General features: G+C 58.8%; 1 protein-coding gene across 1 annotated transcript; it reads left to right on the top strand.

Annotated features, from left to right (window-relative positions):
* Nucleotides 1-39,250: 39,250 nt before the first annotated feature.
* Nucleotides 39,251-59,433, top strand: LOC311521960 (complement factor B-like). Its single transcript, XM_084630715.1, has 19 exons — nucleotides 39,251-42,332; nucleotides 46,727-46,907; nucleotides 47,443-47,643; nucleotides 48,094-48,279; nucleotides 48,474-48,647; nucleotides 48,911-48,991; nucleotides 49,939-50,033; nucleotides 50,580-50,706; nucleotides 51,813-51,932; nucleotides 52,198-52,278; nucleotides 52,454-52,594; nucleotides 53,406-53,530; nucleotides 53,616-53,739; nucleotides 53,890-54,034; nucleotides 54,266-54,351; nucleotides 54,432-54,562; nucleotides 57,564-57,651; nucleotides 58,209-58,258; nucleotides 59,160-59,433. The coding sequence occupies exons 1-19, from the start codon at nucleotides 42,297-42,299 to the stop codon at nucleotides 59,280-59,282; spliced, it is 2,295 nt and encodes a 764-aa protein (XP_084486841.1). The 5' UTR covers nucleotides 39,251-42,296; the 3' UTR covers nucleotides 59,283-59,433.
* The last annotated feature ends 10,434 nt before the right edge of the window (nucleotides 59,434-69,867 follow it).

The following is a 69,867-nucleotide window of genomic DNA, read 5'->3' as shown; positions in this document are numbered from 1 at the left end:
TGGCCACATCGTCAAGGTAGGCGACTGCATATTCTCCTAATCCCGCTAGGAGACCATCTACAAGTCTTTGGAAAGTGGCGGGTGCATTTCGCAGCCCGAAAGGGAGTACATTAAATTCATACAGCCCGAGATGTGTGATGAAGGCTGACCTTTCCTTGGCAGATTCATCTAGCGGTACCTGCCAGTACCCCTGGGTTAAGTCCAAGGTAGAGATGAACTGGGCCCTTCCCAGTTTCTCTAATAGTTCATCTGTGCGTGGCATGGGATAGTTGTCTGGGCGAGTTACAGCATTTAGCTTACGGTAGTCCACGCAAAAACGTATTTCCCCATCTGGTTTGGGAACTAGAACCACTGGAGATGCCCATGCACTTTCAGAGGGGCGGATTACACCCATCTGTAACATATCCTGGATCTCCCGTTCTATAGCAGTTTTAGCTTGAGGAGACACCCGGTAAGGTTGGACCCTAATTGGGTGAGCATTACCTGTGTCAATGGAGTGGTATGCCCGTTCAGTCAGTCCTGGGGTGGCTGAGAACGTTGGCGCGTAGCTAGTGCACAGCTCCTGGATCTGCTGTCGCTGCATACGCCCAAGGGTCATGGAGAGGTTCACCTCTTCCACACCACCAGCACATTTCCCTTCGTAGTAGACACCTTCAGGCCACTCAGCGTCGTCTCCTCCCTGGGCTGTAAACTGACAAACCTTTAATTCTCTGGAATAAAAGGGCTTTAGAGAATTAATATGATACACCTTAGGCTTTCGGTTGGAGGTGGGGAATGCTATGAGATAATTAACAGCTCCCAGGCGCTCCTGGACCACGAATGGCCCTTCCCACGATGCTTCCATTTTATGGGCCTGGAGCGCCTTTAAGACCATGACCTGGTCTCCTACTTTGAAGGAACGCTCTCTGGCATGTTTATCATACCAGGCTTTTTGCTCTTTTTGAGCATCCTGTAAGTTTTCTCTAGCAAGGGCTAAAGAGGTTCGGAGGGTGTTTTGTAGGTTGGTTACAAAGTCCAGAATGTTAGTTCCTGGAGAAGGTGTAAATCCCTCCCATTGCTGCTTCACCAACTGCAATGGCCCCTTAACCTCACGGCCATATACAAGTTCAAATGGGGAAAACCCTAAACTGGGATGTGGTACAGCTCTGTAGGCAAAGAGCAACTGCTGCAATACTAGGTCCCAATCATTGGAGTGCTCATTTACGAATTTACGTATCATGGCCCCCAAAGTTCCATTAAACTTCTCCACCATGCCATTTGTTTGATGATGGTAAGGAGTGGCAACCAAGTGATTTACCCCATGAGCTTCCCAAAGGTTTTTCATAGTTCCTGCCAGGAAATTAGTCCCTGCATCTGTGAGGATGTCGGAGGGTCAACCTACCCTGGCAAAAATGTCTGCTAGTGCCTGGCACACACTTTTAGCCCTGGTGTTGCTTAGAGCTACTGCTTCCGGCCATCGGGTGGCAAAATCCATGAAAGTCAGTATGTACTGCTTTCCTCTGGGTGTCTTTTTCGGAAAAGGACCCAGAATATCCACAGCTACTCGCTGAAATGGAACTTCAATGATGGGGAGTGGCTGGAGAGGAGCTTTGACCTGGTCTTGGGGTTTTCCCACTCTTTGGCACACCTCACAAGACTGGACATAGGTAGAAACATCCTTGCCCATTCCCTCCCAGTGGAATGACCCCCCCAAACGGTCTTTGGTCCTGTTCACCCCAGCATGGCCACTAGGGTGATCATGGGCTAAGCTCAAGAGCTTGGCCCGGTATTTAGTTGGAACTACCAACTGTCTCTGAGGATGCCAGTCTTCCTGGTGTCCCCCAGAAAGAGTTTCCTTGTATAAAAGTCCTCTTTCTACAACAAACCTGGATCGATTAGAAGAGCTGAGAGGCGGTGGGTTGCTCCGTGCCGCCGTCCAAGCTCTCTGGAGGCTTTCATCTGCTTCTTGTTCGGTCTGGAACTGTTCCCTTGATGCTGGAGACATCAGTTCCTCATGGGATTGTGGACCTAGGCTTGGTCCCTCTGGAAGCGATATAGGGGATGGAGCTGTTTCTGTTGACTGTGAACCGCTCTCCGCTGGTGCACTATGTTGGGATTCAGGCTCCGGCTGAGCCTCTTGTGTAGGGTTATCGGCTGCTGCCAGTTCAGGTTCGGTGGGGCCCTCTGGTGTTGAGGTTGCAAGTACTGGATTCAGTGCTGACACGGGGTCTGGTGTTGGTTGTTCGGCTGGTTCCGGTTCTGGGACTGGTTCCGTCTGGGTCTCTGGGACTGGATCCACTACTGCTGTTGCAGACATTGGCCTGGGGTCCAGGTCCATCACCTCTGACTGGGTCCTGATAGAAGTTTCCGGAACAGAGCTAGGCCTCACGGCTTGTTTAGCCTGGTTGCGGGTGACCATTCCCACCCTCTTGGCCTGCTTCACATGATTGGCCAAGTCTTCCCCCAACAGCATGGGGATGGGATAATCATCATAGACTGCAAAAGTCCACATTCCTGACCAGCCCTTGTACTGGACAGGCAACTTGGCTGTAGGCAAATTGAAAGAGTTGGACTTGAAGGGTTGAATCGTCACTTGGATCTCTGGGTTGATTAAATTGGGGTCCACTAAGGAAGCATGGATAGCTGACACTTGTGCTCCGGTGTCCCTCCACGCGGTGACCTTCTTCCCACCCACACTCACAGTTTCCCTCCGCTCCAAGGGTATCTGGGAGGTATCTGGGCCTGTGGACCTCTGGTGTGATTCCGGTGCAATGAACTGTAATCTGTTGGGGTTCTTGGGGCAGTTGGCCTTTACATGCCCCAGCTCGTTACACTTAAAACATCGTCCAGCTGACGGGTCACTGGGGCGAGGAGGGTTGCTGGAGAACGGGGTGGTGGGACGATAAGGGGTCTGGAGGGTTCTTTGGGAGGTAGGTGGGGCTTTGGGCGGCCCCCGGTAATAGGGTGTGGTCTGGGGTGGTCCCTTCTGGTCTCCGCTCCAACTGCGACCAGTTTTCTTCTTCTCTGCCACCTCCACCCATCTGGCTCCAATCTCTCCTGCCTCAATTACAGTTTTGGGTTTCCCATCTAGGATGTATCTTTCTATTTCCTCAGGAACACCCTCTAAGAATTGTTCCATTTGCATTAGGAAGGGCAAATTTACTGGAGATTCAACACTTGCTCCTGATATCCAGGCATCCCAATGTTTTACAATGTGGTAGGCATGTTGGGTAAATGACATGTCTGGTTTCCACCTTAGGGCTCTGAACCTCCGACGAGACTGCTCGGGTGTTATCCCCATTCTGACTCTCGCCTTGGATTTAAACAGTTCATACTTGTTCATGTGTTCTTTAGGCATTTCAGCTGCCACCTCAGCTAAGGGTCCACTGAGCTGCGGCCTCAGCTCTACCATGTATTGGTCAGTAGAGATGTTGTACCCAAGGCAGGCCCTTTCGAAGTTTTCTAAGAAGGCCTCAGTATCATCACCTGCCTTGTAGGTGGGGAACTTTCTGGGATGGGAAGTGGTACCTGGAGAAGGATTGCTAGGGTTTGTTGGTATATTCTGTTGGGCCTTTATCCTCTCCATCTCCTCCACATGCTTTCTCTCTTTTTCCTTCTCCTCCTCCTTCAGCCGCATGAGTTCTATCTGTCTTTCATGTTCCCTTTGTTTTTCCTCAGCCTGAAATTTGGCTAATTCCAGCTGTAGTCGAGTTGAGGATTTGGCCATTCTAACCTCTCTGTTTTTAACTAACTTTACACCCGAGGTTTAGAAATAAACAAACAAAACTTGGCTGTAAACTTTTGCTGTGCTGGAATAGAGTACCTATTCTCTGATAGTGATTGTCAGCCTACAGAAAAAGACAATTCCCTTGTCTCTGCTCTGGGCCCAAATTAAAGCAAAAAACCTCCAACTACTTGGAAACCTGCTTACCCAGCCCAAAGAAGAAAAAAAAATTTCTTTTCAAACCTGTGCTCCTTGTAAAACAAACAAAAAAAAATCAAAATCCTAAAAAAAAAACCCTGCCACTTTTGTCTCCAGGCAAATGGGTAGAGCACACACCCCCTATTTACTTTTAGGAAGAAAAGAAAAAAAAAAACCTCTGGGTTGGAAGACTGTGAATTTCCCTGCAGGAGTTAAGTACCCTGCCTCCAGGCAAGAAAACCTGCAATTCACAAGATAATCCCCTTTTGTCTCTGCTTGGTCACAAAGCAGAGAGAAACCAAGCTGCTTTCAGTTTCAAAGCTGCCTTCTGGACTTCCTAAAAATTCCTTTTTAAAATCTGTATTTCTAGTTCAAAAAATCTCAACTGGATCTCAAAATGATTTCAGGTTAATCCCACCACTGTGCCACCATGTCAAGGTTCCTCCCCCACTCTGAACTCTAGGGTACAGATGTGGGGACCTGCATGAAAAACCTCCTAAGCTTATCTTTACCAGCTTAGGTCAAAACTTCCCCAAGGTACAAAATATTACACCTTGGACAGGCCGCTACCACCACCAAACTAATACTGGTTACTGGGGAAGAGCTGTTTGGACGCGTCCTTCCCCCCAAAATACTTCCCAAAACCTTGCACCCCACTTCCTGGACAAGGTTTGGTAAAAAGCCTCACCAATTTGTCTAGGTGACTACAGACCCAGACCCTTGGATCTTAAGAACAATGAACAATCCTCCCAACACTTGCACCCCCCCTTTCCTGGGAAATGTTGGATAAAAAGCCTCACCAATTTGCATAGGTGACCACAAACCCAAACCCTTGGATCTGAGAACAATGAAAAAGCATTCAGTGTTTTACAAGAAGACTTTTAATAAAAAAATAGAAGTAAATAGAAATAAAGAAATTCCCCCTGTAAAATCAGGATGGTATATATCTTACAGGGTAATTAGATTCAAAAACATAGAGAACCCCTCTAGGCAAACCCTTAAGTTACAAAAAAGATACACAGACAGAAATAGTTATTCTATTCAGCACAATTCTTTTCTCAGCCATTTAAAGAAATCATAATCTAACACATACCTAGCTAGATTACTTACTAAAAGTTCTAAGACTCCATTCCTGTTCTGTCCCTGGCAAGCGCAGCATACAGACAGACACACAAACCCTTTGTTTCTCTCCCTCCTCCCAGCTTTTGAAAGTATCTTGTCTCCTCATTGGTCATTTTGGTCAGGTGCCAGCGAGGTTACCTTTAGCTTCTTAACCCTTTACAGGTGAGAGGAGCTTTCCCCTGGCCAGGAGGGATTTCAAAGGGGTTTACCCTTCCCTTTATATTTATGACAACATCTTACCCCAAAAACAGGTTTTGGGATGCCCCCTGAATAGCCCACCTAATGCTCTCTTAATCTGTTCTCCCTTTGGAAGGGGGCAGCAGAGTGGATAAGGAATACTTGGAAGACACGGATACACCCCTCTGATAAATGATTGTCACATGCAATACCCTTTCCAAAACAGGGCACCTTTTTATTGATACAAGTGTGATGCTGTATGGAATATATGAGACACTTTATTATGATATTATTGATAGCAATATTATAAAATGGCAATGAATCTTACCAGATATGCCCTCTAAGGTATCAGTGGAAAAGTTATAATTTGCTAAATAGGATAATCATGTTTATAGCTACATATCATCTTGGTATTGTGAGTTATAACTATGTGTGGTATATCTGTATGTCCAACTTGTGCTGTGTATCTGGGTGACAGCCCGAGACAGATTGGCATAAGCACTATCCAGCCTGCTTGATGGCCTATCAAAGGCAATCAGCTGTACAATGAACCCATTGAGAGAAGCCATGCTTACACCTATGAGTCAGCAGGACATGTAGAGACACACCTATGGACAGGGGACTCCAAGAGCTTTTCCATGCCCATGTGCTGTGAGTTTGTGTTTGGGACAGAGGATGTACAAGACACATGGAAAAGGATATAAAAAGGCAGCTGCATCATGTCCAGTTTGTTTCAATCCTGCTTCTTACCTCTGGAGGAACTTTTCTACAAATTAAAGCACTAAATAAAGGACTGAATGACCCTTCCAAGCTTTGGATGTCTTATCATAGAATCACAGAATATCAGGATTGGAAGGGACCTCAGGAGGTCATCTGGTCCAACCCCCTGCTCAAAGCAGGACCAATCCCCAATTTTTGCCCCATATCTCTAAATGGCCCCCTCAAGGGTTGAGCTCACAACCCTGGGTTGAGCAGGCCAAAGCTCAAACCACTGAGCTATCTCTCCCCCGCAGTGGAACTTTCAAGCCAGCAAACTCACCAAATCTGCTAAGAACCTGATCTATGGATTTGAAGTCTTAGGTATGTATCTGAGTGCTTTATCATTCAACAGCTTTCTTCCTGTTCTTTTCTTTTCTAAGAAACCTTTAGTTTTACAGACTAAAGGACTGGCCGGCAGGTTGGTATTTTGGGTAAGATCCAAACTAATATTGGCAATATGGCTGGCCGTAGGGTCAGAAGAACATTTTGTAGCATGAGCAGAGGTTTTAGATAACTTCTCACTGCACTGGACCCAGGTGCTGGTTGGGAGCCAGAGACCTGGAATGCAGTAAAGGGGGCTGGGTGATTGCTTTTTTCAGCTTCTCGTTAACCAGGGTGGGGGATCAGGAGCTCAGATTGTGACGGGTTGGGGAGTCTAATTTCAGTGTTACGCACCAGTCATTGGAAGTATCTGCTCTCCATTTTGCAGCCTGCCCTGCCCTTGCCATTTCCAGTGTGGGCTCCCCCGGCACCTCGGGTCACAACAAGTAACAACTCTGGAGACAATAATAATCTAAACACAAATCTCTTACAACAAGGTAGACACTTCAAGCCACATTGTCTTACCCTGTTTGAAATTATACTAAGTGATGCGCCCTGCTTACGGTGATGAGTTGTTCACGGGGCGGTGACAGTGGTGCGTAGCTGTTCATTAAGTGTCACACATTGAAATCCCTCTCACAGCCCCCCCCACACACACACACGTAACACTTCATGACCCCAGGCACACACAGAGACCAGCTAACACTACACTGTCCTGTGTCCGCACTACAGTGCTAACCGACAAGCTCACTCAGTCTGCTGCCTACTCCACTCCTGCCCCGTCTCCCCAGCGGTGCCCCCCACAAACCCCCGAGTCTGTCTGCTCCCACACACTGCCCCTGCCCAGCTCCACAGCCCCGCACTCGCCGACACCCCCCACAACCAGACACTCGCTTTTATACCCTTCCCTCCAACCCATCTTCACACATGTGACCGCATCCCGCTTCTTCACCTTCTATTGGCGAACTGCCCATTCTATCTTTAGACTTGTTTACATGCTATTCGCTCACAGTCATACGTCAATCACTGTTGTTTACCACCTCTCTGTCCCACCAGTGCTCCTAGGTGACCTTTAGCCTACGTCCTGCTGACCTCACCGTGTTACGATTTGTTTGCACTCGGGGTAGTCCATTATTTTTTGTCAAGGTCCAAATTTCTTGGTCAACGGATAGTCAACGTCCAGACTCCAGAGAAAATTAAAAACAAAAAACAAAAACCCAACAATATTGAGTAAATAAAAAGATTTCAGGGTCCCTTCAAAAGCCTCTTGAGGTCTAGATTTGGCCCACAGTCCACCTATCATAACTCTCGTTAGGGACATTCCTGAGGTGGGGGGCAGCAGAACATTCTCTCTAATTTTTTTTAATTTTAGTGGTGAACTCCCTGAGTTTCACCCAAGACTTGTTTAATATGTGGGGGGTTGAGCAGGTCTAAGGCCTGCAATTCACCTCCATGATGACGATTTCACCAGAGCAGTCGTCATTCCCACAGGATACCCCTGCTGCATTACTAGGGTGTGCTTCCCGGGTACGGTCAGCAACAGTTTCAGTTAATCTTGCATGTTGGCCATCTGTACCTTCCAGATGGTTCTTCTCACCCACACCACCAATATCACCAGGCCTAAAAGCAAAGCCAATTGGATTCCAATTATTAGCACAATAGGGTGAATTATTATATTAAAAGCTCCAGTCGCCGTTGGCGACCATCCCAGCAATTTTTCCCACCAAGCGTAATATCCAATTTACACAATCATTTTTAAAACCTAGTTCCCTGTAGATTGTTGTGCTGCACTTCGATGCGAATTTGGTTCTCAATGTGTTTTATGCATCGCAAATGGTCTTGCAGCATAGGATGAATTTGCAATTGTTGAACCAAACTTATATTCATACCTCCATTCACAGGTCTTATATCATTAAATACATGGACATTATACTGCAAATATTTTACAATCCAAAGGGGTACATCATATTTAAAATCACAACCCTTAACTTTACTAACATTTACAAAAACATTTATTAATTAAATATGTTATAAAATACATTTCATTATTATTTACAATAATTTCCAGACACTGAGTTTTTACACGTACACCGCCTTTGCCTGCGTAAATTATGGAGAATTTTGGTTTTGCAAACCCATTAAACATGCACCTTCGATTGCCCTTGGGTTTTGTGTGAAAGCACTCACTCCTTATTTGCAAATTTTGCTTCTTATGTACATATCCTGAATCTTTATAAGCTATACATTGGGATACATCTATGGTTTTTTATCATTCGTATATTTGGTGTGCCCATGCGTGGTAACCCACTGAATGCATTACTAAATTTTTTGTTACCTGAATCCCTATAGATAGTATTGGGTATATATTGATGGTACGGCTAGGGTAGACAGTTATAACATACGCTTGAATAGCCATTTGACCCTTGTAAATGGTAAAAATTACCAATTTTTACTAGGCCACCAAATTGTTTTTTTTTCTTCAGTGACATTTTCCCACAGTAATTTTTTAATTTCTAAGGGCAGTCTTTCTTGCATATCCTTTTGAATTACTTGAAAAACCAAATTGCTGGCTCATTTTTTGAGCTTGTGTACATGCCAGGGCCAGGGATATATTATCCTGTATTGCTTGTGTGTTCTTTGTTAGTATCAACAAATTATTTTCCTTTTCTTTATGCCATATGGGCTCTATTTCAGATATAAGGCTTTCTTCCATCCCCATTTTTGATAATGACCCATAAATGGGCTTTCCCAATTTCCAGATTTCAGTGGTGGCGTAACTTAATTTATTTGCCAACAATTTTATATTGTATCACAACCCCAAGGCTGGTCCCATCCAATGCAGTTCCCAATATATCTCTAGAGACCCTTTTTCTTGCTGTTTCCTTAATGTACCATAACTTCAGCCAAGAAGCCCATCCAGTAGGAAGGGTTTGAATATATGGGGCACATTTGCAAATTTCCTTAGATACTGTGATACTCCCTCATACATATGTAAATCACAACATTATCTCCCCACATGTCTTCTATAGGTTATTTATTTTGCAGGATGTTTAATCTTTTCTAGTCATGCGTCACACCCCCAACATGAGACTGGTGTGGAAGGGCAAAATTGGAGCTCCTGGATACACCTTAATGACCTTCCAACATTGGTATGAGCTGTGTTCACATTGAATTCTTTGTAAGGCCAAATTATTGATGCATGCTTTGGCCCCAGCCAAAAATTTAGCCCATACTTTGTGAAACACTTTAGTAATTCCAGGATTTGGTCTATGTGTTAGCTTACCCATTAATTTTTTTAAAGAGCACTTACTCTGGCATTCAGCCATGAAAGCTGTGAGATGTTTGTGACCAAACCCATCACAGACTGTCACCTGATGTGCTGCAATTACCTCTGAGCCCATTTTCCCTGCCAGCTTGGGACTCCATAACCCTTCCTTGTTGAGCCAGTCACACTAGCCTGCTGCAACACAGACCCAGGGTCTGGTCCACGCCCCCAAAGCTGCAGACTTAACTGAAAACAGCTCAGCAGGTCACCTGTCTCCAGCACCCAGACACCCAGTTCCCAATGGGATCCAAACCCCAAATAAATCTGATTTACTCTGTATAAAGGGTAAATTCATAAATTGTTAGCCCTCTATGACAAAGAAAGTAACAGAACACCACCAGCTGTCACCTTCAGCCCCCAACTAAAACCTCTCCAACTCATCATCAAGGATCTACAACCTATCCTGAAGGATGATCCCTCACTCTCACAGACCTTGGGAGACAGGCCAGTCCTCACTTACAGACAGCCCCCCAACCTGAAACAAATACTCACCCGCAACCACACACCACACAACAAAAACACTAACCCAGGAACCAATCCTTGCAACAAACCCCATTGCCAACTCTGTTCGCATATCTATTCAAGGGACACCATCATAGGACCTAACCACATCAGCCACACCATCAGGGGCTCATTCACCTGCACATCTACCAAGGTGTATGCCCTCATGTGCCAGCAATGCCCCTCTGCCATGTACATTGGCCAGACTGGAGAGTCTCTACGCAAAAGAATAAATGGACACAAATCGGACATCAGGAATCATAACGTTCAAAAACCAGTCTGAGAACACTTCAATCTCCCTGGACTCTCAATAACAGACTTAAAAGTGGCAAATTCTTCAACAAAAAACTTCAAAAAAAGACTCCAGTGAGAAATTGCAGAACTGGAATTAATTTGCAAACTGGACACAATCAAATTAAGCCGGAATAAAGACTGGGAGTGGATGGGTCACTACAAAAACTAATTTACCCATACTAATTTCCCCCTACCGTTACTTACACCTTCTTGTCAACTGTTTGAAATGGGCCACTCTAATTACATTAGCCTCATTACCACCACAAAAGTGATTTTTCCTCCCTTGGTATTCTACTGTTGAGAATAGCCCACTTCCACTTTAACTGAATTGTCTTGTTAGCACTGACCCCCCCACCCCCTGCACTTGGTAAGGCAACTCCCATCTTTTCATGTACTGTGTATATATATTCTGCCTACTGGTTTTTTCACTCCATGCATCTGATGAAGTGGGTTTTAGCCCATGAAAGCTTATGCCCAAATACATTTGTTAGTCTCTAAGGTGCCACAAGTACTCCTCATTGTTTTTGCTGATACAGAATAACACGTCTACCACTCTGAAACCTGATTACAGATAATATCTCACCCTCAAAGATTTTCCAATAAGCTTCTTTCACAGACTAGACACCTTCCTAGTCTGGGCCCAATCCTTTCCCCGGTACAGTCCTTGTTAGCTCCGGCAGACATCTCAGGCGGTAAGCAGGGGTTTTCTCATGACTGGCCACCTCTTTTGTCCTGCTTCCCATCCCCCACCCTGTGCCCCCCCCAGCGTGTCTTTTATAGCGTTGGCAGAAGGCAGGAATCTTTTGTCTGTGCTTCTCCCCACCACCGCCTCATCAATGGAAAAGTGCAGGGATTAAGATGGATTCCAATATCATGTGACATGGTCACATGTCACTGTAAGACCCCTGGTCTCCATTCTTCCTTGGGCCCACACATACACAGGAAGCTTTGCAGGTAAATAAACCATTTACAATCAATTGTCTGAGTCAATGGGAGCCATCAAGATTCTAAACCACCCTTAATGGCCCACACTTTGCATAATTACATTAGGACCTCAGAGTTATACTTCATATGTCTAACTTCAGATACAAGAATGATACATGCATACAAGGAGGAGGAATATATTCAGTAGGTTATAACCTTTGTAATGATACCTTACAAGAGACCTTTTGCATAAAGCATATTCCAGTTACATCATATTCACACTCATACGCATATTTCCATAAAACATATGGAGTGCAAAGTCACAGTGTTATACCTCAGTTTCCCTTTGTGCACAGCAGTTCAAACTGGTTGTGCTTTTTCTGCTGTGGAAAATTTTAGCAATGTGTCTATGTATTAGCTGTGAAATCTTAACATCATTAGGCTTTTTAATACAAAGTGTGTTCTTGTTCAATGAAGCAGCATAATTTTCAGGTCAGCTTGTCCAATATCCCTTTTGAACCTTTGTAGCTTTTTCTTGACCTTAGCGTCTTCCTTAACATCTATTTTTAGGTTAGCCACTTCCTTGGGGTTTTGGTATTTTAGGGATCACCCTGTGGCTTCCATTAGCATAATAAACTTTTTCCCTTCCTTCCTTCCTTTTCTGGACGGTCAAAATCTGAGCTCTTTTGCTTAACAGAATCCATTGACTGGCTGGGTGTGTCCTTTTTGCTAACAGGTACAGGCAAGTCTGTTTCCCCACAGTCAGTCAGGTAATTTGCATCAACACAGACACGAGCTTGTTTACTAGTTTTCAGATCCTCAGGCTTTACCAATTCCAAGGCTGGACTCTGTCTATCCATTTCCACTAGCATGTTCGACTCAAGGTTCCTTTGTCCATCCATTACCAACCTCTGCTTCCACATGGAATCAGAGGTCAAGGCCACTAAGAGACTACAAAACAGATCCAAAATACCTAGAGATGAGAGTTTACCTGCCCTCCCCTGTATTCCCTCCTGCTCCTCCTGCTCTACAGATTTAGCTGTCCAGTCATCCCTCTGAACCTGAGATACAGATTGTTTACTCAAAGAACCAACATGGAGACAGTCCTGTCCTGACACCATTGTCTCCACGACAAGCTCGTTAAGCTTCTAGGGCTGTTTAAATTCCCTAACAATCTTTATTTCATTTGAAACCTTTTCAAAGCTATCCATACAGGATCTTTCTAAGGCAAAGTCAGTGGATCTGTACACCTCATAAAGACGCTCGCAGTTAGGATCTGGAACAAATCTCCCAAACAAACTGTTGTTTTCTCTATACAGTGATTCACCCTGAGTTAACTCAATCAAATCACTTCCACACCCACCACTTGCAGCAAACTGCTTGCAAAAACTACCCCAAAGACTTTTCTCTTCTGGAATCTTTCTAAGCAACAACCCAGTTTTCACAGAAATTCTGCCCGTACCCTTTTCACCTAAAGGCTTGCTGTAAAGGAACATTTTCCTGAGCAACAACAGACTCTTCCTGGGTTTCCCTTAAATCAGAATCACCTCTGCCCCATCAGGAGGATTTTCACAAACCCCCCTTTCAGATAAACTGCTAGACTTCTTAGTCACAAGATTAGAAGCATTCTCTTCCTCGTTACAAGATTCCACACTGTCAGTGAGTAACATGGTCAAATCACCTTCGTGCTTTCCTTGTGCCCTGGCTATGATATCACCCTGATCAGACAAGGTTGTCATATCTTTCCCCAGTAACATACTAGCAACAGGCAAAATAGAAGTAGCCTATTAGAAGTAGCTTGGTCTCTGAGAGCTATTTATGACATCAACTGGATGCAACCTAGTTACAATGTCACCATCCCTAGCAGATACAAATTCAGGACCACTTCCTTCCTGGGCTTTCGTTGTATCCAGAATCAGCTCTGGGTCAACTGACAAATTATTAACCATCATAGGCTGACAGGCTTCTTCTGTCTGCTTTACAGACAGAAAAGAGCTGGAGAAACATTCCCCTTTAACAGACAAACAGCTTGGGATATCCTTTCCCTTGTCCCAGCACACATGGCTATTCACAGACAACTGCTTGGAGATTGGGGTAGCTCCCTTCATGGGCAAGTCATTACCCCAAACAGACACAAGAACGTTTCCTTCACTGTCACAATTCTCCACACTGCTAACAGGTAAGGTGTAGGGATACTCACATTCCCCTAACCTTGCCTTCCCACACTGCTGATTAGACAAAGCCATCAGCTCACAAGGCTGCCTAGGCTCATCTAAACTTTCTTTGCTTTCCCCTCCCTTAACAGATAAACTGCTGTTTTCCACCATTAGTGTCTTTTTACACTGAGGTACTTTAAGCACATCACTTTTACCTGGGTTAAAGGCTTACTTCCCCAAGCTTTACTAGCCAGCAATTTATCACTCACCAAGACTCACCCCAGCTCACAGTAAGCGCATTTATATAAAAGGTGACAGTGTTGGGGTAAATTTGGTTACACACAAACAACTGCTTAGAGTCAAACAACGTATAAACGTCGTTACAAACTGGATAGATTCTATCCCCATCTTCGTTGTTGAGAGGAGCTGGCTTTCCAGGATGATACAGTTCCTGTTGTTCCTTTATTCTCTTGAGTTGGAGCTTAAGTCTGTCCACTTTTGCCTTAGCTTCTAGTTCCTGCAATAGAATATATGCCATTCTCTGTTCATGTTCAAAAAACAGGCGTTTTCTTTCAGCAGCTTCTCCTTCCATATCAGCTATTTTTTCCTTTTGTTCAAGTTCGAGCTCCTGGTTTCTCACCGCAAGCATTTACGCTGGTTCTGCTTCCTTATCACTGGCAATTAACAGATTTTTCAGTTCCTGATCTGGGGCCTTTTTCTTAATATTAAGAAATTACTATAAAGCCATTTGCTTATTCCTCCACCATTCCCAGTGCATTTCAAAGAGAGGTGAATACTGAGATATCCCCTGTTCATTTACATGATAGGATGTCCTTTTGACTGCTGAATTATCAGAATACAGCATAGACAGGGACCGGACTCCCCTTCCTTTTCCTTTAGTGCAGCAGCACCTTGCAGAAGAGGACGCTGCACAGACATGCTGGGAGGATTTATACTGATTCAAGGGATCCTTTACCCAATTCCTACTCACTGTCTCCTAACAGGTTCTCCTGAGATGTTACTAACCTTGAGAGATTGCAAGACACTTTGCATAGTGCCCACCCAGATGCAGTTTTCACAGCCCTCTTATTTAATTAGGCTTCATATTATTGCAAGATGCTTCAAACCCTTTACATGCATGTTCCAATACATTTTTCCTTGAAAAGGGTCATCTTCCTATGGGCATAGACTGCGGTCTGCTACCTATTTTGCAAGGAAGGTTGGTTCCTCTGCCATTTTCCACCCCTCCTGGCTTTTCAACTTCGGATTCCCACTCTCCCTATTCCCTAGAGTGTTCCTTCTGTCAAACAGGCTGCAGTTCCTTCTTCACAGAAGGGGCACAAATATTCTGTCCAGCTGCTGTATAAGGCTCAGTCAGCTTGCTCCAAATAACCTAGGTTGCTCGCATTCTCCACCAGTCTGTTGCCCGCTCAGTTTAGGGCACCCCACCTATACCCTTCCACGGGCTCAAGGTGTGACCTGGTCAATTTAGGGCACCCTGTCTACACCCTTCCGAGGGCTCAAGGCGTGACCCAATCCATTTAGGCACCCCCACCCTTTCCCTACCAAAGGCTCAGGCTGTAAGGCACCTATTTTTATCCATGGGGCTCAGGAAGAAACCTGGTTAATTTAAGTACCTGCCCTTTCCCTCGGGGTTCAGGGCTCTACAGGTCTGCGGAGACTTTTCCCAGCAAAAGCCTTACACCGTTGTGCTCTAAATATCTATTTATCAGCAACACACATATACCAAGCAAATCTCTTATGCTCACCACTCCCAATATCCAGACAAATTTCAGCCCATGGCCAGTCAGGATTCATTCATCTGGGGGTTCCCGGCGATGCCTCTGCACATCTCGGTCGTGCAGAGGAGTCAGAGTTCCAGCAGCCTGATGTTGAACTGCAATCCGGAAATGGTTCCCAAGGAGCATTGCTTTTCATTTACATTATACAGGTAAAACTAGCTCCCTCCTTCACATTTACTAAACCTGTCACAATATCCCACACCCCTAAATTACAGAAATTTTAACCAATTACACACTGGCACCTGTGTCCTTCTTCCTGCCCACGTTCTTTACATTTTATCTTTCATGCCCAAATGGTAACTTAGTTGTGACCTTCTCTCTTGGTGCAGAAGGTCAGCATAAAACGCTGGTCAGAGCTTATCTTCCTATCTCTTGAGTCTCTTTCCGTATCGTCCCTAATTTCCCAGCACCTGGCATCTCCACTTCACCACTTTGGTGGGCGTAATGCTCATTAGGGACATTCCTGAGGTGGGGGGCTTTACCAACAGCAGAACATTCTTCTTCTTCTTTTTTTAATTTTAGTGGTGAACTCCCTGAGTTTCACACAAGGCTGGTTTAATATGGGGGTGGGGGGAGTTTAATCCAGTCTTAGGCCTACAGCAGGATGACAACCCCTGGTGCTTCGTTCTTTGGAAGGTCACAAAAACTCGGGACTGGTGAAGAAATTACTGCTCTGGGTGACTCCTTGGGGCAAATTTGGCAGTTTCAATACAGGCTGATAGGAAGGTTCACTAGACCCCATTCCACCCCAGAGAACCCAGGAGTCCTGGATCCCAGCCCCCCCTGCTCTGAACCACTAGACCCCACTCCCCTCCCAGAGCCAGGGACATAACCCAGAATTCCTGGCTCCCAGCTGCCCTGCTGTAACCCACGAGACCCCACTCCCATCCTACAGAGTCCACCCAGCTGAAGATGTCGATAGGTGCCCACATGGATACTCAGAATGGACTAAGGGGATTAGCAGAGGCTCTGCAGACAGGAGCCCAAAGGATCATTCCCCCTGCTTTTCATGACCTGCACTCAGTGGGGTGCATAAGTGGGATCCCGTTAGCTATTGACCAGAGCTAGCTGTCATAATGACAGCCTCTTCGGAGCGAGCCACATTTCTGTGGCATTGGGACCCCATGTGCCAGGCTGTCCCCCGACACATCTGGCCCGGCCATCCCTTCCCTATGGGGGGCTCAGCCAACCTTTCCCCCCACAAACACACTTCTTCAGTCCCACCCATGCCACCAAAACTGCCTTGGAAATCCTGGCCCTAGTAACGCTGGCTAACAGGGTGTCTTCCTTAGAATAATTTCAGGCCCTTCAAAAATTGTATCGCAAACCTTCAAGTCCTTCCCAGTTGATGAGATGCAGATCTCTGTAGATAGTCACAAGATGTGCTCCCCCAAAAAGGGCTTGTTGAATATTTTTCTCTGCCCATCCCCCAATATTGCCCCCTGCCTCCACTCCCAACCCTCCACCCCCTTTCCTTCCACCTCAAACCAATCCCTGTAGACCCCCCCACTCCTCACGCCCATTCCCCCCTCCATCCCCACTCCCTTCCTACACCTTTGCTTCCCTCCTGCCTCCCTACCCAGCCTCTTCCCCTCTCCTTCCAGTGGGCCCCATTCCTGGCCCCCCCACCCTCATCCTCCAGTCCCCTGTCCACCTCTTCCTAGCCCTTCCGTTCCCCATTCACCCCCATCCTGGCATCCCATTCCCCACTCTCGCAGTCCCCCCTCAGCACCCTGCCTTCCTCCATCTCCTGTTCTTCCCACCCATCACAGCACATGCTTCCCTCCCTCATGTGTGCCACCTTTGGGGCCCGCTCCCTCTCCTCTTTCCCATGGCAACAGGTGGCCCTGCCTAGCCACATGCCTCCATAGGTCAGGCAGATCAGGATGCTGACACAGGCCGTGAGGGCCAAGACGACCAGAGCCATGTGCTTGTCGGCCTGGCCCCTCACGGCGCACTCGAGGATACTGGGGCAGGCCGGGGTGCTGGGGAAGCAGTGGAAGGAAACTCCTGATGCTGTGGGCAACTGCTGGGCAAGCAAGGCCCACAGGAAGCCAATCTCGGTAGCCAGCACTGAAGCGATGCACATGGTGAAGACTCCAGCATGCCAGAGCGGCTGGGCGGCCATGTCGGGTCTTGCCGGGGAGCCGGTCACACCACTGACCCCAACTGTGTTGGCTCTGGCAGCCACATTGTTCACACCAACCAGCTTGGGGTTGGTGGCCATGTTGGAGTCTCCCATCGGCTGGACCATGGCAGCCATGTTGGATTTAGCGGCCATGTTGGATTGCCCTCCCCTCTTGGGTCTGGCAGTCATGTAGGATTCTGCCACCAACCTGTGTTCGGTGGCCCTGTTGCATGTGGCCGACGCCGCAATCTCCTGCCCCCCCTTGCCGTGAGGATCGTCTTTGGGGTACAGCATTCTGATGATGGTGATGGGGAGCAGGGCGATGAGGAAGGAGAAGCCCCAGGTGGGCCTGATGGGGTCCAGGAAGTGGCGGTTGTAGCAGACCGAGGTGCAGAAGCGCCGGGTCTCCGCATCCTGGCCGGGACTCCAGGCACACGCCATATCCTGCTGCGCGCTCTCCCACGGCGCACTGGCGAAGTACATGGCCAGCAGTCGCAGGCCCAGCAGGAAGAACCAGTGCTCCAGGCCCTGCCATTGCACAGCCCCCGACAGCGCCGACAGCACCGGTTGCAGCAGGCCCACCAGCGTGGAGATAATTATCATCTGCCGGGAGACAGGCGTGACATGGAGTGACACGGGGGACATGGATTCCTTTGGGTTCTGTCTGTCTGTCTGTCTTTCCCAGGGCTGGGCTACACCGAGACCTGACACGGGCAGAGCTGCAAACCCCTGAGTGACGTAGTTAAGCCAACCTAACCCCTGCTGTAAACAGCACTAGGTCAATGGCAGAATTGTTCCGTCAACCGAGCTGCCGCCTCTTGGGGAGGAGGATTAACGACGGCAACAGGGGAACCCTCCCGCAGCTGTAAGTCACGTCAACGCTGGAGAAGCTACCGCTGCGACACTGCAGTATTTCACTACAAGCCCTCAGATCCCAAGTTTCTAAGGCCAGAAGAGACCATTGGGGTCACCCAGTCTGACCCCTGAATGCCACAGGCCAGAGAACAGCCCTGAGTTAATTCCCATTGAAACTTCCTTTCTCTCCTTCTCCTTCCCTTCTTCTCTTCATTTCGCCGCCTTCTTCCTTTCATCCTTTGTTTCATTCATTCTTCCCATTATTGTAATCGTTATTTATTATGGCGATTATGGCCACACCTACAGGCCTGGACCAAGTTCAGGGCCCCAATGGCTCCAGGGACCGATTTTCCTTCCCTAGACAGAGGTCTGGCTCTGCATTGGCCTGAACACTGCACAGACACCCCCCCACCCCCCTCAGGCCAAGATCAGGGTCCCCGTCTCCCCGGGCCCTGTGCAGACACCCCCCCACCCCCCTCAGGCCAAGATCAGGGTCCCTGTCTCCCCGGGCCCTGTGCAGACACCCCGCCACGCCCCCCAGGCCAAGATCAGGGTCCCCGTCTCCCCGGGCCCTGTGCAGACACCCCGCCACCCCCCCCAGGCCAAGATCAGGGTCCCCGTCTCCCCGGGCCCTGCGCAGACACCCCGCCACCCCCCCCAGGCCAAGATCAGGGTCCCCGTCTCCCCGGGCCCTGCACAGACACCCCCCCAGCCCCCTCAGGCCAAGATCAGGGTCCCCGTCTCCCCGGGCCCTGTGCAGACGCACAGTGAGAGGCAGTCCCTGCCCCCAAGAACCCCCAGTCTTTCTTTCTCATTCCCTCGTATTTTCTGTCTCAGCTCAGCCCAGCTTCCAGTACCATTCCCATCCCCACTCACGACACCCCATTTCCCTGATACCTTTGTCTGAGATTCTCTCCTCTCTCACTCTCTGTCACTCTTTTCTCTCCTTCGTCCTGGGATCCTCTATCTCGCCGGTCTATGGGATCCAGACCCGGGGTGGGGGGAGCTACGATTCTACCTGCAGGACTAGCGTACGTCAAGTCAGACAGCCAGACAAGGGGAAGCTGCAGACCGAGAGAAATGCCAGAGCTATCATCAAACCATCAACATCTTCCCACACATCTGGCTCCCCGCCCTTCTCCAGAGCAGCTGGCAAAGGGATTATCTCTGCTCCACCTATTCTGGGAGTGATCATTGGTAGGATAAAGCCCAGGAGTCCTGCCCCAACTCCAACAGTGGAAGTAAAAGCCAGAAGTCCAGAATCTCAGCCAAGCCTGCTCCAATCCACTATACCTCACTCCCCTCCCACAACCAGGGATAGAACCCAGGAGTCCTGGCTCCCAGCACCCCCCCCCATTGTAACCCACTAGACCCCACTCTGTTCCCAGAGCTAGGGATAGAAAATCTTAAATTGAATTATGAACAAATAGGAAAAAATTATGCCTATGTTTTTATTGACAGAGCAAAGCGAGGCTGTACACTCAATTCAATAGCATTCTTCTGCCCCACCCCAGAGGTGACTGCATCTCAGCGCTGGAAAAAGGGGTACCTGTGTAAGCAGGGTCTGAATGAGCTCTCCCCGATAGCTATCTGAGAGGAAAAGGCTTCAGGAGCAGACTGTGTTTACATGAACACACCTATTCTGCCTACATATGCCACAGACCGAACTGAGCAACTTTGGCTGGTGTTGGGTTACAAATCACTTTAGTACTGAACGCTGGGGTAGTGAAAGGTTGTTGTTAATATTATCTTTATTGTATGAGTAAAGGGGAGCAGAACTGTGCTTAGCATGTCATGAATGAGGAGATCACCCTCAACTGAAATGAACTTGCTAAGCCAGGGGCTTGGAGGCAGACCACTGTGAAAGTAAGAGAGGGTGGGGTCAGGTGTCCCTGCCAGGAGATGTGGGTGCTATCTCAGCACCCCAGGCATGGTTCAACCTGCCCCTCCCCACTGTTCAAAGACAGAGCTAAGTAGGGCTCCATTAGGAGTCTTTTGTTTTGTTAAGTGCTCACTAGAGCAGAAATCAATTGTTGCAGGACAGTGTTTTTGCCCAGCCTGCTTCCGCAATGAACTTCCTCCACTAGGCGCTGACAATCTCTGAGAGCTGAAAATCACTAAGAGCCAGGGGGGAAACCTCTACAGACTGACCTATAGAGGGCACAATTTCCTAATTTCCTACATACATCTCCCTCGCTGCAAACTAAGCTAATTTCTTCTTCTCCCACGGGCAGACATGCAGCACCACTCATCACCATCCTCTTTAGAGCAGCCCTTGAGGTATTTGAAGGCAGTTCTATCCCCTCTCAGTCTTCTCCTCTCTACACTGAACACGCCCCATTCTTTCAACCTTTCTTTATAGCTCATGTTTTCCAAACATTTTGGTTGCTCTCTTCCGAACTTTCTCCAATCTGTCCGCATCTTTCTTAAAGTGCAGGGCCTCCAGAGACAGATGGGATGTCTTTCTAGAAGACGCTTCAGCCAAACCCAACTTATCCGGCTCAGTACAGGGCTGAGTGAAATGTAACGGGTTGTAGTATAAGGAGGCCAGACTAGGTGATCTGATGGTCCTGTCTGGCCTTCAGCTGTCAGAATAGCACATGTGACAGGGTCGAGTGGTGCAGAAAGGTCCAGCAGGATCAGCATGGATGTCTGCTCTCACCCCTTTATTGCGGGAGATCATCCATGATGCCACCAAAGCAGCTTCAGTTCCATGTCCTGGCCTTCAGAGAAGAAGGGGTTCAGTGGAGAGGCACGAGAATGATTGCAGGGTTAGACAACACCCCTGATCATGAGAGATTCCAGGAGCTCAATCTGTTTAGCTGAACAGAGAGACGGTAAAAGGGTGATTTTATCCCACATGGGCATAAGGATCCATGCACTAGAACAGGGGTGGGCAAACTTTGGGCCACAGCTGGGTGGGGAAATTGCATGCAGGGACATGAATGTAGGGCTGGGGCAGGGGATTGGGGTGCAGAAGGGGTGTTGTGTGCAGAAAGGGGCTCAGGGCAAGGGGTTGGGGAGGAGGATGGGGCGGAGTGTATGAGAGGGCTCAGGGAAGGGGGTTGGGGTGCAGGAGGGGCACGGGGTGTGGCAGGGGGTTGGGGCAAGGGCACCACTTACCCGCTTACCAGCTCCAGGGCGGTAGCGGCGCGCACCGGGGCCAGGGAAGGCTCCCTGCCTGCCTGCCCTGACCCCGGCCCCGCACCGTTCCGGGAAATGGCCAGCACCATGTCCTTACAGCCCCTGTGGGAGGGGATGCAGAGGACTCCATGCACCTGTAGGTACCTCCCCTGAAATTCCCATTGGCCGCAGTTCCACGTTCCCAGCCAATGGGAGTTTCAGGGGAGGTACCTGCAGGGGTGCAGAGCCCTCTCCCCCCGTCCCCCCAGGGGCCACAGGGACGTGGTGCCAGCCGCTTCTGGGAGCGGTGCAGGGCCCGCAGCGCCACGGGGGTGGCAATCCCACGGGCCGGATCCAAAGCCCTGAGGAGCCAGATCCAGCCCACAGGCCGTAGTTTGCCCACCCCTGTACTAGAACCTGGGGCTGTAAAGCCTGGAATGGCCGACACTCCCACAGCGCCCCAGAGCCGCTTCCTGGGAGCACTGCAGTGAGTAGGCACCAAAGGACCCAGCGTCACAGTACCCTGCCACCCTCTAACTGGTCAAGCGCACTCTTTATCCCTGGAGGGCTCCCCAGGAGGTTGTCTGTGTAACTACACAGACGTCTGGCCTGCTGAGACTCCAAAGCTTGCTGTGTTTCCTGGTCTCCATCCTCTGACTCCAGCCTGGCATTACTTCTGACCTCCGGCCTCTGACCCCAGCCTGACTCTGACCCCGATTCTTGCTTTTGAACCCAGCTCTAGTGATTCCTCCGACTCCTGCTCAACAACTACCTTCCCGGACGTGTGGACCCCAGCACAGCAGTGACTGCTAGGCCAGACCACTTAAGCCCTGGTTCCTTAGAAAGGGCAACAAAGCTTCTATAATGGACTCTTTAATCTAGCAAACAAAGGTGAGTCCTGATCCAACAGCTGGAAGTTGGAGCTAGACAAATTCAGACTGGAAATAAGGCACAAAGTTTTAACAGTGAGAGGACTTAACCATTGGAATAACCGTAGACTGAGGGTATAATAGGCCAGAGGAGACTGGCCAACCCACACTCTGCCCTCTCCCCCGAAGCCAGTGGGGGCTCAGCTCCGGACGGAGGTCAGCAGGTAATGGAGGCTGGCTGGAGGGCCGGCACTGGAGCTGGCAGCTGACGAGGCACTGGGGCCAGTGCTGGGGCTGATGGATGACCCAGTGCTGGGGCCGGCTGGTGGCCCAGAGCTGGGGCTGGCCAGCGGCTCAGGTCAGTTCAGCTGGAGCTCCTCCAGCCCCGGGAGTGGGGTGGCTTGGGGCTCCGGCAAATGGGGAGTGGTAGGGTTGGGGCCTCAGGTGGAAGGAGCAGGATCACATGGCTAGCCTCCCCAAAGTGGGGGCTCATGCGTCACCCATGATGGGCGTCGTAGATAGTTCATCACTGGCCATTTTTAAATCTAGATGGGACATTTTTCTATTAGCTCTGCTTCCAAAAGGAATTAATTCAGGGCAGTACCATGGTCTGGGTTACACAGGAGGACAGACGAGCTGGTCACAGGGGTCCCGTCTGACCTTAACATTTATGAATCAGGCTGTGCTGGGGGCTAGGATATTAGCTTCCACATGTTATCCCATAAATCAGGTTTTGGGGTGCCCCATGAATACACCACCTATTGCCCTCTTAATCTGTTCTTCCTGAGGTATGGGTCTGCAGGGTGGGTAAGGAATACCTGGAGGACACGGCTACACCCCTCCATCCGTGATGGTCACACACAGTACTCTTCCAAGGCAGGGCCCCTTTTTATTGCTCCAAGTAACAACTCCTGGCACAGTAACAATCGAAACACGATTCCCTTACAAGTTAAAGTACTTCAAGCCACATTCCCATATACTGTTTGAAATGACACTCAGTGCTGCAGGGGGGCCGGAACAGGGGAGAGCAGGGGGCTATGCCCTCCCACGTCTTATCAGCCATAGGGTGGACCAACGGGGGGAAGGGGTGGAGAGCTGTAAGTGGGGGACGGGGCCTTGGGGAGAAGGGGGCTTGGGGGAAGGGGCAGTGTGGGGGCAGGGCCTCAGGGGCCACGGTTCTGATGCCTGTGACATGCCCCCCCCTTTTAGGGCACTTCTGCGGCTGGCGAAGTGATGCGCCCTGCTTACGGTGATGAGTTGTTCACGGGGCGGTGACAGCAGTGCGTAGCTGTTCATTAAGTGTCACACATCGAAATCCCTCTCACAGCCCCCTCTCCCCACCCCCACCCCCACACGTAACACTTCATGACCCCAGGCACACACAGAGACCCGCTAACACTACACTGTCCTGTGTCCGCACTACAGTGCTAACCGAAAGGCTCGCTCGATCTGCTGCCTGCTCCACTCCCGCCCCGTCTCCCCGGCGGTGCCCCCATAAACCCCCCGGTCTGTCTGCTCCCCCGCACTGCCCCCGCCCCGCTCCGAAGCCCCGCACCCGCCGACCCCCCACGGCCAGACACTCGCTTTTATACCCTTCCCTCCAACCCATCTTCACACATGGGGCGTCGGGGGCCTCCCCACGCTGGGGGGGCACCAGGTAAAGGGAGGGCACGTAACCTCCCCACATGTCTCCTCTCTGCCCTGCCCCCAGGCCTGGGCCCCCGCGCTCTCCTTGCCCCACATTACCTGTGGGTGCAAGGGGCTCTGTCCACCCGCTGCGCCGGCTCCCGCCCCCGGCACGTTCGGCCGCCCGCCCCGGCAGCCAGGCCTGGCTTAGGGAGCGGGACAGAGCCGCTCCCACTCGCTGCTCCCCACAGTGTAGCCAGCTTCCCGGGAGCCCCTGTCTGGGTCCCGCCCCTTCCTATCTGGCTCTGGCCCCACCCTGTCCTCTCCCTGCCCAAGCGACTGCTGGGGGGGCACTGGACACCCCAGCAAGCGGCCTCGGCACGTGACATCATCCCACTTCTTCACCTCCTATGGGCGAACTGCCCGTTCTATCTTTAGACTTGTTTACATGCTATTCGCTCACAGTCATACGTCAGTCACTGTTGTTTAGCACCTCTCTGTCCCACCAATGCTCCTAGGTGACCTTTAGCCTACGTCCTGCTGACCAAACCGTGCTACGATCTGTTTACACCCCTTTCCTGCCCATTTGGTTTTTACGCCATCTGACCTTTAGCCTCCGTTCAGTGGTGGAACGTCACTTCCTTCTTCCAATTGGAAGCCAGGGACACCAAGTCAGTCTCGGTTTCATGGGCCTTTATGCGACTTTAGGCTCCGGGAATGAAGGAGGGGCTGCTGGGCTCAGGTTGTGGGGAAGGCTTCCTCCAAGGGAGGTGATCTCCGCCAAGCAGGATGACAACCCCTGGTGCTTCATTCTCTGGAAGGTCTTAAAAACTCAGGACTAGTGAAGAAATTACCTCCTTCAGTGGCTCCTTGGGGCAAATTTCACAGCTTCAATACAAGCTGATAGGAAGGTTCACTGGACCCCACTCCTCTCCCAGAGAACCCAGGAGTCCTGGCTCCCAGCCCACCATGCTCTAACCCACTAGATCCCACTCTCCTCCCAAAGCCAGGGAGAGAACCCAGGAGTTCTGGATCCCAGCCCCCCCTGCTCTAACTGTATAGGGAGGCTTTGGCAAACCAGTAAAGTGCCGGAAACCACTATGGCTTATTGCTAAAAGCAGCCAAGTCAGCGGGCTGTAAATTGACCAAGTCATCATGCTTAGCTTAACCAAGGCAGGAGGGGAGGAGGGTCTTTGGGTGCCACAGAGAGAGCAGCTTGACCCCCCGCGTCCTTCCTGATAAGAATTGTGTTGAAGTGGCTGATGCATGCATTTTAGAAGAGCAGGATTTGCCCCAGGAATGTCTCCTGGGCGCCTCAAGGCTGCAAATTCTGGAAAAACCCACACCTGGTTAATCGATAATCAGAAGGAACCTCTTGCTTGACTATTGAAACTTCTTACTTAACAAGTTTTCTCTAAGGGATATGCCATTCTATTACTAATGTATAAACAAGGTGGGAAAGTTTGAGGTAGTTGGATTCTTTTTGGACTCTCCCTCTGGATACGTCTTGCAGTCCCCACCAGCAGACGGAAGATTTGGCCACGCGAGAGCCACACTCAGCTTTGGTAATTCTCGAGGATTGGGGGTGTCTTACTAACCTTTTGCAGATGTGTGTAAGTGCTTGAGACTAAGTAAAGTTTAGCTTTAAGTGAAAGCACTCTTGTGTTGTCCTCTTTGTGCCAGCCATCTATCAGTCGGATGGCCGTGTCTCCCCTGATTTATTTCCTGACACCACCTCGCACAGAGCAAAAGTTACCAAAAGCTTTGGGTTGAAAGAACCCCGGGTAACATAACCACCAGACCCCACTCGCCTCCCACAGCTGGGGATAGAACCGAGGTGTCCTGGAGCCAAGCCCCCTCTGCTCTAACCCACTAGACCCCACTCCCCACAGATAAACTTCTCCAGTCCCACTGAAACAGCCTTGGAAATCCTGGACCTAATAATGCTAGCTAATGGGGCATCTTCCCTGGAATAATTTCAGGCCCTTCAAAAATTATATTGTGAACCTTCAAGTCCTTCCCGGCCAACGAGACTCAGATCTCTGTAGCTAGTGACAAACTTTTCTCCCCAAAAAAGGTCTGGTTGAATATTTTTCTCTGCCTGTCACCCAGTATTACCCCATCTCCACTCCCATCTCCCCATCTACTTTCCTTCCACCTCAGCCCAATCCCTGTAGCCCCCCACTCCCACACCCATTCCCCCCTCCATCCCCACTCCCTTCCTACACCTCTGCTGCCCTCCTGCCCCCCTACCCAGCCCCCTCCCCTATCCCAGTAGGCCCCATCCAGGCATCCCCCACACACTCCCCACACTCCCAGGGCCCCCTCAGCACCCTGCCTTCCCCCATCCCCCTCTCTTCCCACCCTTCACAGCACCTCAGGTGTTCCCCCTCTAGGGCCCGCTCCCCCTCCTGTCTCCCACGGCAACAGGTGGCCAAGGCTACCCACACGCCCCCATAGGTCAGGCAGACCAGGATGCTGAAGCAGGCCGTGAGGGCCAAGATGACCAGCGCCATGTGCTTGTCGGCCTGGCCCCGCACGGCGCACTCGAGGACGCTGGGGCAGGCCAGGGGGCCGGGGAAGCAGGGGAAGGAAGGCCCTGACACCATGGGCAGCTGCCAGGCCAGCAAGGCCCACAGGAATCCGACCTCAGTGGCCAGCAGCACGGCGATGCACACGGTGATGACGCTGGCATACCAGGCTGGCTGGGCGGCCATGTCGGGTCCTGCCGGGGAGCCGGTCACACCACTGACCCCAACTGTGTTGGCTCTGGCAGCCACATTGGTCGCGCCAACCAGCCTGGGGGTGGCGGCCATGTTGGAGTCTCCCATCAGCCGGGCCACGGCAGCCACGTTGGATTTAGTGGCTCTGTTGGATTGCCCTCCCCTCTTGGGTCTGGCGGCCACATGCGATTCTCCCGCCAACCTGTGCTCAGTGGCCCTGTGGCATGTGGCCGATGCAGCGACCTCCTGCCCCCCCTTGGCGTGAGGATCCTTTTTGGGGTACAGCATTCTGATGATGGTGATGGGGAGCAGGGCGATGAGGAAGGAGAAGCCCCAGGTGGGCAGGACGGGTGCCAGGAAGTGGCGGTTGTAGCAGACCGAGGTGCAGAAGCGCCGGGTCTCCTCATCCTGGCCGGGACTCCAGGCACACGCCATATCCTGCTGCGCGCTCTCCCACGGCGCACTGGCGAAGTACATGGCCAGCAGGCGCAGGCCCAGCAGGAAGAACCAGTGCTCCAGGCCCTGCCATTGCACAGCCCCCGACAGCGCCGACAGCACCGGGTGCAGCAGGCCCACCAGCGTGGAGACGATGACCAACATCTGCCGGGAGACAGGCGTGACATGGAGTGACACGGGGGACAAGGAGGGACGGGAACACAACCCGCATGCCACCTGCAGCAGAGCTAGCTCCCGGGCTTTCATTCCTTTGGCTTCTGTCTGTCTGTCTGTCCCAGGGCTGGGCTCCGCTGAGACCTGACGCCGGCAGAGCTGCAAACCCCTGAGTGGTGTAATTAAGCCGACCTAACCCCCGGTGTAAACAGCGCGAGGTCAACGGCAGAATCTTCTCTCCGCCTGGCTGCCGCCTCTCGGGGAGGTGGATTCACGAGGTCCACAGGGGAACCCTCCCGTGGGCGCAAGTCACGTAAACCCGGAGGAGTTACAGCTGCGACACTCCTGCCTTTCCAGACAATCCTCGGAGCCCGAGATTCTAAGGCCAGGAGGCCCATTGGGGTCACCTACTCTGACTCCTGAATGCCACAGGCCAGAGAACAGCCCTGAATTAATACCCATTTAAACTTCCTTTCTCTCCTTCTCCTTCCCTTCTTCTCTTCATTTCGCCTTCTTCTTCCTTTCATCCTTTGTTACATTCATTCTTCCCATTATTGTAATCGTTATTTATTATGGCGATTATGGCCATACCTACAGACCTGGACCGAGATTGGAGCCCCGATGGCTCCAGGTGCTGCACTGATTTTCCGTCTTTAGCCCAAGGTCCAGTCCTGCATTGTGCTGAGCACTGTGCAGACACCCCTCCACCCCCCTCAGGCCAAGATCAGGGTCCCCGTCTCCCCGGGCCCTGTGCAGACACCCCTCCACCCCCCTCAGGCCAAGATCAGGGTCCCCGTCTCCCCGGGCCCTGTGCAGACACCCCTCCACCCCCCCCAGGCCAAGATCAGGGTCCCCGTCTCCCCGGGCCCTGTGCAGACACCCCTCCACCCCCCTCAGGCCAAGATCAGGGTCCCCGTCTCCCCGGGCCCTGTGCAGACGCACAGTGAGTGGCAGTCCCTGCCCCCAAGAACCCCCAGTCTTTCTTTCTCATTCCCCCATACTTTCTGTCTCAGCTCAGCCCAGCTTCCAGTACCATTCCCATCCCCCCGCATGACACCCCATTTCCCTGATACCTTTGTCTGAGATTCTCTCCTCTCTCACTCTCTGTGACTCTTTTCTCTCCTTCGTCCTGGGATCCTCTATCTCTCTGGGCTCCACATCCCAGGAAAGCCGCAGACAGAGAGAAATGCCAGATATGTCACAAAGACATCAACATCTTCCCAGACACCCGACTCCCCGCCCTTTCCCAGATTACCTGGCAAAGGGATTGTCTGCTCCACCTATTCTGGGAAGGATCGCTGTTGGGATAGAACCCAAGAGTGAAAGTAGAAGCCAGAAGTCCAGAATCTCAGCCAACCCTACTCCATCCACTAGACCCCAATCCCCTCCCATAACCAGGGATAGAACCCAGGGGTCCTGGCTCCCAGCCCCCGCACTGTAACCCACTAGACCCCACTCTGTTCCCAGAGCTGGGGATAGAAAATCTTAAATTGAATTATGAGGAAATAGGAAAAAATTATGCCTATGTTTTTATTGACAGAGCAAAGCAAGGTTGCACACTCAATTCAATGGCATTTCTCTGCTCCACCCCAAAGGTGGCTACATGCCTATGCCAGGCAAGGAGCCCCTGTATAAATAGCACCCATGCCCCACCCCAGAGACAGCCACATCTCAGACCTGACTAATAGTGGGTCTGCAGTTTGAACCAAAGCAGACAGCACTGTGGCTTCAAACTACTCCATACGCTTTCCATTCTCCCACAGCTTCACCCCATCTTCCTCAGATTCAGCTATTCTTCCTCCATGAGCTGATCCTTCCTCCCAGAGCTCAGCCACCTTGTCTGTGATTACAGCAACACTGCAATGCCACAGACACACGGGGTACTCAGAGACCCTTCGATAGCAATAGAACCGAGGCAGGGCTGGGTGGATTATTTCCCACAAATAATTTATTTGCCCCCAAAAATACATTTTTCAGGCAACCGAAGCTCCTCGCCAATGTGGAGAATTCCAAAAAAACACCAAAGGGTAGAAGTTCAGCTAGATTGAACCAAAAAACCAAGCACAAAAAAGGGGTCAAACCCAAAAATGAAATATTCTGACTTTTGGTTTCCAAATGAAGGTTCAGTTTCAAATTGTAACCAATTTCACCTCCCAAAATACCACCCAAAAAGGGTAAAAATCACCCATAACCAAAATATTTTGGCTTCCCATTTGGAAACAACATTTTGTTTCAAGATGTAGCCAGATTTAACAAAGAATCCCACACAAAATAAAAATAAAGAATGCCCCAACCCCCCACTATGAAATACTTCAACTTCTCATTTCCGAAGTACCTTTTGTTTTAAAATTTAGCCAAATTTAGCCAAAATCAAAAAAGGCATTCAAAGCACCCAGAAAGAAACAGTTCTTTCTGCCCAAATTGTCATTTTCTGGTGTTTCATTTTGCTGAGAAATACAGAATATTTTTTTCTTTCTCGTTTTCCAGTTTGGCCACTAAACTTAAAAAAAAACCCAAAGAGCATTTGCCCGGGTTTAGACAGAGACTATGGACAAATCAAGGATTACTGTATAAATATAACTTTCTGGTCAGTAGTGATTGTATTCCTGACACAATGGGTGAAATAAGAATGGTCCCTACAGGAACTAACGGCAATGGATGTAATTAATGCAAATCCCTAAGGCAGATAACAAGTCTTTAGACATTTCACCCGCTGGGGAAACAACCCCCAGACTGGTCTGACCTGGTCCCAAGGCCTTAGCAGACAGAGGACTTGAACCTGGATAAAGTAACAGTTATGGATCTAGGCAGAGAAAAACACCATCTAAGAACTGAAGGACCAGACACTTTCACCAACAGAATCAGGCCCTATAGGTGGTCTGAAGGATTTTAGACCTGCCAGGATCTCCGGGTGGAAGGTGAGTGACACCTCATGAGCTCAGACCATATGGTCTTACGTAAGATATCTCCTTGCTGTGAGGATGCTTTTGTTCTAAACCAATGGTACTTAGCTTGATGAGTTTAAGCCAGTCCTGGCCACCAGAGCGAACAGGATGTCAGGGTCAGTGCTGATGTCAGATCTGCTGAGGGAATTGCACGTCTGGAAGGAGAACATCGCAGGATCTCACTCCAAGGGAGTTGAGGGCTAGAGGTCTAAGGGAAGGATCTATTGAGCTGGATGACGGGGCAATACGGCCAGTTTCCTCTCGGCCTGTGAGAGTGGTCTGCTCGCATGAAGGCCAGGTAGGGGGTTCCACAGCCTCCCTGGGTAACCTGTCCCAGTGACGAGCTACCTTAGAGTTAGAAAGTTTTCACTAATTTCCTACCTACATCTCTCTTGCTGCAAACTGAGCCAATTTTGTCTTCTTCTCCCACTGGCGGACATGCAGCTCCACTCATCACCATCCTCTTTAGACAGGTTTCAGAGTAACAGCCGTGTTAGTCTGTATTCGCAAAAAGAAAAGGAGTACTTTTGGCACCTTAGAGACTAACAAATGTATTTGAGCTTAAGCTTTCCGATGAAGTGAGCTGTAATTCACGAAAGCTTATGCTCAAATAAATTTGTTAGTCTCTGAGGTGCCACAAGTGCTCTTTTTCTTCATCCTCTTTAGAGCAGCCCTTGACGTATTTGAAAGCAGTTCTATCCCCTCTCAGTCTTCTCCTCTCTACACTGAACACGCCCCATTCTTTCAACCTTTCTTTATAGCTCATGTTTTCCAAACATTTTGGTTGCTCTCTTCCGAACTTTCTCCAATCTGTCCGCATCTTTCTTAAAGTGCAGGGCCTCCAGAGACAGATGGGATGTCTTTCTAGAAGACGCTTCAGCCAAACCCAACTTATCCGGCTCAGTACAGGGCTGAGTGAAATGTAACGGGTTGTAGTATAAGGAGGCCAGACTAGGTGATCTGATGGTCCTGTCTGGCCTTCAGCTGTCAGAATAGCACATGTGACAGGGTCGAGTGGTGCAGAAAGGTCCAGCAGGATCAGCATGGATGTCAGCTTTCATCCCTTGATAGCGGGAGATCATCCATGATGCCACCAAAGCAGCTTCAGCTCCATGTCCTGGCCTTCAGAGAAGAAGGGGTTCAGTGGAGAGGCATAAGAACAATTGCAGGGTTAGACAACACCCCTAATCATGGGAAACTCCAGGAGCTCAATCTGTTTAGCTGAACAGAGAGACGGTTAAAGGGTGTTTTGATCCCACATGGGGACTGCAAAGCCAGGGACGGGTGACACTCCCACAGTACCACTGGCAGGGCATGCAGAGTCACCTCCGGGAGCCCTGCAGCGAGTAGGCACCACGGGAAGTACCGCCCAAAGGACCCAGAGTGACAGTACCCTGCAATCTCTCATTGGTCAAGCGCACTCTTTATCCCTGGAAGGTGGCCCCAGAAGTTGTCTGGATAACTACACAGATGTCTGGTCTGCTCTTACTACAGACCTCACCTTGTCTCCTGATCTCCAGTCCCTGACCCCAGCCTGATTCTGACCCTGATTCTTGCTTTTGAACCCAGGTCTAGCAATTCCTCAACCCCGCTCACCAACTACCATCCTTCATGTGTGGACCCCAGCCCAGCAATGACTGCTAGGCCATACCATCCACGCCCTGGTCCCTTACAATGGGAAACAAAGCTTTGCTAATGTGCTCTTCAGTCTAGCAAACAAAGCTGAGTCCAGACCCAACAGATGGAAGTTGGAGCTAGACAAATTCAGACTAGAAACAAGGCATAAAATTTTAACAGTGAGGGGAATTAACCATTGGCATAAGGCATAGTGGATAGTTAATAATTGGCTATTTAAAAATCTGATGGGATGTTTTTCTAAAAGCTCTAGTTCCAAGAGCAATTAATTGAGGGCAGACCTGTGACCTAGGTTATATGGGAGATCAGACAAGGTGGTCATAGGGGGCCCATCTGGTCTTAAAATTTATTAATCAGGCTGTGGTGGGCTCAAGGAGATTAGCTTTCATAGAGCTTGGGTTCGGATGTAGGCTTCTTTCTAAGAGTCCTCTGGAATGAGCGAGAACCGATGGAACTATGGGATCATCCCGCAGCGCCAGGCGAACTAACGTGTGTTGGAAGGAGGCATCTGCAGTTTCCTTCAGCAGCGGCCCCAATTGCTCATGACCCTTCCAGAAAAGTTAGTCTCGGTTTCATGTGTCTTCTCGAGACTTTAGGCTGACTCCTTTAGGGTGCTCCAAACTTTCCTGATGAGCTCCGGGAATGAAGGAGGGGCTGCTGAGCTCAGGTTGTTGGGGAAGGCTTCCTCCAAAGGAGATGATCTCAGCCAAGCAGGATGACAACCCCTGGTGCTTCGTTCTCTGGAAGGTCGTAAAAGCTCGGGACTGGTGAAGAAATTACCGCCCTGGGCGGCTCCTTGGGGCAAGTTTAGCAGCTTCAATACAGGCTGATAGGAAGCTTCACTGGACCCCACTCCACCCCCAGAGAACCCAGGAGTCCTGGCTCCCAACCATACCGCTCTAACCCCCAGTCCCCCCCAGAGCTGAGGATAGAACCCAGGAATCCTGGCTCCCAGCCCCGAAGCACTAGACCCCACTCCCCTCCCAGAGCTCGGGATAGAACCCAGGAGTTCTGGTTCCCAATCGTCCTGGTTCCCAGCCCCTGCCCCGCACCAAATGATTTGATTTCTATTGAGACACCTGAGTCCTAAATCCGATCCCAGGCTCTAAACTTTAAGTCAAAATATGAAGACTCAGAAAAAATTTGCATGTAGGTTTTTATTGACAGAACAAAGGAAAGGCCAATCACTTGACACAATAGCACTCCTCTGTTTTTCTGCCCCTCCCCAGAGGTGGCTGCATCTGCACATTGGGCAAGGATCCCTGGATAAACATCCCCCATGCCCCACCCCGGAGACAGAAGAATCTCCGCACAGGGCCAGGGGTCCCTTTATAATGTGATAACTTTGGAACACCACCTCACATTGGTTCCAAAATTCCAGGGAACGTTCCAAGCATCGATGGGTAGAGCTCTATGGATTTGGGGGGGAATCAGGAAAGTTATATGGGGAAAATGGGGGACACACTCAGCCCTCCCCCACCGGCCTCTGTCAGCTGAGTCAGCAGCTTCAAACGCCTCTGCAATTGTCTCTAGATCAAAGTACCGCTTGCGGCTTGGAATTAGCAGATTCCAGTATAACAGCCCCTTCCGGCCCAGCTGCGCCCACAGTGCTGTGGCGTGTGCCAGGTTGGTGCGTGGAGTTGCTGATCTGCCAGACAGACAGCAGAGAAATAATTTAGCAAACAAGGAACGAGACAGGCTGGCCTATTTACATATCTACATACGTCCCGGAAATCAAGGGGGGTGGGGATGAACAGAGCCCAGGCATCCAGGGGGAGAATGGGGGGGACCCTGGTAGGAGGTGAGGGAGAAACGGGGGGTGCATGCGGCCCCTGGCATGGGGCCCTTGGGAACATATCCAGAGCTAGAACGGCAGCGCGAACCTGCCACCTAATGGCCACTTAGTAAAGAACAAGAAGTGGCTGCAACTCAGTGCCAGGAGAGGGGCAGTGAGTTGTCCCCATATAAGTAGTCCCGCGCCCCATCCCAGAGGGGCCTGTCTCAGCACCGGGTGAGCGGACCCCGTGTGCCCAGCCCCCGACCGCCCAAGAGGGGCCTGTCCCAGCACCAGGCCAGGGGTCCCTCTATGAATAGCCCCAGTTCCCCACCCCAGAAGGGCCATGTCCCAGCTCCAGCCAAGGGGTCCCCGTGTGCCCAGCCCCCGCACCCCAACCCAGAGGGGCCGTGTCCCAGTGCCGGGCGAGGGGACCCTGTACAAAGAGCTTCCCCTTACCCCTCATGTAGAAGCCTCGTTTCCCCCTCTCCACAACAATCTTGGCACCCTCCATCACTGCTGTTCTGTCCACTCCCCTCCCTACTTCTCCCCACTTCCTCCCTTCCCCCAAACTCACCCCCCAGTCCTTTCCCCACCTCATGCCTCCCTCCAGCTCCCCACTCTCCTCATTACCCCCCTCCCAGTCACCCCTCAGGAGCCTCCCCTCCTCCTTCCCTCCATCTATTTCCTGCATCTCCATCCCCCCTCCCCACCCCTCCCCCCTGCCCTTTCTATGGGCCCCCCTGTCTCCTCTATGGGCCCCCCTGTCCTCTCTACTCTCCTCCTCTGCCCTGGCCCTTCCACCCTCCCCACAGCACCCCGTCTCCCCCACTATCGCCCCTTCCCCCTCCACTCCCCCCACAGCCTCTGCCTTCCCCCCACAGCTCCCCACACACACCCCACAGTCCCCCTCTCCCCCACACTCCCCACAACCCTCTCCTTCCCCTGCCCCCTGTTGCCCCTGGCAACAGGCCCTACTCCTGAGCGCCATAATCCCGTAACCCAGGCAGGCAGCCATGTTGATGCAGGCCGTGAAGGCCAAGGTGGCCAGTGCCATGTGCTTGTCGGCCCGGCCCGGGAGGGTGCACTCCAGGACGGAGGGGCAGGCCGGGCTCCCCGGGACACAGCGGAAGGAGGTTGCCAACATGGCTGGCATCTGCAGGGCCAGCACGGCCCACAGGAAGCTCATCTCCGTGGCCAGCAGCAGCCCCACACACAGGCCAAAGACCAGGTGGCGCCAGGGCTCGCTAGAGGCCATCTTGGATTGGTCAAGTGGCTTAGCATTGTCGGCCATATTGGCTGCCTTGAGCGGCTTGACGTCGGTGGTCACGTTTGGTCTGGCGGCCATATTGGATGTTCCAGCAGGTGCCGACCCCTCCACGTCCTTGTCCACTACCACCACCTGGACGTTCCTGCTCCGTACGAGCTGCATCAGCCCGATGGTGAAGATGGTGGCCAAAAAGGCAAAGCCCCAGATGCCGAACATGGGGGCCGGGAAGTGCTGGTTGTAGCAAACCGCGTTGCAGAAGGTCTGGGGCCCAGTGTTCTCCGAGAGCCAGTCGCAGGCTAGGAAGGACTGGTCCGAGTCCCAGGGTCCACTGGCCAGGACCAGAGTCACCAGGCGCAGGCCAATGAGGAAGTACCAGGGTGTCAGGCCTTGGCAGCTGGTTTCCACCGAGAGGCACCCCAAGGCCGGCTGGAAGAGCCGTGAGACGCCAGAAAAAATGGCCGCCATCTGTGGAGAGAGAGAGGCCAGAGCACCCTCCACTGCCTGTCTGGCTCCCTCGCTCTTCCCCGTCCTCGGTCCCTCATCTTCTTCCTTCCTATTCCCCTCTTTCACTCAATCTTTCCTTCCTCGTCTTTCTCATTCCTTTCTTTCCTTGCTTTTTCTGCTCCCCTTGGTTTCTTTTTTCTTTCTTTCCTGTTCCCTCATGCCACTCTTCCTTTCTCTCTCTTTTCTCATCCACTCACTCCTTCTTTGTCTTGTGTTCGCTTTCCCTGTTTTCCTTCTTTCTCATTCCCTGGTTCCCCTTTCTCTCCTTCCATTTTATTTATTTTTTTCTCATTCTCTCATCCTTGTCTTTCTTTCTTTCTTTCTTATCCCCTTGTTCAGACCGTTCTTTCTTTCCTTTGTTTTTTTCTCTCTGATTCCCTCATTCTGTTTCTCTTTCCTTCCTTCTTTCTTTTTCTTTCCATAATTCCTTCATTTCTTTCATTCATTCTTTCTGTCTGTCTCTTCCTCATTCCCTCATTCTCTTTTTTCTTTCTCTCCCTTATTCCCTCATTTTCTTTCATTCTTTCTTTCTTTCTTCGCCTTACTCTTTCTTTCTTTCTTTCTTTCTTTCTTTCTTTCTTTCTTTCTTATCTCCTTGTTCAGACCTTTCTTTCTTTTCTTTGTTTTTTTTTTCTCTCTGATTCCCTCATTCTGTTTCTCTTTCCTTCCTTCTTTCTTTTTTCTTTCTGACTCTCCCTCTTTCTTTCTTTCTTTCTTTCTTTCTTTCTTTCTTTCTTTCTTTCTTTCTTTCTTTCTTTCCCCATTCTCATGTTTTCTTTCTTTCCCTTGTTCCCTCTTTCTTTATTTCTTTCTTATTCCCATTTTCCTTTCTCCATGTCACCCTAGTCCATCCCACATTCCCTTTCACTCTCCCACTTCTCCTGCAGCTCTGACTCAATCCAGAACCAGTCCAACCGCATCTGGCCCCACCCAGACAAGGAGTTCTCTCCTGACTTTTCCAGCTCCCCATCCCCTTGCCCGGGCCATGATACGCACACCCAGCACCCCAACCCTCTTACGCCAACCTGGGGGGCGCAACACTGTGACAGCAGCTCACAACGCCCCCTGCTGGATTTCCAGCCACCGCCCACCCTTGCAGCCTGTGTCCCAGTACCTGTTCCGCTCATTGAGTCTCTCTTTCTCTCTCTCTGTTCGTCCTCCCTCTCTTATTTCCTTCCTTCCTTCTGGGAGAGTCACAACACGAGCCAGTTGCCTCCGCCCCCCACCCACCTTGTGCCCCAGTCCATGTTGTGACCTCAAAACACAATCCACCAAAGGGAAACTTGCCAGCACTTCACAGCTTCCTCTGCAGCTAGAAGGAACCCAGGAGTCCTGGCTCCTGCCCCCTGCTCTAACCCACTAGACCCCACTCCCCTCCCACAGGAGTCTGGGCTCCCATCCCTCCCCCGCCCCAGCTCCCATTCCACAGTCTCTCGTATTTAAGTTGAACTTTGAGCATATTGGGACAATCATAACTTTTATAAACCAGTTGTCAAAATAAGCAGTTTGATAAATGTTTGAACCACAACAAATCAGCCCTATAGGACCCAATTCTGAAAGGAATTTGTACTGGGAGGCTCAGTACGGGTGCTCTCCCCTAGTAGTCAGTGCTGACCTCATCACCGGGCAAGGGGTCCCCATATAAACAGCCTCTACACCCCTCCCCAGAAGTGATCGCATCTCAGTGCTGGGCGAGGGGTCCCCATATAAACAGCCGCTGCACCTCACCCCAGAGAAGACCACATCTGAGCACCAGGTGAGGAGTCCCCTTATAACCAGCCCCCATGCCCCACTCCAGAGGTGGCTGCATTCTTGGCCATCTTTGAGCATACACAGTAGCAGAGGTGCATTGTGGGAGGGGAGAGGAATTTGTTCACCCCTCCCATAAGGTCAGTCCAGGTTCCCTCTGTGTCATGCCCACACCCATGTCACTGATGGTAGATAGATGGGGGTCTCTGCTCTGTGAGAGGGGTCTGCTCAATATTCCATGATTCTACAGGTTCCCTCCTTTCCTTCCCCTTCCCTGCCATCCTGGATAATGCCAATCACCTTGAGCAGGGCCGCCATCTTGGATACGCCAATCACTTTGGGCTGGGCAGCCACCATGGATACGTCAACCAGCTTGGGCTGGACAGTTGTCATGGATACACCATCCAGTTTGGGCTGGGCAGCCATGTTGAATCTTTCAACCAGTTGTGACGAAGTGGGCCTGTTCTTAATGTTTCCTCTGAATATTGTGGGGGTGCCTCAGTTTCCCCTTGTGACGAAGTGGGACTCTTCTTAATGTTTCCTCTGAATAGTGTGGGGGTGCCTCAGTTTCCCCTAGGCAGTTCTTAAGTATCTAGGGGGTGGGGTAAGGGTGTATGATCATTGCAGAGCCCTAGAGGGCCGGTGTGTGAAGGAGTCTGGACACAGACAATGGCCGACACCCTGTTTCCTGGCAACTGATGGCCTGGGCCCTTCCCCCCTGCCAGGTGAGAGCTAAAGGGTTGGAGAACAAAGGAATCAGGTGACCACCTGGCCCGGGAAAGGAACAAAGCCCAGAGGAGGAGGGGCTGGAGGGAGTTTCAGTTTGGGGCTGGCTGGGACATGGAGTGAAGTGCAGATGTGGTTGTCTGGCTCACTGCCCCCAAAATGGACCCAGCTGAGGGGTCCCGTTCTCTGCACCTGCAAGCTCTGTTTTAGACCATGTTCCTGTCGTCTAATAAACCTTCTGTTTTACTGGCTGGCTGAGAGTCACGTCTGAATGCGAAGTTGGGGTGCCGGACCCTCTGGCTTCCCCAGGAGCCCCGCCTGAGCGGACTCGCTGGGGGAAGCGCACGGAGGGGCAGAGGATGCTGAATGCTCCGAGGTCAGACCCAGGAAGGTGGAAGCTGTGTGAGCTGTGTGTCCTGAAGACAGGCTGCTCACAGAAAGGCGACTGCCCCAGAGTCCTGCCTGGCTTCATGGGGAGCAGTTCCAGAGCATCGCCCAGGGACTCCGTGACAACTGGTGGGAGCGGTGGGATGTACTGCACCCCGTGGATGGCGCTTCCTGCAGTAAGTGACTGGGGAGCAGTAACACGAAGGGGGATTGCCGAGGACCAGGCCTGCTGAAGGCTCAGAGAGGAGCGGTTTCGGGGGGCGGTTAACCCCTGGGAGTGTGTGACCAGCGAGAAGGACTGTGCAGTAATGGGGTCCCCCTGGGGACTGCAGTGAGCAGTCTCAGGGGCGGAGGAGCCTGCAGCTTGGCGCGGGGAGAGAGAAGGACTTTTGCAGTAACAGGGTTCCCCTGGGGATTGCAGCGACCAGTCCAAGGGGCGGAGGAGTCTGCAGCTCGACCCTGGCAAAGAGGTGGTGACCTCGAGAAGGGCTGGCACACTAGGGGTTCTCCCTGGAAACCGTGGGGAGCTGAGAACACACGGGCCTGTGAGTCCACAACAACTTGGGAGGAGCGGAGTGATGGCCTGTCACCGTCTCCTTAAGAAGGACATTGTAACCCTGTGCAGAAAGAGAGGGTTGAGCATTGGAAAGTTCACCAGTGCACAGCTAATTATGCAGCTGGAGGAGGATGACCGCTCTAAGGGACAGATTCCTGACCCCAAATGGGGCTATGGCAGGATCTGGGAGCAGCTGGAGTGGGAGCCAGGCATCCCCAAGACTCCTGTCCCCGACCAGACGAGGGTCTTCACGATCGGGTTCCCCATCGGGGGATCGGAGACGGACGGGATTGGAGCTGAGTCCGAGAGAGCAAGAGGACTGTGAGAGACAGCGAGAGCCCGAGAAAGAGCTGCAGAAGCAGCAGCAGCATGAACTGGCGGTGGTGGGGCGGAGAGGCCTAGGGGACCCCCCAGGGGTGAGTAGGGATAGACCCCGGGGTGCCAGTTCCGCAGGGAGCCTCGAGATTAAATTGCTGCCCCTGGTTAAGGAGCAGGAGGATGTGGATGCCACCTCACTGCCTTTGAGCAGGCAGGAGATTTGAACCAGGGGGACCCTGCGGAAAAGCCCCGGTGTCTAGCTCCCTTGCTGGGTCCCAAGGCCACAGACTCCATCAGCCCGATGGGTGGGGAGGTGGACAGGCTCCCACTCCTGACCCCAACCTATATGTCTGTGTGGAGTTTCCTGGGGCCAGGCCCCTCGGACCCCCAGTGGGAGTGGAAGGGGATGGTCAATGGGGAGACATTCCTGGGGTGGCGAGATCCTGGGACAGAGAGAACTGGTGTCAGGCCCTGCGGGGTGCAGCTTCAGATGCTGAGGGGCTGGGTGAGCTGGGTGAGGGTCCCAGGGACGAAGCCCCTCGCCCTGCCTATGGCCCAGATCCCTGTGCAGACCCAGGAGGGGTGGGGCTGGCTTGTCGTTGGGGTGCCCCAGGACACCAGCTGCGAGACCCTGTTGTGGGGTGACTGTGTCTCTTTGGGACACGATCCAGGCCCTGTTCCTGTAACTGCCAAGGGTTTGAATTTGAATCCAGGGAAGCAATCGACGGAGAGGGAAATGGTCAGTGAAAATGCAGATGACCTGGCTGGCAGGGGGGAGGAGCGGCTAGGCTCAGGCTACCTGCCTGCCTGTGACCAGACCCCTGGGGCTGGGTGGGACAGAGAGATGCTCCCTGCCCCCTTGCACACCAGAGTGGGGACTCTCGCTGGCTCTGATGCATTGAGGAAAGCAGTGGCCTGCTCCCACTGGGACAGCAAGGGCAGTGCTGAGCACAGTGGGAGCTGAGACCCCAGCTGAGTGGGGGGAGACACAGGCAGGGCAGGGGATCTGTGGGGAGTGGCAAGGTGCTTGGTAAGGAAAGTCTGGATGAGCCTAGGCAGCCTTGTGATCTGATGGCTGTGTCCAATCAGCAGGGTGGGAAGGCAAGGAGAGTGGAAGATGAGAGTCCCTGGACCTTACCTGTTAGCTGGGTGGAGAATTGGGACAGTGAAGGAAATGGGTCTCTGTCTGTCAGGGGTATTGACTTGCCTATGGAGGGAGCTACCCTGATCTCCAAGCAGTTGTCTGTGACCAGCCTTGTGTGCTGGGACAAAGGGAATGAGATCCCAACCTGTGTGTCTGGTAAAGGAGAAAGTGTGTCCGGCTCTTCTTGGTCTGTGGAGCAGACAGAAGGGGCCTTTCAGCCTGTGATGGTTGAGGGTCGTGCAGTTGTCTCAGAGCTGGTTCTGGATTCAGCTAAAGCCCAGGAAGGGAAGGGTCCTAAGTTTGTGTCTGCTCGGGAGAATGGCCCTGTAACTAGGTCGCATCCAGTTAGGGTCTATGTAAAATCCCCGAGACCAGACAATTCTGGTGCTTGTATTTTGCCTGTTGCTAGTGTGTTGTTGGAAAGGGTGGAGCAACTCTGTCTAATCAGGGTGAGATCCTAGCCAGGGCACAAGGAGAGCATGAAAGTGTGTGATTGTGTTACCTACTGAGGGTGTGGAAACCTGTAGCAAGGAGGAAAAGATTCCTGAACTTGTGTGTGGCAAAGGGAAGGAGAATGCTTCTAACCTTTTATCTAGGAAGTCTGTAAGTTTGCCTCAAAGGGGATTGTGTAGGAATCCGCCTGATGGGCCAGAGGTGATTCTGGATGTAAGGGAGACCCAGAAAGAGTCTGTTGTTGCTCAGGAAAGTGTTCCCCTAGAGCAAGCCCTAGGTAAAGAGGGTAAGAGCAGAATTTCTGTGAGGGGTGAACTGTTGCATAGAAAAGCCCTAGGGAAAGGAATCCTCATGGAGTCTTTGCAAGCAGTTTACTGCAACTGAAGGGTGTGAAAATGATTTAATCAAGAAAGTTTCAGTTCCTAACAGCCAGAAATTTTCTGTTGTGAATGGATCCACTGACTGTCCTGTTGAAAGATCCAGTGTGGATAGCTTTGAGAAGGTCTCAGATGGAGTGAAAGCTGTTAAGAAAGGTATACCGTCCTATAACCAAGTGGCTGTGTTTGGCCAGCTTGTTGGGGAGACAAGGTTGTGGAGAAAGGGATGTCTCCATTCTAGTTCTGTAAGTGAACAGTATGTGGCCCAGGTCAAGATGGGGGCCCTTAACCAAGAGAGCCCGAATTGCAGCCCTCCAGACTGGAGCTCTGGGAGAAAACCCAATCCCAGTTTGACCCCCTGGGGTTTTGGGGTGGCCAAAGGGCATGGGCTGCAGAAACCTTCCCACATGCAGCCTGCTAGTGCTATCGACCACCCCCGACCTAAGGGAGGGCGTGAAACTGGAAGGGCCTGGTGTAACTCCTACCAAGGAATGGGAGAGATGCTGGGGCATCCATGGGAACATTGGTGGCTTCGAACTTCCCCAGGTCACCGGGTAAAGTGACCCCGCTCAGTTCGATCTCGAAGGGGGGAGAGATGTGACGAAGTGGGCCTGTTCTTAATGTTTCCTCTGAATATTGTGGGGGTGCCTCAGTTTCCCCTTGTGACGAAGTGGGACTCTTCTTAATGTTTCCTCTGAATAGTGTGGGGGTGCCTCAGTTTCCCCTAGGCAGTTCTTAAGTATCTAGGGGGTGGGGTAAGGGTGTATGATCATTGCAGAGCCCTAGAGGGCCGGTGTGTGCAGGAGTCTGGACACAGGGAATGGCCGACACCCTGTTTCCTGGCAACTGATGGCCTGGACCTTCCCCCCTGCAAGGTGAGAGCTAAAGGGTTGGAGAACAAAGGAATCAGGTGACCACCTGGCCCGGGAAAGGAACAAAGCCCAGAGGAGGAGGGGCTGGAGGGGGAGTCAGTTTGGGGCTGGCTGGGACATGGAGTGAAGTGCAGACGGGGATGTCTGGCTCACTGCCCCCCAAAATGGACCCAGCTGAGAGGTCCCGTTCTCTGCACCTACAAGCTCTGTGTTAGACCATGTTCCTGTCGTCTAATAAACCTTCTGTTTTCCCGGCTGGCTGAGAGTCACGTCTGAATGCGAAGTTGGGGTGCAGGACCCTCTGGCTTCCCCAGGAGCCCCACCTGAGCGGACTCGCTGTGGGAAGCGCACGGAGGGGCAGAGGAGGCTGAATGCTCCGAGGTCAGACCCAGGAAGGTGGAAGCCGGGTGAGCTGTGAGTCCTGAAGACAGGCTGCTCACAGAAAGGCGACTGCCCCAGAGTCCTGACTGGCTTCATGGGGAGCAGCTCCAGAGCATCGCCCAGGGACTCCGTGACACCAGTCCCTCTTCCCCCCACTCCCTACTCCCCTTCTTCCCACACTCATTCCCTCACCCCTATCTCCCCTGGCACTGGGCCGCCCTCCCCAGCCTCATGATCCCATAGGCAAGACAGGAGGCTATATTGACACAGGCTGTGAAGGCCAGAGTCACCAGCGCCATCTTCTTGTCTGCCTGCCCCGACAGGGCACACTCCAGGGCCGGGGGGCAGGGGGGAGCCCCAGGGCGGCACTGGAAGTAGGCCCCTGACACCAAGGGTAACTGTAGGGCCAGCATAGCCCACAAGAAGCCCAGCTCAGTAGCCAGGAGCAGCACCACGCATAAACCAAATGCTGGGGAGCGCCAGGCTGAGCTGGCAGCCATCTTAGCTCCTGGAGTGGCCATCTTGGACTGGCCAGCCCGTTGGGACTCAGAGTCCATATTAATTATGTCAACCCAGTTGGCTCCAGTGGCCATATTGGGCTCTCCAGCCAGCTTGGTTTTGGCAGCCATGTTGGGTTTGGCGGCCATATTGGTTGCATCAGTTGGTCCTGCTGACTCCTTGTCCCCTCTGGCCGCAGCCCGTCGGCTGAACTGGGCATGAATCAGCAGCATGAGGCCCATGGGGAGCAGGGTGGCGAGGAAGGCGAAGCCCCAGAATGAGGAGATGGGGGCTCGGAAGTGCTGGTTGTAGCACAGGGCGGCACAGAACGGTTGGGAGTCCCCATTGACCGAGGTCCAGTTACAGGCCAGGTCTGGTTTCACCGAAGCCCACGGTCCATCAGCCACAAAGAGAGCAACGAGGCGGAGGCCCAGGAGGAAATACCAGGGGGCCAGGCTGTGGCATTGGGCATCACTGCCCAGGATGGCCAGTGCCGGGTGGAGACGGGCCAGGGCAGCAACAACGGCAGCCATCTGCGGGGTTGTGGGGAGGGAGGATTAGAGCTATAGCTGGGAGCAGGGGCCCTAAAGTTCACTCATTGCTCCCTCCTTGCTTCCTTTCCTTCCTTCTCACTCCCTTGTCTGTCTTGTTCCCTTTCTCTCATTCCCTCTTTCCTGGCTTTCTTTCCCACGTTCATTTCTTTCTTCCCTGCTTTCCCATTCCTCAGCTCAGCTCCTCTGTTGTCTCTACACCTCACACCCCGCCTCACGCTCCCCAATTCCCATCCTCCCACCCTGCCCCTGCCCGCCCCACATCAGGTCTAGTGATCCATCCCCTCTGCTGCCCGCAAGGGACCAACCCCTACTTAGCCCCTCATGGCTTGGGCTGGGGAGGGCGCTGAGGTAGCTGGGCCCTCTGCCCTGACCCCCCAGAGCCTACCTACTCCGGCGTCTTTTTCTCTCTTTCTTTCTCTGTGTCTCAACCCCGCTATCCTCTCTTCTGATCGATGAGAGTTCCTCCCTCCGGCCAGCTGCCTCCACCCCACCACCCCTTCCCTTTTTTGGTCACCTGAGGGGCTGTGATTTCTCTGAACCCCCAACGCCCAGAGCAGGACAGCAAAAAGGAAACATGAAGTGAAACCCCATGCAGGGAACCAGCTCCCAAAATATCAACTCAAAATATCAACTCATCAACTCCCGTGCAGCTGCACCCAGCCCCCTGCACAGATATGAGAACCCCGGAGTCCTGGCTCCCAGCCCCTGCTGCTCTAACCCCTGGACCCTGCTTCCCTCCCAGAGCTCGGATAGGACCCACAATTCCTGGCTCCAAGGCCCCCCAGCTCTAACCATTCGTCCCCACACTCGTCCCAGAGCCGGGGATAGAACCCAGGAGTCCCAGTCCCCCCTGCTCTAACCCACCAGCCCCCACTCCCCTCCCAGAGCTGGGCAGAGAACCCAGGAGTCCTGGCTCCCAGCCCCCTGCTCTAACCCACCAGCCCCCACTCCCCTCCCAGAGCTGGGCAGAGAACCCAGGAGTCCTGGCTCCCAGTCCCCCCTGCTCTAACCCACCAGCCCCCACTCCCCTCCCAGAGCTGGGCAGAGAACCCAGGAGTCCTGGCTCCCAGCCCCCTGCTCTAACCCACCAGCCCCCACTCCCCTCCCAGAGCTGGGCAGAGAACCCAGGAGTCCTGGCTCCCAGCCCCCTGCTCTAACCCACCAGCCCCCACTCCCCTCCCAGAGCTGGGCAGAGAACCCAGGAGTCCTGGCTCCCAGCCCCCTGCTCTAACCCACCAGCCCCCACTCCCCTCCCAGAGCTGGGCAGAGAACCCAGGAGTCCTGGCTCCCAGCCCCCTGCTCTAACCCACCAGCCCCCACTCCCCTCCCAGAGCTGGGCAGAGAACCCAGGAGTCCTGGCTCCCAGCCCCCTGCTCTAACCCACCAGCCCCCACTCCCCTCCCAGAGCTGGGCAGAGAACCCAGGAGTCCTGGCTCCCAGCCCCCTGCTCTAACCCACCAGCCCCCACTCCCCTCCCAGAGCTGGGCAGAGAACCCAGGAGTCCTGGCTCCCAGCCCCCTGCTCTAACCCACCAGCCCCCACTCCCCTCCCAGAGCTGGGCAGAGAACCCAGGAGTCCTGGCTCCCAGCCCCCTGCTCTAACCCACCAGCCCCCACTCCCCTCCCAGAGCTGGGCAGAGAACCCAGGAGTCCTGGCTCCCAGCCCCCTGCTCTAACCCACCAGCCCCCACTCCCCTCCCAGAGCTGGGCAGAGAACCCAGGAGTCCTGGCTCCCAGCCCCCTGCTCTAACCCACCAGCCCCCACTCCCCTCCCAGAGCTGGGCAGAGAACCCAGGAGTCCTGGCTCCCAGCCCCCTGCTCTAACCCACCAGCCCCCACTCCCCTCCCAGAGCTGGGCAGAGAACCCAGGAGTCCTGGCTCCCAGCCCCCTGCTCTAACCCACCAGCCCCCACTCCCCTCCCAGAGCTGGGCAGAGAACCCAGGAGTCCTGGCTCCCAGCCCCCTGCTCTAACCCACCAGCCCCCACTCCCCTCCCAGAGCTGGGCAGAGAACCCAGGAGTCCTGGCTCCCAGCCCCCTGCTCTAACCCACCAGCCCCCACTCCCCTCCCAGAGCTGGGCAGAGAACCCAGGAGTCCTGGCTCCCAGCCCCCTGCTCTAACCCACCAGCCCCCACTCCCCTCCCAGAGCTGGGCAGAGAACCCAGGAGTCCTGGCTCCCAGCCCCCTGCTCTAACCCACCAGCCCCCACTCCCCTCCCAGAGCTGGGCAGAGAACCCAGGAGTCCTGGCTCCCAGCCCCCTGCTCTAACCCACCAGCCCCCACTCCCCTCCCAGAGCTGGGCAGAGAACCCAGGAGTCCTGGCTCCCAGCCCCCTGCTCTAACCCACCAGCCCCCACTCCCCTCCCAGAGCTGGGCAGAGAACCCAGGAGTCCTGGCTCCCAGCCCCCTGCTCTAACCCACCAGCCCCCACTCCCCTCCCAGAGCTGGGCAGAGAACCCAGGAGTCCTGGCTCCCAGCCCCCTGCTCTAACCCACCAGCCCCCACTCCCCTCCCAGAGCTGGGCAGAGAACCCAGGAGTCCTGGCTCCCAGCCCCCTGCTCTAACCCACCAGCCCCCACTCCCCTCCCAGAGCTGGGCAGAGAACCCAGGAGTCCTGGCTCCCAGCCCCCTGCTCTAACCCACCAGCCCCCACTCCCCTCCCAGAGCTGGGCAGAGAACCCAGGAGTCCTGGCTCCCAGCCCCCTGCTCTAACCCACCAGCCCCCACTCCCCTCCCAGAGCTGGGCAGAGAACCCAGGAGTACAGGATGTGTAGCAGGATGGTTAGTGTGCCCATAAAATCGATATCTAGGTGGGGCTGGGCTCAGGCCGGGCACCTCCCTCCACACACGGTGTGTGTGTGTGTGTTTAGATCTAGAGAGAGAGGAGATCAGCCGACAGAATCCAACCCCAGCCCCATCAGCTCTGAGCTTAGCTCCAGCCAGGTACGGGGGGGCGGGTGGATCACGGGGCCTGTCCCATCTGGGCAGCATGGGATTCAATCTGGCCCCAGACCGGGGGACTGGCTGGCTCAAGGGAGGGGGAGACCAGGTTTTCTGACTCAGTTTTTCTGTTTCAGAGACAGAGGAAGTGGGGAAAAGGGGGAGGGTAGCCAAGATCGAGGGTGCAGAGAAAGCCAGGACTCCTGGGTTCTCTCCCCAGCTCTGGGAGGGGGGTGAGGTCTGGTGGGTTAGAAGGGACTGGGAGGCAGGACACCGGGGTTCTAACCCAGCCTGGGGAGGGGAGTGGGGTCTAGTGGGTAGAGTGGGGGTGGGGGGGTTGGGAGGCAGGACTCCTGGGTTCTCTCCTAGCTTGGGGAGGGATAAAGCAGCATCATATTCTGGGAACCACATGCCAGTTCCTCTTTCCAGCTAGAGGTTTCAGAGACCAAAATATCAGCTCCCACGCTCCTCCCCCCACTCCACCTTCCTGCCCAGCTTGGAAAGGAGCCTCCGTTCTCCCCACTGCTCAGACCCCCCAAAGACTCTGGGGCCATGGAACACGTCCCCTTCCTCCTCCTCCTCCTCCTCCTCCTCCGACACGGCCTGTGTGGTAAGAAATTCCTCCTCCACCTCCCCGGGGGCCTGGGCCCTCCTTAACTCTGACACTGCCCCTCACTCCCGACCCGCAGCCCCCTGCTAGCCCAGCCCTGCCCCCCCAGCTCTACCGGTGCCCCTCACTCCCGACCCGCAGCCCCCTGCTAGCCCGGCCCTGCCCCCGCAGCCCTGCAGGTGCCCCTCACTCCCGACCCACAGCCCCCTGCTAGCCCGGCCCTGCCCCCGCAGCCCTGCAGGTGCCCCTCACTCCCGACCTGCAGCCCCCTGCTAGCCCGGCCCTGCCCCCGCAGCCCTGCAGGTGCCCCTCACTCCCGACCTGCAGCCCCCTGCTAGCCCGGCCCTGCCCCCGCAGCCCTGCAGGTGCCCCCCACTCCCAACCCGCAGCCCCCTGCCAGCCCAGCCCTGCCCCCCCAGCCCTGCAGGTGCCCCCCACTCCCGACCCGCAGCCCCCTGCCAGCCCAGCCCTGCCCCCCCAGCCCTGCAGGTGCCCCCCACTCCCGACCCGCAGCCCCCTGCTTTTTCTCTCCCAGATGCAGTTTGTGGGGATGCGGAAGGTATCCAAGGGGGTGAGGTTGTGTACCCCAAGATCCGAACCAATGGCAGCATCCTGGAGTATCGCTGCCCCCCGAACAGCTACGCCTACCCTGTGAGCTGGAGGGTCTGTCAGTCTAGCGGGAAGTGGTCACCTCTGAGGAATGCCTTCGAGTCAGCCCAGAGACCCTCCTGCATCAGTGAGTAGAACCCAGGAGTCCTGGCTCCAAGCCTCCACTGCTCTAACCACTAGACTCCCACTCCCCTTTTAGAGCCGGGGAGAGAACCCAGGCATCCTGGCTCCCAGCCCCCACTCCCCTCCCAGAGCCGGGGAGAGAACCCAGGCATCCTGGCTCCCAGCCCCCACTCCCCTCCCAGAGCCGGGGAGAGAACCCAGGAGTCCTAGCTCCCAGCCCCCACTCCTCTCCCAGAGCCGGGGAGAGAACCCAGGAGTCCTGGCTCCCAGCCCCCACTCCCCTCCCAGAGCCGGGGAGAGAACCCAGGCGTCTGGCTCCCAGCCCCCACTCCCCTCCCAGAGCCGGGGAGAGAACCCAGGAGTCCTAGCTCCCAGCCCCGCCTACTCTGACGCACTCGACCCCCCTCCGCTCTGAGAACCCAGGAGTCCTGCGCCTCCCCTCTCTCCGCTGCAGCCTACACCTGCACTGGCTACATCACCTTCGAGAACGGGTGGCATCAGCCTCGGCAGAACAAGTACCGGGTCGGGGACACGATCACCTTCCACTGCCAGCCCGGGCACCGGCTCTTCGGCGCAGCCCACCGCACCTGCCTGGCCAACGGCGAGTGGAGCGGCCGCACGGCCGCGTGCGACCCCGAGAGTGAGTGGGACTGGGCGGGGGCTGGGAGCCAGGACGCCTGGGTTCTCCGGGCTCTGGGCGGGGAGTGGGGGCTGGTGGTTAAAGCAGTGGGAGCGGGAATCGCCCATTCCCATCTATCCCCACTCTGTGGGGACTCCCGACCATGCAGCCCCTACCCTGGGTGGTTAATGCAGCTGGGGTCTGTCTCCCTGCAGACTCCCTGTGCCCCTGGCCAGGCATCCCCCTTGGGGGGCATCGCCAGGGCCACGTCTTCGAGCCAGGCCGAGCCGTGAGATTCACCTGCCTCCAGGAGCTGGTGCTGCGGGGCTCTCCCCGCCGCGTCTGCCAGAACTCGGGCCAGTGGTCGGGGGAGGAGCCACGGTGTGAGGGTGAGTCGCACGCCGAGCCCCAGCTGTCCCCCTGACCCGGGGGTCCTTCTGTCCCTTGTGTGTCTGTCTTTCCATCCGCCCCATGTCTGCATCCATCCAACCCCCTTCCAGCCACCCAGCGCTGGGCCCACTCCCGTGGTTCCCAAGGGATGGTCTGTACTGTACCCCATTGGGGTGGCTGTCCAGGCCCCCGCATCCCATGGGGGTCTCCCTGCACCCCACCCCCATCCGTACCCCCCTGCTGACCAGCTCTGAACCCCCAGGCCGCTACGCCTACGACAACGTGAGCTCTGTGGCCAAGCACCTGGACATGTCGGAAGAAATCACGGCGCATGCACAAACAGGTCAGGGTCAGCGTGTTGCCCCCCATCCTGGGGGCACCGGCCCCTGCTCCCCACCCCCAACATGCTCAGCCAGGAGCCCCAAGGACTGGGGGGCCCAAGCCCAGCCCCAAAGATCCACTTGGGCATCCCACAGGCATTGACAGAGCCCTGTGAATCCGCGGGTCTCCGCTTTCCGTCCACAGACCAGTTCTGCGGAGAGCAGCGCAGGGCTCTGACGGTAAGAGCCAGGCGGGCAGCTGTGAGGAACCACAGCACAGACCCTCCACCTGCCCTAGGCAGGGGACCTGGGGGGCACGGACACTAGCTGGGGACTGCTCGGGGCCCTGCCCAGGGCAGGTGGAGGGCCCCAGCCTCCCCACAGCGGCCCGCCCGGGCTCCGGGGGGTGGGTGCCCCAGAGCCACAGCCTGGCCCCAGTAAGGAGCACCCTGCAAATCCGTGGCGCTCCACAGATTGGAAGCAGAGAGATTTTTGTATCTGTGCAGGGCTCTAGTCTTCTGGATCAGGACAGTGGATGAGGGAGAGGCAGTGAGGGAATAGAGGGATGGATGGGAGAATGGACGGATGGACAGACGGATGGATGGGATGGATGGCGGGGAGATGGATGGATGATGGCAGGGGAAATGGATGGATGGATGGATGGATGGATGGATGGATGGATGGATGGATGGATGGATATAAGGCAGGGGGGATGGATGAGATGGGTGGATCACATGGGGGATGGATGGATGGATGGATGGATGGATGGACAGGCAGACAGCAGGGGTAGCTCCCATGCAGATTAGCGGGTTGTCCCTGACTGTTGATCTCAAAACCCCTTTTTTCCCTCTAGCCGTCTCGTCCCAGCCAGGGTTGCCCAAGGCCATGGCAGGGGGTGGGGGGCTGGGGACCCTGAGGGCTGTGGGGGAGGCTCCTTTCCTGTCTTTGTCTAACTCACCCCCACCCCCAGGCACCAACATATACTTTGTCGTGCACGCATCGGGCAGCGTCGGGGCCGAGAATGTGAAAATGAGTGGGGAATTCATCATCGCCGTCATGGAGCAGGTAAGCGGAGGCCAGTGCTGCCGATGCCCCTCACTCCCGACTCACAGCCCCCTGCTACCCCAGCCCTGCCCCCCCCCAGCTCTGCCGGTGCCCCTCACTCCCGACCCGCAGCCCCCTGCTACCCCAGCCCTGCCCCCCCCAGCTCCGCCGGTGCCCCTCACTCCCGACTCACAGCCCCCTGCTACCCCAGCCCTGCCCCCCCCCAGCTCCACCGGTGCCCCTCACTCCCGACTCACAGCCCCCTGCTACCCCAGCCCTGCCCCCCCCAGCTCCACCGGTGCCCCTCACTCCCGACTCACAGCCCCCTGCTACCCCAGCCCTGCCCCCCCAGCTCTGCCGGTGCCCCTCACTCCCGACCCGCAGCCCCTGCTACCCCAGCCCTGCCCCCCCGCAGCTCTGCCGGTGCCCCTCACTCCCGACCCGCAGCCCCCTCCTCGCCCAGCCCTGCCCCACCCCAGCTCTGCCGGTGCCCCTCACTCCCGACCCGCAGCCCCCCCGCTAGCCCAGCCCTTCCTCCCTGACACCCTAACACTGGGGCTCTCGCAGGCCACCCGGGTCTCTGACAAAGTCTGGTTCACAGTGGTGGCATTCGCCAGCTCTGCCCAGCTGGTATCGGTTCTGACCCAGAGTCCCGCAGAAGTGGGGGCGGCCTGGGAGCAGTTCCAGAACACAAGTGAGTTGTGGGTCCTGGCACTGGGTTGTGTTCTATGTTGTGGGTTAACTTGTGTGGCTGTGTGATGCAGTTCCTGCTGTGTAGCTGTGTGGTGGTGATGGGGTTGTCATTGTGTTGTTGCATCATGTCATGTCATTGTGGTGATGAGGTTGTTGTATGTTGGTTAGTCATGCTGCGGTGATGGGGTTGATGTGTGTTGTGGTCTGTTGTGTTCTCAGTGTTGTGCTGGTGTGGTAAGCTGTGTTGTGTCATTGTGTTGTGGTGACGGGATCGTCCTTGTGCGTTGTTTTAGGTTGACAGGGTTGTCATTTTGTTATTGCATGTTGGGTTGTGTCATCTTCCTGTGGCGACAGGGATGTTGTATTGTGACGATGGTCTTGACCTTGTGTGTTGTGTTCTGTTTACAGGGTCATCACTGTGTGTTGTGTTGTCAGGGTAACGGGTTTGCCCTGGTGTTGTTGTGTTGCCGGGTGGTGAGGGCGCTCTCACTGTGCTGTTGTGCAGTGTTGTGGAGGGGAGTTGTCTCAATGTGCTGTGGTGATGGGGTTGCTGCCCGCTGGGTTGTGTGTCGTGGTGACGGGCTTGTGGTGTGTTGTGTTGCTGGAGGGTTACACTGGACTGCGGGGGTGACAGGGTTGTGTGGGTTGTGTTGTTGTGGTGACGGGCTTGTGGTGTGTTGTGTTGCTGGAGGGTTACACTGGACTGCGGGGGTGACAGGGTTGTGTGGGTTGTGTTGTTGTGGTGACGGGCTTGTGGTGTGTTGTGTTGCTGGAGGGTTACACTGGACTGCGGGGGTGACAGGGTTGTGTGGGTTGTGTTGATGTGGTGACGGGCTTGTGGTGTGTTGTGTTGCTGGAGGGTTACACTGGACTGCGGGGGTGACAGGGTTGTGTGGGTTGTGTTGTTGTGGTGACGGGCTTGTGGTGTGTCGTGCTGCTGGAGGGTTACACTGGACTGCGGGGGTGACAGGGTTGTGTGTGTTGTGTTGTTGTGGTGACGGGCTTGAGGTGTGTCGTGTTGCTGGAGGGTTACACTGGACTGCGGGGGTGACAGGGTTGTGTGGGTTGTGTTGTTGTGGTGACGGGCTTGTCGTCTCCCACCCGCAGGCAGCTTCACCCAGCGAGGCACCAACGTGGGGGCGGCGCTGGGACAGGTTCTGTCCCTGATCCAGACGGCGCCGCCCAGAACCAGCGCCAGGAAACACATCGTGGTTCTGATCACAAGCGGTGAGACACCCCCCCATGGGGCAGAAACCTCCCCAGGGCACACATTTGGGGTGAACACCGCCATAGACCTTCCTGCCTCTGGGGGTCCCCCCAGACATCCCCGCCCTAGGACCCCCAGGGACCCCCATGCCCCCTCAGCCCCCCACTCTCCCTGGCACCCCCAGCAACCCAAGGGCTAGTGCACAGGGATAGGATCCCAGCCCAGCCCCCCACTCCCACCCCATTGGGGGCATCTTGGCTCAGGTTCCTCTTCCTGCCCCACCAGGGAGACACAATGTGGGGCTGGACCCAGCCAGGGTGTCAGAGCGAATCCAGGCGGCCATCCCCAACCCGGACCAGAACCTGGGTAAGTGGACGTGGTAACAGGGAACGGGGTGTGGGGCCTGGCCCCTCTAGGGGGCGCCGGCTCCCATCCAGCCAGAGGGCAGGGCCTGGCTGGCTCAGGGGGGCAGGGAATGGGGCGTGGGGCCTTGTCCCTAGAGGGCACTCCCTAGTGACCCCCTCCACCCCACTCACCCCAGATATCTTCGCTCTGGGGGTCGGGGATGCCCACAAGGAGCAGATGGAGCGAATCGCCACGAAGGAGCCAGGAACCCAAAGATCCTTCTACCTGCAGAACTACGGAGACCTGGGGGCCCTCACCCAGCTGGTGCGGGGCTTGGGTGAGTGGGGGGCACTCCGGCTGTGGCAGGGGAGTGGGTAGACCAGGGAGGGGAGGGCTGGGAGCCAGGACACCTGGGTTCTCTCCCTGGCTCTGGGAGGGGAGTGGGGGCTGGTGGGTTAGAGCAGGGGGCTGGGAGCCAGGACTCCTGGGTTCTCTCCCAGCCCTGGGAGGGGAGTGGGGGCTGGTGGGTTAGAGCAGGGGGCTGGGAGCCAGGACTCCTGGGTTCTCTCCCTGGCTCTGGGAGGGGAGTGGGGGCTGGTGGGTTAGAGCAGGGGGCTGGGAGCCAGGACTCCTGGGTTCTCTCCCAGCCCTGGGAGGGGAGTGGGGGCTGGTGGGTTAGAGCAGGGGGCTGGGAGCCAGGACTCCTGGGTTCTCTCCCTGGCTCTGGGAGGGGAGTGGGGGCTGGTGGGTTAGAGCAGGGGGCTGGGAGCCAGGACTCCTGGGTTCTCTCCCTGGCTCTGGGAGGGGAGTGGGGGCTGGTGGGTTAGAGCAGGGGGCTGGGAGCCAGGACTCCTGGGTTCTCTCCCAGCCCTGGGAGGGGAGTGGGGGCTGGTGGGTTAGAGCAGGGGGCTGGGAGCCAGGACTCCTGGGTTCTCTCCCTGGCTCTGGGAGGGGAGTGGGGGCTGGTGGGTTAGAGCAGGGGGCTGGGAGCCAGGACTCCTGGGTTCTCTCCCTGGCTCTGGGAGGGGAGTGGGGGCTGGTGGGTTAGAGCAGGGGGCTGGGAGCCAGGACTCCTGGGTTCTCTCCCAGCCCTGGGAGGGGAGGGGGATCCCTCCAGCCCCCCTCAGCCCCTGCCTCTGTGTCTCCAGGCGAAGGACTCGGCTGTGGGGTGCGGGGCGTGGGGCGGAGCCGGCTCATCGGGCGGGTTTTCCGTGGGGAGCAGGCGGAGGAGAAGCAGTGGCCCTGGCAGGTGTCTCTGAAGTTCAAAGACAAGGTAGGAGGCCCCTCCTGGTCCTCTCCCCCCAGGCCGCCCGGTCTTCCCACCCCCTCCACTGAGCCTTCTTTCCCCCCCCCACCAGAATCAACACAATAGGGGAGGGGGCTCGATCGTAGCCCCCTCCTGGATCCTGACCGCGGCCCACAACGTCTGGGACGCCGAGGCCGGGCGAGCCATGGCCCCGGAGCAAGTGACTGTGCTTGTAGGTGAGACTGACGCTGGGGGCGCCCGGGGTCAAGGGCCTCGGCAGGGGGTGCTCTGCCCTGGGGAGCAGGCGGGGGGCTGGGTGAGGTGGCAGGGGGCTGGGCAGGGGTCGCCATGCTGTGGGGGGCTGACAGGCATGTCTGTGACCCCAGGGCTGACCACCCTCCAAAAGGATTCCCTGGGCCTCCCTGTGGGGCAAATCATCATCCACGAGGGGTACAAAGGGTTCTCGGATTTCAGCTTCGACATCGCGCTGCTCAGCCTCACCCGCCCTCTGGCCTTCACCCCCAAAATCCGGTGAGACGGCCGCCGGACTCCTGGGTTCTCCACCTGGTTCTGGGAGGGGAGTGGGGTCTGGTGGGTTAGAGCAGGGGGAGCTGGGAGCCAGGACTCCTGGGTTCTAGCCCAGCTCTGGGAGAGGAGTGGGGTCTAGTGGGTTAGAGCAAGGGGGGCTGGGAGCCAGGACTCCTGGGTTCTCCCCCCGGCTCCGGAAGGGGAGCAGTGACTGACTCTGTGGTGCCGTCCCAGGCCTGTCTGTCTCCCCTGCAGCGCGGAGATGAGCCACATCCTGGACCTGCCAGCGGCCAGCTGGGAGGAGACGTGCGTGTACCAAGGTCAGCAGGGGAGGCTGTGGGTGGCAGGAGGGAAGGAAGCCCGGGGTCAGCCTGGCCCCCTGACCTGTGGCTCCCCGCAGGCGGGATCCTGACGGGGCACGGCGGGGAGCAGGAGGAGAGAGAAATCCGGGGTGTCATCACCGGCTGGGGGAAGACGGCCAGCCGGCCCCAGGGGACCAGCATGCTGCAGCAGGCCGAGGTGGTGATCCAGGTACGGGCAGCACCCCCGGGGGGCCACACACAACATGGCCAGCAGGGGGCAGGCGCACAGAGCAGGGCCCGTCCCAGCCAGCAGGGGGCCGCGGGGGGGCAGAGCGGGGCCTGTCCCGGCCGGGAGGGGGCCAGGGGGGCAGAGCAGGGCCCGTCCCCGCCAGCAGGGGGCCGCGGGGGGGCAGAGCGGGGCCCGTCCCGGCCGGCTGGGGCCATGGGGGGGCAGAGCGGGGCCCGTCCCCGCCAGCAGGGGGCCACGGGGGGGCAGAGCGGGGCCTGTCCCGGCCGGCTGGGGCCACGGGGGGGCAGAGCGGGGCCCGTCCCCGCCAGCAGGGGGCCACGGGGGGGCAGAGCGGGGCCCGTCCCGGCCGGCAGGGGGCACGGGGGGCAGAGCGGGGCCCGTCCCCGCCGGCAGGGGGCGCGGGGGGCAGAGCGGGGCCCGTCCCCGCCGGCAGGGGGCGCGGGGGGCAGAGTGGGGCCCGTCCCAGCTGGCAGGGGGCGCGGGGGGCAGAGCGGGGCCCGTCCCGGCCGGCAGGGGGCCAGGGGGGCAGAGCGGGGCCCGTCCCGGCCGGCAGGGGGCCAGGGGGGCAGAGCGGGGCCCGTCCCGGCCGGCAGGGGGCAGAGCGGGGCCCGTCCCGGCCGGCAGGGGGCAGAGCGGGGCCCGTCCCGGCCGGCAGGGGGCAGAGCGGGGCCCGTCCCGGCCGGCAGGGGGCAGAGCGGGGCCCGTCCCGGCCGGCAGGGGGCAGAGCGGGGCCCGTCCCGGCCGGCAGGGGGCACGGGGGGCAGAGCGGGGCCCGTCCCGGCCGGCAGGGAGCGCGGGGGGCAGAGCGGGGCCCGTCCCGGCCGGCAGGGGGCACGGGGGGCAGAGTGGGGCCCGTCCCGGCCAGCAGGGGGCACGGGGGGCAGAGCGGGGCCCGTCCCCACCAGCAGGGGGCCACGGGGGGGCAGAGCGGGGCCCGTCCCCGCCAGCAGGGGGCCACGGGGGGGCAGAGCGGGGCCCGTCCCGGCCGGCAGGGGGCGCGGGGGGCAGAGCGGGGCCTGTCCCGGCCGGCAGGGGGCGCGGGGGGCAGAGCGGGGCCTGTCCCGGCCGGCAGGGGGCCAGGGGGGCAGAGTGGGGCCCGTCCCCGCCAGCAGGGGGCCGCGGGGGGGCAGAGCGGGGCCCGTCCCGGCCGGCAGGGGGCAGAGCGGGGCCCGTCCCTGCTGGCAGGGGGCCAGGGGGGCAGAGCGGGGCCCGTCCCGGCTGGCAGGGGGCGCGGGGGGCAGAGCGGGGCCCGTCCCCGCCAGCAGGGGGCCGTGGGGGGGCAGAGCGGGGCCCGTCCCGGCCGGCAGGGGGCGCGGGGGGCAGAGCGGGGCCCGTCCCGGCCGGCAGGGGGCAGAGCGGGGCCCGTCCCGGCTGGCAGGGGGCGCGGGGGGCAGAGCGGGGCCCGTACCGGCCGGCAGGGGGCCAGGGGGGCAGAGCGGGGCCCGTCCCCGCCAGCAGGGGGCCGCGGGGGGGCAGAGCGGGGCCCGTCCCGTCCGGCAGGGGGCAGAGTGGGGCCCGTCCCGGCCGGCAGGGGGCGCGGGGGGCAGAGCGGGGCCCGTCCCGGCCGGCAGGGGGCGCGGGGGGCAGAGCGGGGCCCGTCCCGGCCGGCAGGGGGCAGAGCGGGGCCCGTCCCGGCTGGCAGGGGGCGCGGGGGGCAGAGCGGGGCCCGTCCCGGCCGGCAGGGGGCCAGGGGGGCAGAGTGGGGCCCGTCCCGGCCGGCAGGGGGCGCGGGGGGCAGAGCGGGGCCCGTCCCGGCCGGCAGGGGGCAGAGCGGGGCCCGTCCCGGCCGGCAGGGGGCGCGGGGGGCAGAGCGGGGCCCGTCCCGGCCGGCAGGGGGCAGAGCGGGGCCCGTCCCGGCCAGCAGGGGGCGCGGGGGGGCAGAGCGGGGCCCGTCCCGGCCGGCAGGGGGCGCGGGGGGGCAGAGCGGGGCCCGTCCCGGCCGGCAGGGGGCGCGGGGGGGCAGAGCGGGGCCCGTCCCGGCCGGCAGGGGGCGCGGGGGGGCAGAGCGGGGCCCGTCCCGGCCGGCAGGGGGCGCGGGGGGGCAGAGCGGGGCCCGTCCCGGCCGGCAGGGGGCGCGGGGGGGCAGAGCGGGGCCCGTCCCGGCCGGCAGGGGGCGGCGGGGGGCAGAGCGGGGCCCGTCCCGGCCGGCAGGGGGCGCGGGGGGGCAGAGCGGGGCCCGTCCCGGCCGGCAGGGGGCGCGGGGGGGCAGAGCGGGGCCCGTCCCGGCCGGCAGGGGGCGCGGGGGGGCAGAGCGGGGCCCGTCCCGGCCGGCAGGGGGCGCGGGGGGGCAGAGCGGGGCCCGTCCCGGCCGGCAGGGGGCGCAGGGGGCAGAGCGGGGCCCGTCCCGGCCGGCAGGGGGCGCAGGGGGCAGAGCGGGGCCCGTCCCCGCCGGCAGGGGGCGCGGGGGGGCAGAGCGGGGCCCGTCCCGGCCGGCAGGGGGCGCGGGGGGGCAGAGCGGGGCCCGTCCCGGCCGGCAGGGGGCAGAGCGGGGCCCGTCCCCGCCAGCAGGGGGCACGGGGGGGCAGAGCGGGGCCCGTCCCGGCCGGCAGGGGGAGCGGGGGGGCAGAGCGGGGCCCGTCCCGGCCGGCAGGGGGCGCGGGGGGCAGAGCGGGGCCCGTCCCGGCCGGCAGGGGGCGGCGGGGGGCAGAGTGGGGCCCGTCCCGGCCGGCAGGGGGCACGGGGGGCAGAGTGGGGCCCGTTGCGGCCGGCAGGGGGCACCGGGGGGCAGAGCGGGGCCCGTCCCGGCCGGCAGGGGGCGCGGGGGGGCAGAGCAGGGCCCGTCCCGGCCGGCAGGGGGCACCGGGGGGCAGAGCGGGGCCCGTCCCGTCCGGCAGGGGGCAGAGCGGGGCCCGTCCCGGCCGGCAGGGGGCGCGGGGGGCAGAGCGGGGCCCGTCCCCGCCAGCAGGGGGCACACACGCACACCCTGGGGACGGTGGGGTCTATTAACCCCTCACTCCCCTGCACCCCTGTCTGGTTGCAGAGCCGCTCGCGCTGCCAGCAGGCGCTGAAAAATTTCACCTCCGACATGTTTTGTGCCCTAGGAGAGAAGGGTCAAGACGCCTGCCAGGGTGAGCACCCCCCCCCTTCCCTCCCCTCTGGCTTCCCCCCACAGCCTCCCCCCCACACCCTCTGCAGCCGGGCCCTCCGCTCCTCTCCTCCTCCCGTCGTCTGCTGGTCAGGCCCTGCGTTCACACTGCATCCTTGCATCCATTCCCCCCTCATCCCTCCGTCTGCTCCCTCCTTCCTTCCCTCGCCCTTCTCCCCTGCATTCCTTGTCTTTCTTCCATTCCTTGATTCATCCCCCCCCTTCTCTCTTTTCTTCCCTCCTTCCTTCTCTCTTTCACGCTTCGCTTCATCCCTCTGGTCTTCCATTCTCTGCCCTCCTCCCCGCTGGATTCAGCCTCTTCGTTCCTCCACTCGGGCCGGCTCCCTTCACTCTTTCCCTCCTTGGGTCCCTCCTTCCTTTGCTCCTTGGCGCATTCACCTCTCCCCTCCGTGGTTCTCTCCTTTCTTCCTCCGTTCTCCCATTCCTTTCTCGCTCCTCTTCTTTCGCTCCCCCTTTCCTGCGCTCCGGCTCCCCACCCCCCGGATTTAAACCCTCCTGTCCCATCCCCCTGCCCCCCAGGTGATTCCGGGGGACCCTTCGTGGTGAAGCGAAACCAGCACTGGATACAGGTGAGACGCTCCCAGACCGACGGACCCTCCCAGGGATGGTCCGACAGACACGGGGGAGGGCGGGGGGCCGGATCGAGCCCTTCGGCCCCCCGAATACCAACCTGTTCTCAGGAGTGTGGACACAAGACGACAAAATGTAATACACACACTCACCACCAGAGGGCGATTAAAGACCTTCCGAAAGGAGTCAGGTCGGGCTTGACAAAGCCCTGGCTGGGATGATTTAGTTGGGGTTGATCCTGCTTTGAGCAGGGGGTTGGACTAGATACCTCCTGGGGTCCCTTCAACCCTGAGATTCTATGATTCTATGAGTGGGGGGCACCGGCAGAGCTGGGGGGCAGGGCTGGGCTGGCAGGGGGCTGCGGGTCGGGAGTGAGGGGCACCGGCAGGGCACGGTGGGGGGCAGAGCGGGGGGGCAGGGGCTGCGGGTCGGGAGCGGGGGGCACCGGCAGGGCACGGTGGGGGGCAGAGCGGGGGGGCAGGGGGCTGCGGGTCGGGAGTGGGGGGCACCGGCAGGGCTGGGGGGCAGGGGCTGCGGGTCGGGAGCGAGGGGCACCGGCAGGGCAGGGGGGCAGGGCTGGGGGGCGGGAGCGGGGGGCACCGGCAGGGCTGGGCTGGCAGGGGGCTGCGGGTCGGGAGTGAGGGGCACCGGCAGAGCTGGGGGGCAGGGCTGGGCTGGCAGGGGGCTGCGGGTCGGGAGCGGGGGGCACCGGGAGGGCTGGGGGGCAGGGCTGGGGGTCGGGAGTGGGGGGCACCGGCAGGGCGGGGGGGCAGGGCTGGCAGGGGCTGCGGGTCGGGAGCGGGGGGCACCGGCAGGGCGGGGGCGGGGGGCACCGGCAGGGCGGGGGGGCAGGGCTGGGGGGCGGGAGCGAGGTGGCCCAGCTCTGTCTTTGCCCCGCAGGTTGGCATCGTGAGCCATGGCTCCACCCAGCAGTGCGACGGGAGCGCCCTCGGGGCTTACACCAGCGTCCCGCGGCTCATGGGCTGGATCAGGAGGAAGGTCCCGGAGCTGGGATTCGAGTGACTCCCCCGCAGGGCCGGGCACCCTTCCCCCGAGAAGGGCTGCCCCCCTTGGGACATGCTAGAACCCAGGCGTCCGAGCCTGGCACAGCTGGGCCCCCGGCGCCTCACGGTCTTTGTGCCTGGAACTAATAAAGCGTCTGGGATCTTTGAAACCATCTCACCTCCTGTCCTGAATTAAAGTGCTGTCTCCACTCCCCTCCCAGAGCGGGGGAGAGAACCCAGGAGTCCTGGCTCCCCGCCCCCCCACCCACTGGACCCCACTCCCCTCCCAGAGCGGGGAAGAGAACCCAGGAGTCCTGGCTCCCCAACCCCCCCCCCACCCCACTCCCCTCCCAGAGTGGGGAAGAGAACCCAGGAGTCCTGGCTCCCCGCCCCCCACCCCACCCCACCCACTGGACCCCACTCCCCTCCCAGAGCGGGGAAGAGAACCCAGGAGTCCTGGCTCCCCGCCCCCCCACCCACTGGACCCCACTCCCCTCCCAGAGCGGGGAAGAGAACCCAGGAGTCCTGGCTCCCCAACCCCCCCCCCACCCCACTCCCCTCCCCTCCCAGAGTGGGGAAGAGAACCCAGGAGTCCTGGCTCCCCGCCCCCCACCCCACCCCACCCACTGGACCCCACTCCCCTCCCAGAGCGGGGAAGAGAACCCAGGAGTCCTGGCTCCCCAACCCCCCCCACCCCACTCCCCTCCCAGAGCGGGGGAGAGAACCCAGGAGTCCTGGCTCCCCGCCCCCCACCCCACCCCACCCACTGGACCCCACTCCCCTCCCAGAGTGGGGAAGAGAACCCAGGAGTCCTGGCTCCCCGCCCCCCACCCCACCCCACCCACTGGACCCCACTCCCCTCCCAGAGCGGGGAAGAGAACCCAGGAGTCCTGGCTCCCCGCCCCCCCACCCCACCCCACCCACTGGACCCCACTCCCCTCCCAGAGTGGGGAAGAGAACCCAGGAGTCCTGGCTCCCCCCACCCCACCCCACCCACTGGACCCCACTCCCCTCCCAGAGCGGGGAAGAGAACCCAGGAGTCCTGGCTCCCCGCCCCCCACCCCACCCACTGGACCCCACTCCCCTCCCAGAGCGGGGAAGAGAACCCAGGAGTCCTGGCTCCCCGCCCCCCACCCCACCCCACCCACTGGACCCCACTCCCCTCCCAGAGCGGGGAAGAGAACCCAGGAGTCCTGGCTCCCCGCCCCCCCACCCCACCCCACCCCACCCCACCCACTGGACCCCACTCCCCTCCCAGAGTGGGGAAGAGAACCCAGGAGTCCTGGCTCCCCGCCCCCCACCCCACCCCACCCACTGGACCCCACTCCCCTCCCAGAGCGGGGAAGAGAACCCAGGAGTCCTGGCTCCCTGCCCCCCCACCCCACCCCACCCCACCCACTGGACCCCACTCCCCTCCCAGAGCAGGGAAGAGAACCCAGGAGTCCTGACTCCCCGCCCCCCACCCCACGCACTGGACCCCACTCCCCTCCCAGAGCAGGGAAGAGAACCCAGGAGTCCTGGCTCCCCGCCCCCCACCCCACCCACTGGACCCCACTCCCCTCCCAGAGCGGGGAAGAGAACCCAGGAGTCCTGGCTCCCAGCCCCCCACCCCACCCACTGGACCCCACTCCCCTCCCAGAGCAGGGAAGAGAACCCAGGAGTCCTGGCTCCCCGCCCCCCACCCCACCCACTGGACCCCACTCCCCTCCCAGAGCGGGGGAGAGAACCCAGGAGTCCTGGCTCCCCACCCCCCACCCCACCCCACCCACTGGACCCCACTCCCCTCCCAGAGCGGGGAAGAGAACCCAGGAGTCCTGGCTCCCCGCCCCACCCCACCCACTGGACCCCACTCCCCTCCCAGAGCCGGAGAGAACCCAGGAGTCCTGGCTCCCCGCCCCCCACCCCACCCACTAGACCCCACTCCCCTCCCAGAGCCGGAGAGAACCCAGGAGTCCTGGCTCCCCGCCCCACCCACTGGACCCCACTCCCCTCCCAGAGCGGGGAAGAGAACCCAGGAGTCCTGGCTCCCAGCCCCCCCCATCCCACCCACTGGACCCCACTCCCCTCCCAGAGCTGGGGAGAGAACCCAGGAGTCCTGGCTCCCTGCCCCCCCACCCCACCCACTGGACCCCACTCCCCTCCCAGAGCAGGGAAGAGAACCCAGGAGTCCTGGCTCCCCGCCCCCCACCCCACCCACTGGACCCCACTCCCCTCCCAGAGCGGGGAAGAGAACCCAGGAGTCCTGGCTCCCTGCCCCCCCACCCCACCCACTGGACCCCACTCCCCTCCCAGAGCAGGGAAGAGAACCCAGGAGTCCTGGCTCCCTGCCCCCCACCCCACCCACTGGACCCCACTCCCCTCCCAGAGCGGGGGAGAGAACCCAGGAGTCCTGGCTCCCCGCCCCCCACCCCACCCCACCCACTGGACCCCACTCCCCTCCCAGAGCGGGGGAGAGAACCCAGGAGTCCTGGCTCCCCGCCCCCCACCCCACCCACTGGACCCCACTCCCCTCCCAGAGTGGGGAAGAGAACCCAGGAGTCCTGGCTCCCCGCCCCCCACCCCACCCCACCCACTGGACCCCACTCCCCTCCCAGAGCGGGGAAGAGAACCCAGGAGTCCTGGCTCCCTGCCCCCCCACCCCACCCCACCCACTGGACCCCACTCCCCTCCCAGAGCAGGGAAGAGAACCCAGGAGTCCTGACTCCCCGCCCCCCACCCCACCCACTGGACCCCACTCCCCTCCCAGAGCAGGGAAGAGAACCCAGGAGTCCTGGCTCCCCGCCCCCCACCCCACCCACTGGACCCCACTCCCCTCCCAGAGCGGGGAAGAGAACCCAGGAGTCCTGGCTCCCAGCCCCCCACCCCACCCACTGGACCCCACTCCCCTCCCAGAGCAGGGAAGAGAACCCAGGAGTCCTGGCTCCCCGCCCCCCACCCCACCCACTGGACCCCACTCCCCTCCCAGAGCGGGGGAGAGAACCCAGGAGTCCTGGCTCCCCACCCCCCACCCCACCCCACCCACTGGACCCCACTCCCCTCCCAGAGCGGGGGAGAGAACCCAGGAGTCCTGGCTCCCCGCCCCCCACCCCACCCACTGGACCCCACTCCCCTCCCAGAGCGGGGGAGAGAACCCAGGAGTCCTGGCTCCCCACCCCCCACCCCACCCCACCCACTGGACCCCACTCCCCTCCCAGAGCGGGGGAGAGAACCCAGGAGTCCTGGCTCCCCGCCCCCCACCCCACCCACTGGACCCCACTCCCCTCCCAGAGCCGGAGAGAACCCAGGAGTCCTGGCTCCCCGCCCCCACCCCACCCACTAGACCCCACTCCCCTCCCAGAGCCGGAGAGAACCCAGGAGTCCTGGCTCCCCGCCCCACCCACTGGACCCCACTCCCCTCCCAGAGCGGGGAAGAGAACCCAGGAGTCCTGGCTCCCAGCCCCCCCCATCCCACCCACTGGACCCCACTCAACTCCCAGAGCTGGGGAGAGAACCCAGGAGTCCTGGCTCCCTGCCCCCCACCCCACCCACTGGACCCCACTCCCCTCCCAGAGCAGGGAAGAGAACCCAGGAGTCCTGGCTCCCCGCCCCCCACCCCACCCACTGGACCCCACTCCCCTCCCAGAGCGGGGAAGAGAACCCAGGAGTCCTGGCTCCCTGCCCCCCCACCCCACCCACTGGACCCCACTCCCCTCCCAGAGCAGGGAAGAGAACCCAGGAGTCCTGGCTCCCTGCCCCCCACCCCACCCACTGGACCCCACTCCCCTCCCAGAGCGGGGAGAGAACCCAGGAGTCCTGGCTCCCCGCCCCCCACCCCACCCCACCCACTGGACCCCACTCCCCTCCCAGAGCGGGGGAGAGAACCCAGGAGTCCTGGCTCCCCGCCCCCCACCCCACCCACTGGACCCCACTCCCCTCCCAGAGCGGGGAAGAGAACCCAGGAGTCCTGGCTCCCCGCCCCCCACCCCACCCCACCCACTGGACCCCACTCCCCTCCCAGAGTGGGGAAGAGAACCCAGGAGTCCTGGCTCCCCGCCCCCCACCCCACCCCACCCACTGGACCCCACTCCCCTCCCAGAGCGGGGAAGAGAACCCAGGAGTCCTGGCTCCCTGCCCCCCCACTGGACCCCACTCCCCTCCCAGAGCAGGGAAGAGAACCCAGGAGTCCTGGCTCCCCGCCCCCCACCCCACCCACTGGACCCCACTCCCCTCCCAGAGCGGGGAAGAGAACCCAGGAGTCCTGGCTCCCCGCCCCCCACCCCACCCCACCCACTGGACCCCACTCCCCTCCCAGAGCGGGGAAGAGAACCCAGGAGTCCTGGCTCCCCGCCCCCCCACCCCACCCCACCCCACCCACTGGACCCCACTCCCCTCCCAGAGTGGGGAAGAGAACCCAGGAGTCCTGGCTCCCCGCCCCCCACCCCACCCCACCCACTGGACCCCACTCCCCTCCCAGAGCGGGGAAGAGAACCCAGGAGTCCTGGCTCCCTGCCCCCCCACCCCACCCCACCCACTGGACCCCACTCCCCTCCCAGAGCAGGGAAGAGAACCCAGGAGTCCTGACTCCCCGCCCCCCACCCCACCCACTGGACCCCACTCCCCTCCCAGAGCAGGGAAGAGAACCCAGGAGTCCTGGCTCCCCGCCCCCCACCCCACCCACTGGACCCCACTCCCCTCCCAGAGCGGGGAAGAGAACCCAGGAGTCCTGGCTCCCAGCCCCCCACCCCACCCACTGGACCCCACTCCCCTCCCAGAGCAGGGAAGAGAACCCAGGAGTCCTGGCTCCCCGCCCCCCACCCCACCCACTGGACCCCACTCCCCTCCCAGAGCGGGGGAGAGAACCCAGGAGTCCTGGCTCCCCACCCCCCACCCCACCCCACCCACTGGACCCCACTCCCCTCCCAGAGCGGGGGAGAGAACCCAGGAGTCCTGGCTCCCCGCCCCCCACCCCACCCACTGGACCCCACTCCCCTCCCAGAGCGGGGAAGAGAACCCAGGAGTCCTGGCTCCCCGCCCCACCCCACCCACTGGACCCCACTCCCCTCCCAGAGCCGGAGAGAACCCAGGAGTCCTGGCTCCCCGCCCCCCACCCCACCCACTAGACCCCACTCCCCTCCCAGAGCCGGAGAGAACCCAGGAGTCCTGGCTCCCCGCCCCACCCACTGGACCCCACTCCCCTCCCAGAGCGGGGAAGAGAACCCAGGAGTCCTGGCTCCCAGCCCCCCCCATCCCACCCACTGGACCCCACTCCCCTCCCAGAGCTGGGGAGAGAACCCAGGAGTCCTGGCTCCCTGCCCCCCCACCCCACCCACTGGACCCCACTCCCCTCCCAGAGCAGGGAAGAGAACCCAGGAGTCCTGGCTCCCCGCCCCCCACCCCACCCACTGGACCCCACTCCCCTCCCAGAGCGGGGAAGAGAACCCAGGAGTCCTGGCTCCCTGCCCCCCCACCCCACCCACTGGACCCCACTCCCCTCCCAGAGCAGGGAAGAGAACCCAGGAGTCCTGGCTCCCTGCCCCCCACCCCACCCACTGGACCCCACTCCCCTCCCAGAGCGGGGGAGAGAACCCAGGAGTCCTGGCTCCCCGCCCCCCACCCCACCCCACCCACTGGACCCCACTCCCCTCCCAGAGCGGGGGAGAGAACCCAGGAGTCCTGGCTCCCCGCCCCCCACCCCACCCACTGGACCCCACTCCCCTCCCAGAGTGGGGAAGAGAACCCAGGAGTCCTGGCTCCCCGCCCCCCACCCCACCCCACCCACTGGACCCCACTCCCCTCCCAGAGCGGGGAAGAGAACCCAGGAGTCCTGGCTCCCTGCCCCCCCACCCCACCCCACCCCACCCACTGGACCCCACTCCCCTCCCAGAGCAGGGAAGAGAACCCAGGAGTCCTGGCTCCCCGCCCCCCACCCCACCCACTGGACCCCACTCCCCTCCCAGAGCGGGGAAGAGAACCCAGGAGTCCTGGCTCCCAGCCCCCCACCCCACCCACTGGACCCCACTCCCCTCCCAGAGCAGGGAAGAGAACCCAGGAGTCCTGGCTCCCCGCCCCCCACCCCACCCACTGGACCCCACTCCCCTCCCAGAGCGGGGGAGAGAACCCAGGAGTCCTGGCTCCCCACCCCCCACCCCACCCCACCCACTGGACCCCACTCCCCTCCCAGAGCGGGGGAGAGAACCCAGGAGTCCTGGCTCCCCGCCCCCCACCCCACCCACTGGACCCCACTCCCCTCCCAGAGCGGGGAAGAGAACCCAGGAGTCCTGGCTCCCCGCCCCACCCCACCCACTGGACCCCACTCCCCTCCCAGAGCCGGAGAGAACCCAGGAGTCCTGGCTCCCCGCCCCCCACCCCACCCACTAGACCCCACTCCCCTCCCAGAGCCGGAGAGAACCCAGGAGTCCTGGCTCCCCGCCCCACCCACTGGACCCCACTCCCCTCCCAGAGCGGGGAAGAGAACCCAGGAGTCCTGGCTCCCAGCCCCCCCCATCCCACCCACTGGACCCCACTCAACTCCCAGAGCTGGGGAGAGAACCCAGGAGTCCTGGCTCCCTGCCCCCCCACCCCACCCACTGGACCCCACTCCCCTCCCAGAGCAGGGAAGAGAACCCAGGAGTCCTGGCTCCCCGCCCCCCACCCCACCCACTGGACCCCACTCCCCTCCCAGAGCGGGGAAGAGAACCCAGGAGTCCTGGCTCCCTGCCCCCCCACCCCACCCACTGGACCCCACTCCCCTCCCAGAGCAGGGAAGAGAACCCAGGAGTCCTGGCTCCCTGCCCCCCACCCCACCCACTGGACCCCACTCCCCTCCCAGAGCGGGGGAGAGAACCCAGGAGTCCTGGCTCCCCGCCCCCCACCCCACCCCACCCACTGGACCCCACTCCCCTCCCAGAGCGGGGGAGAGAACCCAGGAGTCCTGGCTCCCCGCCCCCCACCCCACCCACTGGACCCCACTCCCCTCCCAGAGCGGGGAAGAGAACCCAGGAGTCCTGGCTCCCCGCCCCCCACCCCACCCCACCCACTGGACCCCACTCCCCTCCCAGAGTGGGGAAGAGAACCCAGGAGTCCTGGCTCCCCGCCCCCCACCCCACCCCACCCACTGGACCCCACTCCCCTCCCAGAGCGGGGAAGAGAACCCAGGAGTCCTGGCTCCCTGCCCCCCCCACCCCACTCCCCTCCCAGAGCAGGGAAGAGAACCCAGGAGTCCTGACTCCCCGCCCCCCACCCCACCCACTGGACCCCACTCCCCTCCCAGAGCAGGGAAGAGAACCCAGGAGTCCTGGCTCCCCGCCCCCCACCCCACCCACTGGACCCCACTCCCCTCCCAGAGCGGGGAAGAGAACCCAGGAGTCCTGGCTCCCAGCCCCCCACCCCACCCACTGGACCCCACTCCCCTCCCAGAGCAGGGAAGAGAACCCAGGAGTCCTGGCTCCCCGCCCCCCACACCACCCACTGGACCCCACTCCCCTCCCAGAGCGGGGGAGAGAACCCAGGAGTCCTGGCTCCCCACCCCCCACCCCACCCCACCCACTGGACCCCACTCCCCTCCCAGAGCGGGGGAGAGAACCCAGGAGTCCTGGCTCCCCGCCCCCCACCCCACCCACTGGACCCCACTCCCCTCCCAGAGCGGGGAAGAGAACCCAGGAGTCCTGGCTCCCCGCCCCACCCCACCCACTGGACCCCACTCCCCTCCCAGAGCCGGAGAGAACCCAGGAGTCCTGGCTCCCCGCCCCCCACCCCACCCACTAGACCCCACTCCCCTCCCAGAGCCGGAGAGAACCCAGGAGTCCTGGCTCCCCGCCCCACCCACTGGACCCCACTCCCCTCCCAGAGCGGGGAAGAGAACCCAGGAGTCCTGGCTCCCAGCCCCCCCCATCCCACCCACTGGACCCCACTCCCCTCCCAGAGCTGGGGAGAGAACCCAGGAGTCCTGGCTCCCTGCCCCCCCACCCCACCCACTGGACCCCACTCCCCTCCCAGAGCAGGGAAGAGAACCCAGGAGTCCTGGCTCCCCGCCCCCCACCCCACCCACTGGACCCCACTCCCCTCCCAGAGCGGGGAAGAGAACCCAGGAGTCCTGGCTCCCTGCCCCCCCACCCCACCCACTGGACCCCACTCCCCTCCCAGAGCAGGGAAGAGAACCCAGGAGTCCTGGCTCCCTGCCCCCCACCCCACCCACTGGACCCCACTCCCCTCCCAGAGCGGGGGAGAGAACCCAGGAGTCCTGGCTCCCCGCCCCCCACCCCACCCCACCCACTGGACCCCACTCCCCTCCCAGAGCGGGGGAGAGAACCCAGGAGTCCTGGCTCCCCGCCCCCCACCCCACCCACTGGACCCCACTCCCCTCCCAGAGCGGGGAAGAGAACCCAGGAGTCCTGGCTCCCCGCCCCCCACCCCACCCCACCCACTGGACCCCACTCCCCTCCCAGAGTGGGGAAGAGAACCCAGGAGTCCTGGCTCCCCGCCCCCCACCCCACCCCACCCACTGGACCCCACTCCCCTCCCAGAGCGGGGAAGAGAACCCAGGAGTCCTGGCTCCCAGCCCCCCCCATCCCACCCACTGGACCCCACTCCCCTCCCAGAGCTGGGGAGAGAACCCAGGAGTCCTGGCTCCCCGCCCCCCACCCCACCCCACCCACTGGACCCCACTCCCCTCCCAGAGCCGGAGAGAACCCAGGAGTCCTGGCTCCCCGCCCCCCACCCACTCCCCTCCCAGAGCCGGAGAGAACCCAGGAGTCCTGGCTCCCAGCCACTCCCCGGCTCCGCCCCCCTCCTTGCCGGGACGGATCCGCGGGGGCGTCTCTCCGGGCTGAGCCAGGAAGGGTTTAAAGTTTGGGAAGTCGAGTCACCGGCTCAGACCCCGCTCGCCGGACCCGCCGCCAGCGATGGAGACTTGGGGGGGCCTCGCCATGGTGCTGCTCGTGTTTCTGGGGGGCGCCTGGGGCGAGCCGGCCGGAGGTGAGGGGGGTCCCGGCCTGCGGGTCGCACCTGGGAGATGGGGGGGGAGTAGCTGAGTGGGGGGGGGAGTAGCTGAGTGGGGGGGGTGCTGTCTGTGCGGTGGGGACAGTTGGGGGGCGGTGTCTGGGGGGGCTGTGGTTGTGTGGCGGGGGAGGGGCTGCGGGTCTGAGCGGGGTCCCGGGGGGGGGACCGCACAGGGCCGGGGGGCTACGGGGGCTCTGGGAGCTGGGTTGGGACGTGGTGGTGGGGTCAGGTGTGTCCTTGCGGGCAGGGAGGTTGGGGCTGGTTCCCGGGACTGGGGGGGGGGGGGTGACTGGCTGGCGGGGGGGGCTGGTTCCCGGGGCGGGGGGGTGTGTGACTGGCTGGCGGGGGGGGCTGGTTCCCGGGGCGGGGGGGTGTGTGACTGGCTGGTTCCCGGGGCGGGGGGGGGGCTGGCTGGCGGGGCGGGGGGGGGGTGACTGGCTGGTTCCCGGGGCGGGGGGGGGGGCTGGCTGGCGGGGCGGGGGGGGGGTGACTGGCTGGCGGGGGGGGGTTGGTTCCCGGGGCAGGGGCTGGCTGGCGGGGCGGGGGGGGTGTGACTGGCTGGCGGGAGGGGGGGCTGGTTCCCGGGGCGGGGGGGGGGTGACTGGCTGGCGGGGGGGGGCTGGTTCCCGGGGTGGGGGGGTGGCTGGCGGGGCGGGGGGGGTGACTGGCTGGGGAGTTGGGGGGGGGGCTGGTTCCCGGGGCGGGGGGGGTGTGACTGGCTGGCGGGGGGGGGCTGGTTCCCGGGGCGGGGCGGGGGGGGGGGGGTTGGTTCCCGGGGCGGGGTGGGGGGGTGGCTGGCGGGGCGGGGGGGGGTGACTGGCTGGGGAGTTGGGGGGGGGCTGGTTCCCGGGGCGGGGTGGGGGGGGTGACTGGCTGGGGAGTTGGGGGGGGCTGGTTCCCGGGGCGTGGGGGGATGTTTGGTTGGCGGGGGAGGGGGGTTGTGTGATTGGCTGCGGGGCGGGGAGGCTGGTTTGGTACCGGGGGGGGGGGGGCGGCTTAGACCCACGTGTTCCTTTCTAATGAATGGGACCATGTGGCCACGCCCCCTCCCCGCCTCCCCATTGCCCACCGCTTGCGGGTGGGGGCCCAGTCTGGAAGGACCCCGGGGTGCGATGTGGGGGAGGGGGAATATTGGGGGGTCGCTGATGGGGGAGCGGGAATATTGGGGGTTGGGGAACCCGGGGTTCATGGAGCAGAAGTCGAGGCGCAGCCCCCCAAAATCCTCCCCTTCCAGGAGGCGGGAAGTAAGGAAGGGGGCGGGGCCTGGAGACCCCCAGATTCCGTGCAGCCCCCCCCCCACGTGCGCGGCAGGGGGCGGGGCTCGGGGACACGAACCCTAGCGCGGCGGGTGATTTCATTCATGGGATATGCCGGGGGGGGGGCGGGGGTGAGTCACCAGGCTCGTGACGTGACGTCACAGGGGGCGGGGCTGTTGAGCAATTCTGGATTGTCCGGGGGGGGGGATCTGCCCCAGCCCCTCCCCCAACTCTGCGGCCCCCCGAATCCCTTTCGCTGCAGCCCCCCAAAACATTCTGCCCCTTGCACCCCACCATCCCCCACGGCCGCCCTGACCCCCAGGATCCGCTGCCCCCCCAGTTCCCTGCCCCAGAATAATTCTGCTGCTCCCC

This window comes from Lepidochelys olivacea (assembly GCF_965140295.1).
Source record: "Lepidochelys olivacea isolate rLepOli2 genome assembly, chromosome: 6".
NCBI lineage: Eukaryota > Metazoa > Chordata > Testudines > Cheloniidae > Lepidochelys > Lepidochelys olivacea.
Note: the sequence above shows the minus strand (reverse complement) of the source record. Positions and strands in the feature narration are given on the sequence as shown.

Bases quoted from the DNA above. Each gene is read 5' to 3' on its own strand.
- LOC311521960 (XM_084630715.1), top strand. From the start codon at position 42,297: ATGCTCCGAGGTCAGACCCAGGAAGGTGGAAGCCGG. The intron at 48,280-48,473 runs GTGAGTGGGACT...GTCTCCCTGCAG, and splicing joins GGCCGCGTGCGACCCCGAGA to ACTCCCTGTGCCCCTGGCCA. The intron at 57,652-58,208 runs GTGAGCACCCCC...CCTGCCCCCCAG, and splicing joins GGGTCAAGACGCCTGCCAGG to GTGATTCCGGGGGACCCTTC.